Raw genomic sequence first — 60,851 nt, 5'->3', positions numbered from 1 at the left:
ATCATCTTTGAAGAATTTGCTAATCGCTCCTTGTAGATGTGATTTCTTTCTCTGAAATCTTTTAGTAATCATGGTCTTTTCTAGTTACATGTTAGTAACAGCAACATTTACGAGTGTCTTATGTCCCTATGAGTCTGAATCGACTCCATGGCAATGGATTTGTCTTCAACAAGATTTCAATTTTCTTTAGAGTAACTGGCTATTTCTCTCTATCTCACATTGTACATGACACAGTTATGGGTACCATTATATAACAATCTTACATGTAATAACAAAAATATAGAAATAATACAGAAATTTTATGTTTTGTTTATTGCTGTATCTGTAGTGCCTAGACAATGTCCAGCACACAATCAGCAATTGATCAATGAACATTTGTGGAAAAAATGAATAGATATTAGTTGTTAACGAACACTTGCTGACTGGATGAATGAGAAGCCCTCAGGAGAGATAATTCTAAGAAGCCTCCAGTCAGTCTTCAGTGCCTTCTGACCTAGATTTCCCAAGTTGTAACGACCAAAGCTAGTTGGGAATGGGCTGGGACAGGAATGATAGGCCTGTGGATCTGAATACAAGGGGGAGGGCTCAGGATGACAGATTTCCCCTTTCTGACCACAATGTCCTATCACAGTTCCCACTTACCAACCCTCAGTACCTCAAACACTCAACACTTAATTTACCCTGGTCTGCTGACCCTTTTGGGGGCAATACTTGATTTTTTTTTGTAATAAGCATTCCATTGCCACATACTTCATGATGCCCAGAGAGGTTTCCACTGCTATTGACTCAGACCAGTCAATTTTGTGTCTTGACAACTGTAATAATCTTCTATTTATCTTTGAACTTTCTTTACTCCAATTCATCATTGGCAGACTAGATGTCACAGAAATATCACTTTCATGATTTTACTACCCTGGTCACAAGCCTTAATGACTCCTATTAATGACCTACTGAGAAGATTTAAATTTCTTAGCTTTGCACTCACAGTCCTCAGTGACCGGGTCCCCACTAATCTGTCTTCCCTATGTTATTACCCACAGAACTCCTGGGGACAGGACTTTTCAGTTCTAACTAGTCAATTGTACTCATGTACGCCCAAACCACCCTTCCTCTATTTTTGCTCATGGGGCTTAAATGTTCCCACTTTCTCCAGCCTTCAGCATAGTCCTTCCTTTTAATGCCCAAATTACAGTTCTGTAAGCCTCCCTCCTTAAGTGACTTTCAGAATTTCTGAAGAGTCCTCTCAATTCCCAGAAAATGTCACTTGTCACCATGGTCTGCTGTCTTACATCGGACAAATCCTCCACCCTCCACCCTCAGTTGATCACAGCTTGCTCTTTCAAAGCCAGCTTCTACAGGCTGTTACTGTTTTCGAAGGACGATTTCGCCTCAGCCATATTCCCGGGCCTCATATCTGATCCCACACAGTATAGCTAAATCCAGACTATAACAGTTTGCAAAATTTTCAAAAGGTTTAGGAATAACTGGACGGATTGCTGCACAGAAAACTTAGAATGGGCTCCTAGATATGAAGGCTGCTAGTCCACTGTCTGTGCCCCTGCAGAAGAGGGTTCCATAGGTTCCATACTGATGCTCTCTGACCTTTGTACGCACCCACCTCCTCTCTCACTCTCCACATCCACAGTCACATTTCAAGGACCAGCTTTCCTCTGTCAAAAGGACTCTGTCAGAGTCTTTCAAGTGCCAGGCACTGTGCTAGGCATTGGGAATAAAAGAGAACAAAATAGACTCAGTCTCTTTTCATGACAGATATAAAACAAATTATTACAATTAGTTAAGCAAATAATTCCAAGTGTGCCAAGTGCTGCCAAAGAAATCCCTGGAATCCAAATTCAGGTCCTCTAAATTCTCTGAAAAAAAAAAAAAAAAATTTTTTTTTTTAAATTCTCTGAGGCCCATGAAGAGAGAAAGAACCAGTTTTCCCACCTCTTGTATTCTATCTAGTCAAATTAATAATAATAATCTATAGAAAGGCAATTCTACCACAAGCAAGGCAGCTTTTTACATAATTTTGCAGTTTAGTTCCTCATTTTTCTTATTTCCTAAATAGAGAATGAAAACAGCCAAAATCCATGAGTACTTAAATTATGTGATTAGCTCCATTCTAAGCACAACATATTTATTAATTTCTGTAATCTTCACAACAACCTATGAGGGAATCCTACTATTTTCCCTGTTTCACAGATGAGGCAACTGAGGCACAGAAAGGTTTAAGAACTTGCTCAAGTGCACACAGCAAGTAATGGCAAGAATCAAGCATCCAGGCAATCTGACTCCCCAGCCCTAACTCTTCATCACTATGATATTATGCCTCACTATACAGAGAATTTGCATAATCACAGAGGGGTCATTAAAAAGCTTTTTGCCAAACAATGGAGCAATCTTTCCTCAAAGGTATATTCTGTCTTCAGCTTTATAGCAGAGAAAGCACTGGAAAAAACTCAGTATCAGTTCCCCATCTCTGGACTCTATCCCAGGGCCAGGCTCCGAGCACCCTGCCATATCATGCTCCTTTCATGCCCTTGGAATGCTCTCCTCTTCAGCTGCTGAAACTACCAGTTCTTCCATAGTAGCCAGACCAAACCCTACCCCTGATTTGCAATGATTCTTCTATTTCTGAAGTCATATAACAACCACTGTCTGTAGCCACAATCTTATAGGTCACCTTCCCAACTAGGTTTATATGTTGTTGTTATGTGCCAATGTGTTGATTCTGGCTTAAAGTGACCCCATGTGACAGAGTAGAGCTGCCGTATAGGATTCTCCAGGCTGTAATCTTTATGTGAGCAGATCTAGGGAGTGCCTATTTCCCCAAAGTAAACAGTAGAGTGCCGTGCGTAGTAGTTAAGAGCTACAGCTGTTAACCAAAAGGTCGGCAGTCTGAATCCACCAGCTGCTCCTTGGAAACTCTGTGCGGTAGTTCTTTTCTGTTCTTTTGGGTCGCTATGAGTCGGGATCAACCCGACAACGGTGGGTTTGTTTTTTTGGTTTTGGTGTAATTAAGGCATGCTTGCTAGCAGTTGGTCACATTCCCAAGGCCTGTGCTTCTCCGGCCATTGTATTATTTTGTTTTCAAGTTGCTTTTCCTGATTGTTGCTTTGGAATTTTGAGGGAATCCATGTTTTTTTTTTGCACAGAACTTGTACTCAGAAAGAATTGCTGATTGCCTGACTGATAAAGAGGGAGGTCCCCAGGTCAAATGGACCTGCGTGGAGGTAGCAAGGCTGATAGCAGAGGGACATTTTAGTCCTGATTTTATGTTTTTATACTACTTTTAAAAAATCTATGGATATTGTGATCATGTCTGGAAAGTAGTTCTCATTCAATGAACATTTAATGTGCCAAGGCATTGTAGGTACTAGGAGCACAACAGTTATCAAGATAGTAATGTCTACCTCAAAGATCTTACAGGTTTAACCAATGTCACAAAACAATATGTGTACTAACTGTTTAATGAGAAAATAGTTTGTTCTCGTAAACCTTCATCTGAAGTACAACAAAAAAGAAAATAAATAAATATACACACACACAAAAGACCTTAGGATTACACTAGATACTAAATTAGAAGATGTTAAGATAGAAAGAGTCAAATAGAATTGTTGCCTCTATTGTGCGAAGGGGAAGAGAACTAACATTTAATGAGCACACACTAAACTGTTATATGGTAGATGATTTTTATATGCATAAAAAATCTTATTTAATTCTTGCTATTGTCCAGCCATGGTGGTACAGAGGTTAAGTGCTCGGTTAACAGAAAGGTTGGTGGTTTGAATTCACCAGTCTCTTCACAGGAGAAAGAGGTGGCAGACTGCTCCCATAAAGATTTACAGCCTTGAAAACCCTACAGGGCAATACTACTCTGCACCAATTGCGTCAGGGAAAGGATGTACTAGGGAAAAAAAAAAGAGAGAGAGAGAGAGAATTTATCCCTCAACTTTTATGTTTCAAAGGCCTGGCCCTTAGGGGAGCAAGAAAGGGCTCATGGATTTTGAAGAAAATATGAATAAATTCAAAAGTCCAAGACCCCCAACCCCACCCTTATCCCAAATGTGGTGAGAAGAAGATCCCTTGGGCAGGGAGTGGGAAGGAAAGTCAAGACTGTATCAATATTTTTGGTGGGTCTCCGAGACAGGGATCCTGTGCTCTACTCAAAAGACTGAGTTTCCCAAGACGCAGCACAACTGTGCCCTGTTTCCTAGGTAAGATCTCCGGAAAAGGACACTAGAGAAAAAACAGCCGTGTTTCATGTCTCTAGGTCAGAGGATGCAGTAGTCCGTGTGGTTTGATGACCAAAGATAGGATGGCAGATGTTAGTGTGGCTGGAAGATATCAAGAGTCTGAAACCTAGTCTATCATTTTGACATCATGTAAGTCCACCGCCCTCCCCCCCAGACGTGTCTATCAGTTTGTCGTACTGTGGGGGCTTGTGTGTTGCTGTAATGCTGGAAGCTATGCCACCAGTATTCAGATACCAGCAGGATCACCCATGGGAGGACAGGTTTCAGCTGAGCTTCTAGACAAAGAAAGACTAGGAAGAAGGACCCAGCAGTCTACTTCTGAAAAGCATTAGCCAGTGAAACCTCACAAATATCAGAAGAACATTGTCTGATATAGCACTGGAAGATGAGCTCCCCAGATTGGAAGGCACTCAAAAGACGACTGGGGAAGAGCTGCCTTCTCAAAGTAGAGTCGACCTTAATGATGGGAATGGAGTCAGGTTTTGGGGATCTTCATTTGCTGATGTGGCACAACTCAAAATGAGAAGAAACAGCTGCAAACATCCATTAATAATCAGAACCTGGAACGTATGATGTATGAATCTAGGAAAACTGAAAATTGTCAAAAATGAAATGGAACACATAAACATCGATATCCTAGGCATTAGTGAGCTGAAATGGACTGGTATTGGCCATCCTGAATTAGACAATCACAGACTCTACTATGCGGGGAATGACAACATCAAAAGGAATGGTGTTGCATTCATCGTCAAAAAGAGCGTTTCAAGATCGATCCTGAAGTACAATGCTGTCAGTGATAGGATAATATCCATACGCCTACAACGAAGACCAGTTAATACGACTATTATTCAAATTTACGCACCAAACACTAAGGCCAAAGATGAAGAAACAAAAGATTTTTATTAGTGGCTGCAGTCTGGAATTGATCAAACATGCAATCAGGATGAATTGATAATTACTGGTGATTGGAATGTGAAAGTTGGATCAAAGAAGAAGGATCGACAGTTGGAAAATATGGCCTTGGTGATAGAAACGATGCCAGAGATTGAATGACAGAATTTTGCAAGACCAACGACTTCTTCATTGCAAATATCTTCTTTCACCAACATAAATGGTGACTAAACACATGGACCTCACCAGATGGAACACACAGGAATGAAACTGACTACATCTGTGGAAAGAGACAATGGAAAAGCCCAGTATAATCAGTCAGAACAAGGCCAGGGGCTGACTGGAACAGACCATCAGTTGCTCATATGCAAGTTCAAGCTGAAACTGAAGAAAATCAAAGCAAGTCCATGAGAGCCAAAATAGAACCTTGAGTATATCCACCCTGAATTTAGAGACCATCTCAAGAGTAGATTTGACGCGTTGAACACTAGTGACCGAAGAACAGAGGAGTTGTGGAATGACATCATACACGAAGAAAGCAAGAGGCCAATGAAAAGACAGGAAAGAAAGAAAAGACCAAGATGCATGTCAGAGGAGACTCTGAAACTTGGTCTAGAACGTTAAGCAGCCAAAATAAAAGGAAGAAATGATAAAGTAAAAGAACTGAACAGATTCCAAGGGCGGGTTGAGAAGACAAAGTAAAGTATTATAATGACATGTACAAAGAGCTGCACATGGAAAACCAAAAGGGAAGAACATGTTCGGCGTTTCTCAAGCTGAAAGAACTGAGGAAAAAATTCAAGCCTAAAGTTGCAATAGTGAAGGGTTCTATGGGGAAAATATTAAATGATGCAGGAAGCATCAAAAGAAGATGGAAAGAATACACAGAGTCATTATACCAAAAAAAAATTAGTCGATGTTCAACCATTTCAAGAGGTAGCATATGATCAGGAACCGATGGTCCTAAAGGAAGAAGTCCAAGCTGCTCTGAAGGCATTGGCAAAAAACAAGGCTCCAGGAATTGAGGGAATATCAATTGAGATATTTCAACAAATGGATACAGCACTGGAGGTGCTCACTAGTCTATGCCAAGAAATATGCCAGCTTCCTGGCCAACTGACTGGAAGAGATCCGTATGTATGCCTATTCCCAAGAAAGGTGATCCAACCGAATGTGGAAGTTATAGAACAATATCATTAATATCACACACGTGTGAAATTTTGCTGAAAATCTTTCAAAAACGGCTGCAGCAGTATATTGACAGGGAACTGCCAGAAATTCAGGCTGGTTTCAGAAGAGGACATGAAACCAGGGATATCACTGCTGATGTCAAATGGATCCTGGCTGAAAGCAGAGAATACCAGAAAGATGTTTACCTGTGTTTTACTGACTATGCAAAGGCATTCAACTGTGTGGATCATAACAAATTGTGGATAACATTGGGAAGAATGGGAATTCCAGAACACTTAATTGTGCTCATGAGGAACCTTTACATAGATCGAAAGGCAGTTGTTCATACAGAACAAGGGGATACTGATCGGTTTAAAGTCAGGAAAGGTGTGCGTCAGGGTTGTATCCTTTCACCATACATATTCAATCTGTATGCTGAGCAAATAATGGGAGAAGCTGGACTATATCAAGAAGAACAGGGCATCAGGATTGGAGGAAGACTCATTAACAACCTGCGGTATGCAGATGACACAACCTTGCTTGCTGAAAGTGAGGAGGACTTGAAACTAAAAAAAAAAATTTTTTTACTAATGAAGATCAAAGACCACGGCCTTCAGTATGGATTGCACCTCAACATAAGGAAAACAAAAGTCCTCACTACTGGACCAATGAGCAATATCATGATAAACAGAGAAAAGAGTGAAATTGTCAAGGATTTCTTTTTACTTGGATCCACAATCAACAGCCACGAAAGCAGCAGTCAAGAGATCAAACGACGCATTGCATTGGGTGTATCTGCTGCAAAGGGTCTCTTAAAGTGCTGAAAAGCAAAGATGTCACCTTGAAGACTAAGGTGTGCCTGACCCAAGCCATGGTATTTTCAATACCATCATATGCATGTGAAAGCTGGACAATGAATAAGGAATACTAAGAAGAATTTGAATTGTGTTGGAGAATATTGAATATACCATGGACTGCCAAAAGAATGAAAAAAATCTGTCTTGGAAGAAGTGTGGCCAGAATGCTCCTTAGAGGCGAGGATGGTGAGACTGCGTCTTACATATTTTGGAGAAGGACATCATGTTTGGCAAAGTACAGGGTCAGCAGAAAAGAGGAAGACCCTTCAATGAGGTGGAATGACACAGTGGCTGCAACAATGAGCTCAAGCATAACAACGATTGTAAGGGTGGCTCAGGACCGGGCAGTGTTTCGTTCTGTTGTGCATAGGGTTGCTATGAGTTGGAGCTGATTCGATGGCACATAACAAGTCCACCCCACTACAACTTTGGGGAAATAGAGGGAGTTATAGGTCCTTGGGTGGCGGAAACTGTTTGTGCTGATCTTCTGATTTAAAGGTTGGCGGTTTGAACCAACCAAATGGCACCATGAAAGAAAGAATAGGCAAGCTACTTCTATAAAGGTTAAAAAAAAAAACACAACAAACTTGTTGCCATCGAGTCGATTCCGACTCTTAGCGACCATATAGGACAGGGTAGAACTGCCCCATAGAGTTTCCAAAGAGCACCTGGTGGATTTGAACTTCTGACCTTTTGGTTAGCAGCTGTAGCTGTTATCTACTATGCCACCAGGGTTTCCATATATAAAGATTACAGCCAAGAAAATCTATGGTACAGTTCTACTCTGTAACACATGAGGTTGCCATGAGTTGGAATGGACTCGAGGGCAATTTTTTTTTAAATAGTAAAAATTACATTTTTTATACACCTGAATTTATATAATGAGATCTGTACTCATCTCATCTCTCAAATCTATGTCTACAAATTTTCTCTCTTGAACTCTACACCCAAATTGCCAGCTGCTTTCCAGATAGATCCACAGGTTCAAATCCAAAATTATCATCCTTATTCCTATAACACAGAAACACGTATTTCAAACTTGCTTTTTCTCAGTCTCAGCATTTCTTGCAGGCTCAGCATTTCATTGCCTATGGGATACATGTCAATTACATTTCCCATAAAAAAAAATCTAAGTTATACTTCACTCTATTAATGTAATGAAGAGACAGTACTACGAGACTCTGTTCCTCGCTCTTTTGCCAACTTAATAATACCAGCAAGGCAGCAATCTCATTTTATTCATAGGTTGGGTTTTCTTATATTAGCTGCAGGGCTAATTTTAATTTCAATTTATCATGTGATTTAGAAAAGTTTACAAAATGCTTTCAGAACTTTTTTTTTAATTGAGACTTTTCAGTGGTACAATGTATACAAAGGATTACTAGGATACTTTTCACAGCTTTAGAGACATAAATCTTTATGCAATGAAGAAATGTAATTAAATGAAACTCAAGTTTAAAGAGTTAGTAATGAATATTAATAATCAGTGGTAAAGGTGCTTAGTTTTCTGCTACGTTATAGTTTCAATTCAGAATTAGCTTCCAAAATAAGATGTATGGAAAATTGAGGACTTACTTGAGTATTAATGCAATAAATATGAACTAGATTTTTAATTCCTTGTAAGTCTGTAAAAACTCTACAACTGGTATTAGTATAGATCATATTAGGGATAGAAATTGGTTCCTGTGTTAGTATTCCAGGTGAATTTGAAAAAAGGCATTTTGGTGTTTGCTTTCTTCTGCTCTAAGCAAGCTCTTTATATTTTACTCAAGTTAAGTTGCAAAGTAAATGTTTACCTGTAAATGAGAATTAAAATTAAAAATGGATGAATTGAAAAACAGAATAGTAGACATGGATAATCTGAAACAGCATTGTTAAGACATTTCACCCACACCATAACAGTGGTACAAAACATGAACATGACGCTTGATGGGGTCCACGATAAAGTAAGAAAATGTCTGTTCATGACTGTTTGTTGAAGGGTAGCACATACCGGCAGAATCCTGAAAAAGATAAACCTGAATTATTTAGTATTCAACCACACTGCAATGATAATCAATATATTTGATTACACATTTTCTGTCAAAACATCTTGACACCTACACAAAACCTTTGATAATAAATTGGTGGTTAGGTAATATTATTAAACCTTTATTAACAGCGGTGTATACCATACTAACAATACATGTCTACTATGCATATATTCATAATTCTTGTCTCTAAGGAAATTCTAGTCCAAAGAGAAATTCCATTATTTGAAATAGTGTGTTTAAAGTACTAATGTTGCAAAAATGTCTATTTGCAGTTTTCTTCTATCTTTGCTTTCTTTTAGAACATGGTCTCTATGCACCATGACAGCAGGGACTATGCCTCTTTTATTTATCACTGTGTTCTAGCCCAGCACTGTATGACATTAAAATTCAAGTACTGGATTCTGTGATATAAAGACATGTATGGCATTCTTATTTATGTGTCCTGTAAAGTACAGTTTATAACTAGAGAACTGTGCCCTACTCCATCTGAGTCACAGATTTAGTTCCAAAGTAAGTAGGGAATATTTTCAAATACAGACAACAGAAAGGAAGCCAGGGTAAGAAGTCCATACTGTTCCCCAAACAAAAGCATATGCTATCAACTTTTAAGAAAAAATAAATATCATCTTTTCTCCTAGGCATAACATTCTCCTAGTTGCTGACTCCAACACTATTAATAGCAAGTAATTAAACTGGTTGCCCATATCCCCTCAACACTTACGTATGCTGTAACTTTAAAGACAGAAGATGTAATTTGTATTTTCTTGGTTTGAGGGTTCTTTCGAACACTAAAAAAGAAAAAAAGAGATAAAGTTTAAATGTAATGCAGTAAATAATGATTTAGTATTTATTTAGGTGTTCTTATTCGTATAGAATATGGAAATACATAATGCCCAATTAAAGTAGCTTACAAAGGATGGTATCTGAGGTTTCATCCAAGTATGGGGCAAGGTCAACTGAAGTGAAATGGGGGAAAATGAATTTTACAGTTAGAAAGTTTGAGCTCAATTTGAGATTCAGACGATGAACTGACTCTCTCAGGCCACAGAGACAATTACTGGTAAAACAGGGACTGGTAGAAGACTAACTGAGGTGTAGACAGCTGTTAGGGGTAGATGAACGCACACTAAACAATTAATCTAAATTCAAATGTCAGCTCTGACTGTGATTTGTTATTCTACTTCCAAATCCCCAAAAACAAATCCACTGCCATCTAGTCGAATCCCGACTCATAGCGACCCCATAGGACAGTAGAACGGCCCCACAGGGTTTCCAAGACAGTAAATCTTTGTGGAAGCAGGCTGCCACATCTTTCTCCTGTGGAGCAGCTGGTGGGTTTGAACCACTGACCTTTTGGTAAGTAGCCAAGTGTGTTAACAACTGTACTACCAGGGCGCCTTTAGGCAAGATTAACCTCACTGAATCTCAATTTTCTTATATGTAAACTGGGCATAATATGATTCCTTTTAAGATTATAAAAGAATGAAGTGAGATAATGTATATGAAAATAATTTGTTAAATTATATACTATTAAATTATACTGTATTAAGAATAATTTCCCCTTAGTAGTTCTCTTCTAGTTACACTGCCCACAAAAGAGTATCTGTGGCAATATATAGTAAGGAAGCAACTGAGATCTGAGAAAAGAAGCTACAAATATATATTTATATGTTTATCATCTCTCTATAAATACATATATACATTACATTTATAATGTGTTAATGTTTTAAGATATCTTTGCATACATTACTTCATTTAAAAATCACACAATTCAGTGAGGAGGGCAATATTTTACCAATTTTATAGATGATAAAACTAGGTAAGTTATTATTTATTTAAGACAATCCAACTAAAATCGCTATTTCTGGGAACAGGATCCAGGTGACTCAGAGTTGAGTCTGCTTTCTGCTTACCCTTTTCTTATACTCCCTAAGTACATATGTATTAGCAGTATTATTATTTAAATTTTTATTGTGATGAAATACATATAAGAAAACATCTGCCATTTTAAACATTTTTATGCATACAATTCAGCGACATTGATTACATTCTCCATGTTGTGCAACAATCACCCCTATCCATTTACAAATTTTTTATCACCCTTAACAAAAACTCTGTATCTCTTAAGTAATGTTACCCCTACTCACCTGCCCTTGGTAATCACTGATAAGCTTTGGTCTTTATACATTTGCCTATTCTGGATATTTTATATAAATGGGATCATACAATATTTGTCCTTTTGTTCCTGACTTATTTCAGAGGTATAATTCATGTATGACATATGTAGGTTAAATTTAAAGGAAGATACCGCTCTTTTCCACTTTTTCAGGTGAAAGCATTGCTTTCCCCCTTCTACTACATATGTAAAAGTAATGGGGAGACGGAGAGGAGGAGTAAGAAGGTGAACTCTGTGCGAGGTGTGTATATGTGGGTTTCAGCTTGTGTACTTAATGGAGATGGTCAGTCCTGAGCCATTTCAGGTCTTCCAGATTCTTAGGTGGTTTTCTTCCTTACTAGAGATTTCCTTCAGAATTAAACCCAGGAATCATGCAATTAAACTGATTTCCAAATATCTCTATGACATGGGGAGAGGCCATATTTTTAATGCCTAAGATTCACCACCCATCTGTCAGTTTGTTGTACTGTGGTTGCTGGCATGTTGCTATGATGCTGGAAACTATGCCACTGGCATTTAAATTCCAGCTGGGTCCTCATAGTGGACAGGTTTCAGTGGAGCTTCCAGGCTAAGACAATTAAAAGAAATGTCTGGCAATCTACTTCCGAAAATCGGCCAATGAAAATGCTATGGATCACAACAGAATATTGTCCAATACAGTGCTGGAAGATGAGCCCCTTAAGTTGAAAGACACTCAAAATACACAGTGGCTGCAAAAATGGACTTCAGCATACCAACGATTGTGAAGATGGTGTAGGACCTGGCAAGTTTTCGTTCTGGGGTACATGTGGTCCTCATGAGTCAGAGCCAACTTGATGGTAACAACCAACAATGTCTAAGATATGCTGCTTTAAAGTTGAAGACTACATTTAAAATATTGTGCTTATCCAAGGGATGACTATACCCACTACATATAAAACATTGGTATATATCTATATTACCATTTAATCAAAATACAGAACTTATCTGTGGTTTTAACTTATTCGAAATCTTGATCTAGGGGGTGGTTATATGGGTACAATCACATATATAAATTAACTGAGCTATATACATATGATTTGTGCACTATTGTTCTTACCGGGTTGATTCTGACTCATGGCAACCCCATGTGTGTAAGAGTAGAACTGTGCTCCATGGGGTTTTTAATGGCTAATTTTTTGGAAGTAGATCTCCAAACCTTTCTTCTGAGGCACTGCTGGGTGGATCTGAACCTCTAACGTTTTGGTTAGCAGTGTGTTAACTGTACTATCCAGGGACTCCATGCACTATACTTTATGTAAGATATCACTCAGTTTAAAAAAAAATCTAAGAAGAAGAAAACTTGTAAAATAAGCTTAACATTTGATATTGCATTTAATAATTGTTGTTGCTGTTGTTAGCTGCCATAGAGTCGTTTATGACTCATAGCAACCCTATGTGCAACGGAATGGAACAGTGACAAGTCCAGCACCATCCTCACAATGGCTGATATGTTTGAACCCACTGTTGTAGCCACTGTGTCAATCCATCTCGTTGAGGCTCTTCCTCTTTTTCGCTGACCCTCTACTTTACCAAGGATGATATCCTTCTCCAGGGACTGGTCCCTCCTGATAACATGTGCAAAGTACGTGAGATGAAGTCTTGCCATCCTCACTTCCAAGGAGCGCTCTGGCTGTATTTCTTCCAAGACAGACTTGATTGTTCTTCTGGCAGTCAATATTCTTTGCCAACACCACAATCCAAAGGTATCAGTTCCTCTTCAGTCTTCCTTATTCATTGTCCAGCTTTCACATGCACATGAGGCAAGTGAAAATATCATGACTTGGGTCGGGGGAACCTTACTCCTCAAAGTGACATCTTTGCTTTTCAACACTTTCAAGAGGTCTTTTGCAGCAGATTTGCCCAGTGCAATACATTGTTTAATTTCCTGACTGCTGCTTCCATGGGCGTTGATTGCGAATCCAAGCAAAATGAAATCCATTACAACATCAATCTTTTCTCCATTTATCATGATGTTCCTTATTGGTCCAGTTGTGAGAATTCTTGTTTTCTTTATGTAGAGGTGTAATCCATACCAAAGGATACAGTCTTTAGCATTAGTAAGTGCTACACTTCGCTTTCGGCAAGCAAGGTTGTGTCATCTGCATATCACAGGTTACTAATGAGTCTTCCACCAATCCTGATGCCACATTCTTGTTCATATAGTACAGTTTCTCGAATTATTTGCTCAGCATACAGACTGAATAAGTATGGTGAAATGATACAACCCTGGCGCACACCCTTCTTGATTTTAAACCATGCAGTATTCCCTTGCTCTGCCTGAACAACTGCCTCTTGGTCTATATACACATTCTGCATGAACACAATTGTTTCGGAATTCCCATTCTTCGCAAAATTATCCATAATTTGTTATGATCCACACAGTCAAATGCCTTTGCAGTCAATAAAACAGATAAACATCTTTCTGATATTCTCTGTTTGCAGCCAAGATCCATCTGACATCCCTTGTTCCATGTCAATGTACTGCTGCAACCAATTTTGAATGATCTTCAGCAAAATTTTACTTGCATGTGATATTAATGATATTGTTTGGGAATTTCTGCATTCTGTTGGATCACCTTTCTTTGGAATGGGCATATATACGGATCTCTCCCAGTCGGGTGGCCAGGTAGCTGTCTTCCAAATTTCTTGGCATAGACGAGAGAGCACCTCCAGTGTTGCATCCTTTTTTTTCAAACATCTCAATTGGTATTCCATCAATTCCTGAAGCTTTGCTTTTTGCCAATGCTTTCGGTGAAGCTTGGGCTTCTTCTCTCAATATCCTACCTTCTGAAATGGTTGACTGCCAACCAGTTCTTTTTTGTACAGTGACTCTGTGTATTCTTTCCATCTGTTTTTGGTGTTTCCTGTGTAGTTTAATATTTTGCCCACAGAATCCTTCAAAATTGCAACTCGAGGTTTGAATTTTTTCTTCAGTTCTTTCAGCTTCAGGCATGCCGAGCGTGTTCTCCCCTTTTGGTTTTCTAACTCCAGATCTTCGCACATTTCATTATAATACTTTATTTTTTCTTTTCAAGCTTCCCTTTGAAATCTTCTGTTCAGTTCTTTTACTTCATCATTTCTCCCGTTTCCTTTAGCTACTCGACATCCAAGAGCAAGTTTCAGTCTCTTCTGACATACATTTTGGTCTTTTCTTTCTTTGCTATCTTTTTAATGATCCTTTGCTTTCTTCAAGTAGATGTCCTTGATGTCATCCCACAACTCATCTGGTGTTCTGTCATTAGTGTTCAATGCATCAAATCTATTCTTGAGATGGTCTCCAAATTCAGGTGGGGTATACTGAAGGTCATATTTTGGCTCTCATGGACTTGTTTCAATTTTCTTCAGCTTCAACTTGAACTTGCATATGCACAAGGGATGGTCTGTTGCACAGTCAGCTCCCGGGCTTGTCTTTATAGATGATACTGAGCATTTCCATCATCTCTTTCCACATACGCAGTAGATTTGATTCCTGTTTTCCACATATTAACACATACAATGAATGTATTATTTGAAAAGGAAAGAACCCACCATTTGTACTTTACTAAAAGTTGGTTCCTAATAGTAATAAATCGTATTACTCTACTACATTTGATCCTATATTACTGCTATTTTTATCTATCTTTAAAATAATTTGTTTCATTTTTTATAAGCTAAGTAAAGCATAATATTACTCATCCTATATGGCACAGTGGTTGAGAGCTACAGCTGCTAACTACAAGGTCTGCAGTTCTCCACCAGCTGCTCCTTAGAAACCCTATGAGGCAGTTCTATTCTGTCCTATGTCTGTTGGCATCACATTGATAGCAACAGGTTTGTTTTTTTTTGTTTATATTTCTTTAAGGAAAAAAAAAAGTTAAAGTGATATTCATTAGTGTCCTAGGCTGTTCTACTAGTAACTGCATTATATTAGATATTTGGCAGTCACTCACTCACTTTCCAGGTAACTAGGTGTCTTAGTCATCTAGTGCTACCATAACAAAAATACCACAGGTGAATGGCTTTAACAAAGAGGAATTTATTTCCTCACAGTAAAGTAGGCTAAAAGTCCAAATGCAAGGTGTCAGCTCCAGGGGAAGGCTTTCTCTCTGTGTCGGCTCTGGAGGAAGGTCCTTGTCCTCATTCTTCCCATGGTCGAGGAGTTTTTCAGGTGCAGGGACCCCAGGTCCAAAGGATACACTCTGCTCCTGGTGCTGCTTTCTTGGCGGTATGAGGTTCCCAACTCTCTGCTTGCTTCCCTTTCCTTTTATCTCTTGAGAAATAAAAGGTGGTGCAGGCCACACCCCAGGGAAACTCCCTTTACCTTGGATCAGGGTGGTGACTTGAGTAAGGGTGCTGTTACAATCCCACCTAATCCTCTCAACATTAAGTTACAATCACAAAACAGGACAATCACACAATACTGGGAATTATGGCCTAACCAAGTAGACACATATTTTTGGGGGGACACAATTCAATCCACGACATTATGGTTTTTTTTTTTTTTTTTTTAAGGATGCTGGAACATAATTTCCGTATAGTTCTTTAAATAGTGTGATTACATTAATGGCTTAGAAATAAAATAATGCAATGGATGATTTCTTATCATTATAATTTGTGCTAATTTCTAAGGACCGGTCCAATATTGACTCTAAACATCAGAATATACACACCATGCTAGGTCACTCCCCTGATTTTAACAAGAATCCCACTGTTTAGGACCATTGTCTCAGGGAACATCTAGCTCAACTGGCATAACACAGTTTTTAAAGAAAATATTCTACATTCTACTTTGGTAAACATAAGTTTTAAAAGCTTGTGAGCGGCCATCTAAGATATTCCAATGGTCTGACCCCACCTGGAGCAAGGGAGAATGAAGAAAACCAAAAACACAATGGAAAGATCAGTCCAAAAGACTAATGAACCACAACTACCACAGTCTCCACCAGACTGAGTCCAGCATAACTAGATGGTGCCTGGCTACCATCACCAACTGCTCTGACAGGGATCACAATAAAAGGTTCTGGACAGAACTGGAGAAAAAAGTAGAACAAAATTCTAACTCATACACACACACACACACAAACACACACACACAGACCAGACTTACTGGTCTGACAGAGACTGCAGAAACCGAGAATATGTCACCCAGACACCCCTACAGCACAGTAGTGAAGTCACTCCTATTGTTCACCTTTCAGCCAACGACTAGACAGGCCCATAAAACAAAATGAGACTAAATGGGCACACCAGACCAGGGGCAAGGACAAGAAGGCAGGAGGGGACAGAAAAGCTGGTAATGGGGAACCCAAGGTTGAGAAGGGAAGAGTGCTGACATGTTGTGGGGTTAGCAACCAATGTCATAAAATTATATGTGTATTAATTGTTTAAAGAGAAACTAGTTTGTTCTGTAAATCTTCATCTAAAGTACAAAAAAAAAAAAAAAGAATCCCACTGCTTAATTAGCATCTTGAAAGCCATAATCTAAGCCTCTCAATTCAAATCACATAATTTCACATCTGGAGTATACATGTAGCTTGGGGAACTTTTCCAAAAACTTTGCCAAGAGCATTAATTTAATGTCTAAAGTAGAAAAGAGACAGGCATCATTAGTTTAACTATGGAATTATTTCTGCGTGCATCTTTTTTTTTTTTTTTTTTTTAACTCACAGAGCCTAAAGCCTTTTACTTATTTTTATTTTTTTGTTGTGCTTTAGGTGAAGGTTTACAGCTCAAGTTAGTTTCTCATTCAAAAATTTATACAGATATTGTTTTGTGACATTGGTTGCAATCCCCACAATGTGACAGCACACTCCCGCTTTCTACGCCGGGTTCCGTGTCCATTCAACCAGTTCCTGTCCCTTCCTGCCTTCTCATCCAGCTTTTGGACAGGAGCTCTCCATTTGGTCTTGTAGATCTGATTGAACTAAGCACGTTCCTCACTTGTATTTTTTGTTTTATAGTCCTGTCTAATCTTTGTCTGAAGAGTCGGCTTCGGGAATGGTTTCATTTCTGGGTTAACACAGTGTCCAGGGGGCCATAGCTTCAGGGGTTCTTCCAGTCTCTGTCAGACTATTAAGTCTTATCTTTTCACGTAAATTTGAATTCTGTTCTACATTTTCCTCCTGCTCTGTCCAGGACTCTCTGATATGTTCCCTGTCAAGGCGATCATTGGCGGTAGCCAGGCACCATCTAGTTCTTCTTGTCTCAGGCTGGTGGAATTTCTGGTTCATTTGGTCCTTTAGTCCTTTGGGCTAGTATTTTCCTTGTGTCTTTGGTTTTCTTGGTTCTCCTTTGCTCCAAGTGGGATGGGACGAATATATGTATCTGAGATGGCTGCTCACAAGCTTTTAAGACCCCGTATGCTACTCACCAAAGTGGAATGTAGAACATTTTATCAACTATGTTATGCCAACTGACCTAGATGTCCCCTGAAATTATGGTCCCCAGGACCCAGCCCCAGCTACTCTGTCCCTTTAAGTGTTTAGATGTGTCTAGGAAAGTTCTTTGCTTTTGCTTTGGTCCAGTTGTGTTGCCTTCGCCTGAATTGTGTGTTGTCCCCTTCCCTTTACCGAAGTTGACCCTCGTCTACTATCTAGTTCACGATTTCCCTTTACCCTCCCTCCCCCCCGTCGTAACTGTCAAAGAACGCTTTCTTCTGTGTTTAAACCTTTTCTTGAGTTATTATAATAGTGGTCTCATACAATATTTGTCCTTTTGTGGCTGCCTTATTTCACCCAGCATAAAACTGTCCAGATTCATCCATGTTGTGAGATGTTTCACAGACTCACTATTATTCTTTACTATTTTATATGCATAAACCTTTTTGAAATGTAATGAAATAACTGGTAATTTGCTCTCTAATAAAATGGTTCTAAAGTATTACCTACTTCATTTAAAGGAACCATAATATCTTTGAAAAGAATGCATTTTCTAAAACATTTAAAGGATATATTTCATAGGCCTATTGTACTGGGTTGCAATGAGTTAGAATTGACTTGACAGCAAGGTTTTTTTTTAAACTGTACTGGGTGAGGAAATAAATATTTGTAAGAACATGGTTAGCCTTTTGCTTCAACCACAGACTACTACAATCACACTCTGTAGTACGTTCTCAGTACTTTCAAACATTAGAAATGGATGTCTTTGTAGAATGGATTAGTGATTATGTTAGACACTATAAAGCAGTTACTGCAGGTATATTAGAAAGATAGCAGATATTTTTCTAAAGCATCCAACATTCAAGTAAAAGAATAGGAAAAAATAACCTTCTTGGGTAAGTTGGCTTGTACAAATGCCTTGATTTGTTATGTGTCTTAGAATTCTGAGTAAATTACTGAAGATAATTCAAGTTTCACCTATGCTTACACTACTTAAGTATTTCTTGACAACTGCTATATTGATCCACTCTCTATCTTTACTATTACATGCTATGGCCTTAACCATGTAACACAGCATCTGACCCAGATCAGCATGAGCTAAAATTAGAAAAACCACAAGTAGCACATGTGATAAGCAAATGAACATAGCTTTTGCGGTACCCTGAAGTCATTTAATCTATTCAACTGTTTTGTGTTGCCACCTAAACCATCTTGTTGTCTTGTGCTGTCAAACTGATTTTGACTTATGGCAAACCCACGTGACAGAGTAGAACTGCCACATGGGGTTTTCAAGGCTGTAATCTTTATGAGAGCAGGTCATTAGGCTTTTCTCCTGTAAACTACTTTAAATAAGTATTTATCCTAATATAATTTTCTACTGACGTCACTTCGGGGAGACAATTTCATATCCCCCTCATTCAGCAAAGAAGTTCTTAAGCTTGCTTAGGCTTAGATTATCTAGAGAAATATTTAATGGTTCCTAAAGAAAAGCACTGCTACAACTGGGTTGGTCTGCTTCCTGGTCTCCTCCAGAATGACAAACTTGTGATGCATTGCCCCTAAACAAGAGCAGGCTACCCTCCTCTTTGCCAGCCTCCATGGATTCCATTCCATCAAGACTTTCCTGACTGTGAACACCCACGCTGATAACTTCCTTTTTGATCTTTTGGCGTATTTAGATTATAGCCTAAAGATCTGTAAACATTTGCCTATAAAAAACTGAACATGTGATCATACAAAAGTCTTACTTTGTAAAATTTTACTTATACAAGATCTTGAACAATTACTTTACTATTGTTTAATATGTTAGTTTATTCTAATTTTCTTGTCTGTTAGTTTCAAATTTTCTTGTCCGATGCTCTTCACGTAGCCTCTTTAGAGCTTGGCAGAGTTCTGTGCACAATATTAATACTTGCTGGTTGCCTGATGGGGCAGTTCTGCTTTGTCCTATAGGGTCACCATGGGTTGGAACTGACCCAACGACTACAGGTTTGGTTTTTTTGGTTTGGTTGCCTGATTAAGTGATTCCATGGAGACAATTCCTATTCATTCTGTAAGACGTTATGCATTTTGGCCACTCATTCTATAAGTGGTCTTTACTCTTGGAATCATACTTTTTCTTAGCATCCCAAAATTGTAGAAGAGAATCACAGGTGAGAATACAGGGAAGGAAATGTCGGGAAAAACAGCAATCTCTTTAATGTTTAGGTCCTAAAGTTATTCCTATTTCAAATATCTCTAACAGACTCTTCTACTCCATCTCCTTTTTCTCCTCCAGAATAGCATGCGGTAGTGAGGAATTCCACAGATTCATGTGGCTGACAGGGCACAGCACACCGTGGTGGAAATGATGAAGTGTATGTGTGTCTGCATGTCTGGGATACACTGAGGAGTGCTAAAGCAGGCCAGTAACTTTTCATGAGACGCAAATGATATTTGATGTATTTTTATGTTCTTTCTAAAATTCTGTTTCTAGCGTATTTCTTCCAACATTCTTTATGCATTGACACAGTAACTTTTCATTAAAATTAGAGACTGATTATAGAAATATTCTTGATTTTGAAACCATGTCAGAAAAATAACTAATTAAATAATAAAATAACTAACTCATGCAGTTTGTCGTGTAGCTATGCAACACATGCATGGAATGGATACCAGAATTGAAAAATTGAGTATAAGTAAAGCACCAATCAAGAGTCAGACGAGAAGCTAATTCTGTTGTTTTTCTCTTAAAGTAAAATTATATACCTAAACATTGGGATGCTTTGTTCTCATTTGTTTATTTCTCCTTTGCCTACAAAGATAATCAAATATCTTCACCACTGAAAAACAAAACTGATAAATATTCACTTCTGTTAAGATAAAAGTATAAAGAAGAGATCTGCAAAGTTTTTATCCCTACTTAATCTTTAAAAAGGAAAAAAAACCCCAAGGAATATTTATAAAAAACTATATAATGTTGGGATTATTTTTTATTACATATAATATGTATATTTATTTATTATTTTTTACTATTAGTCAAGCAAATTCAAATATCCTAAGAGATTTCTCATGTTTCCTTGAGATTTAAAAGGAGGCCTAGAGAAAAAAAAGGAGGTCTATAAGATGGTGGTGGTGTAGTGGTTAAGTGCTACCGCTGCTAACCAAAGGGTCAGCAGTTCGAATCCGCCAGGTGCTCCTCGTAAACTCTATGGGGCAGCTCTACTCTGTCCTATAGGGTCGCTATGAGTCGGAATTGACTCAATGGCACTGGGTTTTTTTTTTTTTTTTTTGGTTTTTTTTAATAAGATGGCAGTTACTAATAAGGATGGAGTGGGCAACAGATCGGAATCAGGAAATACAGAGAAGAGGCAGATGAAGAATAAAGGGATGGAAGGCTAAGAGAGGGTGAGGGAAATCTAGAAACTACCTAGCCTGAAAGAAAAAGAGGGGGCTATGGAGAGGGCCCAATTCCGACTCATAGCGATCCCAGGGGTCAGAGTAGAACTGCCCCATAGTTTCCAAGAAGTTGAACTGTCGACCCTTTGGTTAGTAACCATAGCCCTTGACCACTATGCCACCAGGGTTTCCTTGTTTTTGTTTGTTTGTATGGACAGGGCCAGGTGGTACTATTTTTATACACTTTGGTTGCTACCATGACTGGAAATAGTCATGGTTAAACAAATAATTCACTCAATTCACCAGAGATTTACATATTGTGATCTAGCAACATTACCTCACCAGATCCTTATAGATAAGTTTTGTTGTCTCCAGATACGGATTAAGCACATCTTCATACTGACAAAGGGCTCCACCAAGGCAAAGATGTTTGAAAAGACAAAACAGGAACTCTTCTCTATCTAGTTGGCTGAACACTTCATATTTTTCTGAGTCTTCCATTAGCAAAACCTATGTAAAATGATAAATCCATCTTAATGTAACATAACTTGAGGTTCTAATTTATGTTTTCAAAAGAGTTTCCATTATGTATTTAAAGTAATCTTAGAGCTATTTTGAGAAACAATCCTGAGGCAATTAGAGAGAGTGATCTGGGAGATTTACATTTATTCCCGCTACATTTTATCTTTAGGTACCGACATTCAATGCAAGGAATAAAGCAAAATTTAAAATACAGCTGCTAAATCTTTCTTTCTTCCACTGTATCTCTTTGTTCTAGTTTATATTTTTTGTTTAAGTGCTATTGCATTTTCAGTATTAAGTCACTTCAAGTCTTACTTGGAAATAAATGGGAATATAAGTAAATGGGGAAACTTCATCAGATAAGGTCTGTCTTCTTTGCTTCTGTCCAGAGGCTGAAACAGTCATTTTCTAAGCCCTCTCACCTTACAGCATTTGGATTACTCCTTTTCTTTTTCCCACAGTTACTCCATTTTGAACCATTCAGGTAATTGGAGCCTCAGACCCACTTCTCTTCCTGCTCTTCTCTAATGATATCATCTTACACTGCATGGTGAGACTGGTTAATGAGCTTGGCTGCTAACCACCCAGAAGCACCTCGAAAGAAAGGCCTGGGGACCCACTTCTGAAATATCAGTCACTGAAAAGCCCTGTGGCACAAAGTTCTACTCTAACACACAGGGAGCTGCCATGATTCGGCGTTGACTTGATGGCAACTGGTTTTTTTTACACACCATCTATTTACATTGACTCTTGCTTTTTTGAGACCTTGATACCTCTTTGCAGAAAACAGTGTGACTCTGTCTGATGGGGAGAATTTTCTTATAGTGCTAGGCATTACAGACAACTGATTAATTTGTTGTTTATTGGACATGGATAAGTTGATTAATGTAAGTTAGACTATATATTTCTTTTATTGAATTGTTTATAGTCCACTAATTTATGAAAGAAGAATGTGAAATAGTTAACAATAAAAATATAGATATGATTGGACCAAAATAATTAATAGAAGACAAAACTGTAACCAAGAAATGAAGTGGGAAGAGAAAATAAACACATATAAGGAACTCTAGATGGAAAAAGGCTATAGAAATTGTGCATGACATTGAACCCTATGGTTTTTGGTGGTGATACAGGAAAAGGGGGGAAATATGATGAGTTATACAACAACCACTGTCTAGTAGCAAGGAAGTACACGTAATAAGGAAAACTGATTAGGCTAAACATTTTACTTCAATCTCTAAGGAAAACTTATGACAAAGTCATTGTATAAGAGGGATTAAAAAAAAAATTCTTCAATGTTGTACATAAACAGTTTACTTACAATGACTTGATGAAAGCCACAGTTACAGTAAAGGTCAGGTAAGAGGAAAGGAGATGCTCTCTGAAGGTGTTACATGTAGGTAACTTTGTACATCTTTCCTCCTTCCTTCTCTCCTCTCCTATCTCTCTGCCTCTCTATCTTTATTTGTAATGAAATGATTTGTTATTGAAGCTCAAGTTCGCAGCTACCTGGAGATCTGGCTTAATACAAGGATGAATAAAGTCTTGAGGAGAACACTACCATATATTGAATTATGCTGTGCATATTTAAAAGTTAAAATGATTGAAAAAAAAAGCTTTTTGGAATAACTTTTAAAACAGTAACATCCTATGGCTGTTCTCCATTCTCCATTTACATACAGATCTGTTAGGTTGTTTTGCCCTCAAATAGTAGGTATGTAATAGTTAATGAACCAAATTTCTGAGCCACAGCAATCAGAAAGGAGGTTATTATCAGGACTTAAATTACACAGTGTGCCAACAGAATCTGTGTTGCTGCACAATGGGGGACCTTTTTTTGTTCAGGCTAAAGCTGGAGGTTTTTGTTGTTTCCAGCCAGAAAGCAAGCAAGTTAAAACCCTCCTTGTTGCCACAGGGTGGCAAAGAACACAGAGCAAAACATACAGGCAACTACCAGAAAAACACTGAGTCAGAGGACTTCATGAATAGAGGTGCTATTCAGAGCAAGAAATAAGACAGGCAGCAAGCTGTGTTGTAGAGTATTCTGTTGGAAAGCTCATCTACCTCTAAAAAAGTCAACTGATGAAGTTCTCGCTGTAGAAATGAGTATGAAATCTCCAAAATTAGAGACAAAGACCTTTAGACAGAGGCAGATCAGTGAGGGGAAGAGAGCTGAGATTAGAAGGGAAACACAGACTACACACTTCCTAAATAATTTCCAATCCTAGCTAAGGAGTGGAAATTGATATCAGATCCTCACCGTGTAGTGTTTGCACTGCCTTGTAGTAACATATGCTTCATTTAACTGCAGAGCAAACTACATACAGTTGTCTCATTCAGTTCTGAGTTTGGTTATTTTCAATTAGCTAATCTTATTTGCTTCTTGAACTAAGCTGAAGAGTCCTCTTGGGTATTGCCCTAGTGTAGACCAATGTATAGACTGGCGAGATGCCTTCCTGCCTCTTGCAGACAGGAGTCCTGTGAGCAGAGTGGTGGGTCAGCGGCTTCTTCAGTTCATTCCTATCTGGATTTATCCCCTCTCTCTTAATGTAGAATAATAATAAGAGTAGTAGTTAACATTATCTAAAGCTAACTAGGTGTCAGGCATTGCACTAAGCACTTTAAATGCATAATCTCACATAATTACTGTATTATTCCTATTTTATAGATTAAGAAGCTGAGGTTAGAGAGATTATAACAGCTATTAAGAGTCTGGATTTGAATCTATGTCTATTTTATGTCAAAATCCTAATTTTTAGCCACTTTGTAATACTCCCTGAACAATTACAATAATGATAATATTAATATTTCATCTTAACAGCATTTCATATTTAAATGCTTTCTCAACCAATTTTCTCAAGGATTCCAGGAAGGAGGTAGAATGGGCATTTTATCACCATGCTGTGTAGATAAGATCCTGAGGCTCAGGAGACTGAATGACTTGCCTAAGGCTATTATTATCTTGTACATAATAAATCAGCAATCAGGTAAATAATCCATGTCTCCGAGATTCCTAGTTCAGTGCACTTCTCAATAAAACATTTAATTTAGCTAATCAAATGGTTGTGTTGATCTCAGCAAAGAGATAAAAAGATTTACTCCAAGGATTTTTAAACACTCATATGATATGTTAAGAGCCCTATAGTGAAGAAAATAGCCATTTATTAAGTAGAGCAGCGTTTCTCTACCTCAGCACTATGACATTTTGGGCCAGGTAACTCTGCTGTCGGGGGCAGTCCTATGCATTGTATGACCTCTACATACCCCTCCCTGAGTTGTGACAACCAAAAATGTCTCCTGGGGGACGAAATCACCCCAGTTGAGAACCAATGAAATCCACAAATAGTTGAGAGTAAAAGTGTTACACGTTACCACTGACAAAAAACTGTTACACTGACTAGAGTTGTTTTGTGGATTTTAGTCAGGCAAAAGGTTTTGACATTTTGCATTTCCTGAAATAAACCTTTACTGTGAAATATTAAAATTCTGTACTTACTTTTCTTAACTCATCAGAAATGAGAAAGGGATCACAAAAAGAATCCAAACACTTAACAATATGTCCATTGTCTCGTACAATATCTTCATTGTATAAGCGATTAAAAAATGACATTGAAAGCTGTGTGCAAGGAACATTTATAGCTTCAATTTTTTTCACTTGAGTTCCTGAAAAAAAGATATTTTATAAACATAGATAGAAAAATTAATTTAGTATTCTCAATTATTTCCAAAATATCACTGTGTAGCGATTCTAAGAAGAAATCAAATAGGACATGCTTTGATATATTTAAAAGAAACATTAAATTCTTGAAGCTTGTTCATTTTTATTAATCATTAAAAGTTTATAACAAAAATCTCATTAATTCAAGACTAGATCAAGGGATATGTGGATTACAGAATGCTTAAAAATGAAATATATTTTTTGTGTAGTGGGGGTTCTTAGAAATTTTACTGTATATATATTAAAATTGTCTATAATAGCATAGGAATTACTTTACATGACTCTGAATTTGTATCATGCTTAATGCTTTATAATTCTCTATTACAAAAAAGTATATTAATAAAATTATACCAATAAATATAAGTAATAAGTATTAAGTTTTTGAGGGTGTCTTGAAAACATTTTCTCTCCATTCAAAAATCTCCCCATGATCTCATTTAGGAGCCCCAGTGACGCAGTGGTTAACAGCTTGGCTGCTAACCAAAATGTCAGCATGTTCGAATCCACCCTTGCGAACCCTATGGGGTACTTGTACTGTCTTGTAAGGTCGCTATGAGTCAGAATTGACTGGATAGCAATGGTTTAAAATTTTTTTTTAATCTCATTTACAGTGTTTATTACAAAGTGGTGTCCTAAGTCAAGGTAAATTGCAAACCAGGCCCTAATCAAATTATCATGAGTTCTAAATTAGAACTTCCCCCAATGCCCCTTTTCTGGATTCCATGCCTATTTTCTAAATGTGCCTTTCAGAAATGGATTTTCTGTTACTAGAGGTTCTATTAAATTACAGAAAGACATAAAAAGCAAATTATTTTTATTATTATCCCAATAGGTCACTCAATTTCTCACATATGCACATATAACATGTGCATGCACACACACATGCTCATTCAGATATAAAGGCGTTGTATTCTTTTGTTCAAAGTTCTAGGCAGACTGCAGAACCTGCTGTGGTGGCCCTTGGTGTGTCCTCTCCCTGGATGTATCTGCTGAATCTGTGACCTGAGAAGCAGATTGTATTTAAGAAGAGTAAGTAATACTGGCAATTGTTTGTGCTTCCTCCCTCTGGCTGTCCACCTGGAGTCCTGCCGGGACCTGCTGCTCTATGTTCTAATTCTGAGCTGGGCTAGTTTGGAGGCAAGAGGGATGCCTCAAGCCAGAAACTGTATGCTTTAGTAATTTCAAAAGCTATGCACTTAATGAGGCAAAATCCTCTGTGGGATTAGATAAAATGAAAATCAAATCAGAGTAGCTCTGAGCAATGTTGGAAGACCAGAAAACAAGAGCAGTGGCAGGTCTGTCAGTCTCAGAAGATGGGTTAGTGGTCACAGGATGAGGAATTGATTTTGGGCAACATATCATTTTAATAAATCTATTCTAGCTCTGATTTGGAGAGCAGTAGGGAAGGTTTGGATGATGAAAGAAGGTAATTAAATTCAAATCACTGAATCTGAGGCATGAACACGGCATTCTTCTAGGAAACAAAAGAGTTTTTTTCAAGGACAAAAATACTTCTATATAAATTTTAAATTGTATTAATAAGTTTTCTTACCTATTATTGCTATTAGTTAGAACATCTGGTTGTTAGTCTTAACTATCAGTATGAATAAATAATACAGCCACAGGGTAGAACGTGATAGCAAAGGTTTTTTTCTCTTTTTGATATTTAATATTCTTTTCTCCTTTCTGAAAGGACTTGTATTAATTCAGGAATCTACTTTTCTCTACAATTGTGGTTAATTCTTATAAGATGCTAATATAAATATTCATGACTTCAGCTTGTTGGAAAGTTTAATTATTTAAAGGACCTTACATAAAGTTCAATTATTGTTATCTCAACTATAGTGATCAATTATCCACCAGAGGAAAAGAGAGTAAAAACTAAAGCATGAGAGATTTAGATTCTATATATTTTGAATTGGTTCTAATTGGGTCAAACTTATTAGGGCATTTCTTGATTTGACTACAGACTAGACCAATTTTTAAGACAGGTTTGTAGTAACATTTATTTCTGAATGAAAGCACAGTAATAAAATAAAAAGTGAATGTATTGGTTTTAAATTATCAATATTAAATATAGTCATTATTCATTATTATTTAATATTGTATTTACATGTTTGTTGTTCTGAGGAATGTAAAATAATAATACTATTTTCAACTGTGCTTTTATCAGTGGGTGCTCAATTCATTAAAAACAAAAACAAAAACCAAACCCATTCCCTTTAGTCGATTCTGAATCTTAGCGACCCTTACAAAGGTTTGTCTAAATGTAAAAATTACCCTGCTATTGGTAATGTTTCTAGGCTTGCAGAACCCTAGTCTTTTTAAGGGACAGACAGATTTCAAGGCTGAACTTCTTGTTCTCATTAAACACAGACATGGGCTCCCAGTGGGGGTTCAGAAATATATTCCTAAGGAAGTTAAATATTTTAGATCTGGTCATGTCAAAAGTAGAAAGATGGACTAAATTCTCTTTTAGGGTTCTGTCAAGTCACAATTCTAGTGTTATTTATTAAATTCTCATATGTATTTGATAGTTTCTACTGATTAAAAACTAAACTAGCTTTTTATTAAAATTAAACTATGGATGTTTACCATAAGAATAATGAGGATAATTTTGCTCAACTCAGTAAATCTAAGCTGATAAAAGTTTAATTTTAATATGAAAATAATACAAGCTATTCTGGATATCACTAAGCTATCTCACTCTTCAATGTTTAGATATCTTCAAACAGACTAGAACATAAAAGGTGATTTGCCCATGAAAGGGCATAAAAGCAGTTACTGCATCAAGTCTTATAAAACCTGTGTACTTTTATTAGTTACGAGGAACGATTTATCTTATTCAAGAAAAAAAGTTTGTGCCTCTACCACAAGGTAAGCATTATGAAACTATCAAGTTGAATGAATTATATAATGGGAGAAGAAGAGCATTCTTATAAACCACCACAGTGACTGAATGCAACAAATCCAGTAACAGTATAAAAAAATGAAATTAGAAGACTTGAAGGGAGAAAATAACTTCTCACCTGGAAACAAGAAAGGTTTGACATATGTAGTGGCATTGAATACAGGCTTGATGAAAGGGTAGGATTTCAAAAGGAAGCTATGTGAAGCCTTTACTGGTAGAAGGAATAGCTTGGCAAAGGCAGAGAAGCATCTAGGCAAGGAAAGTGCCAGGGGCCCTATAGGGTTTCTGAACTTAGGCTGATACCTAGAAACGAAGACATAGGTATTTGCAAATTCATTAACTGGAGTACTAATGATGTTTATTATGAAGGATAATCACAAAGTTACTATTGGAAGACATGTTAGATAGAGGTCAATGAATCCAATACTTCACTGCTTCTCAAAGCCTAATTCCTAAGGGTCCTTGTGAAAAAGACAGTGTACCATCTTGGGCTTCAACTCCATCCCAGAGTTAATGAATCAGAATTCTAGGCAAGGAACATTGTGATAAGAGATTCCTAGACAAATTAAAACGTAAGAAGAAAAAAAAGTAAGAACCTTTGTTTTTTGAAGCCTGAATTCTTAATATGAGCCTCTACTTCAACAGTTCAGTGGTAGAAAATCCACTGCTAAAAAAAAAGCCAAAACCAAACCCGTTGCCATTGAGTCAATTCCGACACTTACGGACCCTATAGGACAGAGTAGAACTGCCCCATAGTTTCCAAGGAGTATCTGGTCAAAGTCTTGAATTCTGGAGCCTGGATTTCAATCTTGGCTCCACCGATCCAGCTTCGAGAAACCGTTCCAATTGTTTAACCTATGCCTTTGACTCATTGGTAAAATAGGGATATACACAGTATAATGATACCTATCTCAGGATTGAGAAGTAAAGGAGGTAATGTACCTCTGTTTTTTTTTAGTTTAATGTGTGTAATTGCCTTAGTTGAGCACGCAGGAAGCACCCATTATGCATTACCAAAAAAGAACTTAGCGTGTCTAAAGGAAGGGGGTTATGGCAGCTGGCTGAGAGGATGAAGCAGCCCCAACAACTGGCAATCTAGGTGGTACAGCTAGTAGTGAAAGAGCTTTGTGATCATCCTCTTTAGAACTAGTTCACTTGCTAGAAGAGTGTCTTTTTAAAATTTATTGTGCTTTAAGTCAAAGTTTACAGCTCAGGTTAGTTTCCCATTCAAAGATTTATATACGTATTGCCTTGTGACATTGGTTACAATCTCCACAACGTGATAGCATGCTCCCCATTTCTACCCTGGGTTTCCTGTGTCTATTTGTCCAGTTCCTGTCCTATCCTCCCTTCTTGCCTTGCTTTTGGGCAGAAGTTGCCCGTTTGGTCTCCTGTATTTACTTGAACTAAGAAGCATGTACCTCACATTGTTATTGTTTTATAGGCCTGTCTAATCTTTGTCTGACAAGTGGGCTTCAGGAGTGGTTTCTTTTCTCCCGTTTTTAAAAGCTGTTTCTTTTGCTTATAAAGGTCCTCAGCAGAAAATTAGAGATAAGGTAGCCAATGAGAAAAAGCAGAAATAAACAGGAGATAAAAACAAGCTCACGGGAGAGCACAGGAGATCCACCAGAAACTTCTCTGAAATGAACTACTACCTCGTCTGCTCTATTTTTCAAGGTACTTCTAATATTTCCTGTCAGGCACATGTGGAATTTTAGAACCCCTCTTTTGGCAATGCCTTCTTCAAAAATTAGAAGAAAAGTCAAGTATTATTTTGTGACCTATATACTGAGATGGGAGAAGGTTGGACACTTGTTTTAGTAAACCTTTTTTTTTTTTCCTTAAAGAATTGACAAGTTGCTGTAAACATGTTTTCTAATGCTGCAAATGTGACTGATCATTTTCTCCATGAAAAATTATTTGAATTGGTAAATGTATTTGTTCAGATACTCAGTCTAACTTTGTAAGTAGTCTTAAGATCACGTCGTACCAGCTTTTTTGCTCTATAAATTTTGCAGTGGTCTTTAGCCGAAAGCAATAAAATCTTATCTACTAATTTGAAAAATCACGAACTGTTTGTAATCTTGTTTTTGACTAATATGTTAAGAAAAGTTTGTGTGTGTGTGTGTGTGTAAGGCTGTTGAATTCTGAAAGAACAATTAAGAATCTACAAAAAAAAAAAATTTAAAAGTTAAAAAAAAAAAAAATCCCCATCTAGTATTTAAAATCAATTCTGAGTACAAACCCACATTACCGAAGTAAATGGAATGATGCTTTTAAAGTTTAAAACATAGTGTTCATGTTTTTGTTTACAAAATACTCTCCTATTAACTGATTTCTTACTTAATCTAAAAGTTAAGAAATTTAAATGAATGTTAAGCATTTAAATGGTTGAGTATTTTTCTTTAAAATTTTCTAGCTGTTTCAATATATTATGAAAATATTATTTATACAAAGTTCTCCTTTTGAGAATTTAAGGTTCTCTCCTTCATGATTTAAAATATATTTTTAAAAGCTCTTCTATGGCAACTGCTTCCTTTGTCAGAAATCCAAGCCCGGTTGCAACTGAGATTTAGTTCATCCGTTGCTGTCGATTCCGACTCATAGCTACCCTATAGGACAAGGGTTGAACTGCCCCTGCCCCACTGGGCTTCCAAGGAGTGACTGGTGGATTTGAACTGCTGACCTTTTGGTTGGCAGCCAAGCTCATAACTACTGCGCCACCAGGGCTCCATATCAGTGGAATCTTTCCTGATCCTTTCCCCTGGGCAGAACCAACCACCCCCTCCTCTTGTTCCCACTTCTATGGTAGCACCTGTGATACATAATTGCATATGTTTTTTCATATAGTTTGAGTTCCCTGGGTACAGGATTTTTCTTTTTCATCTTAATGTTCCCGACATCAAGCAGAATGTGTAGAAGGTGCACAGTATTTTCTAAATGAATAAAAAGAAAGAAAAATTGCTCTTCTGTGCTAAACAGGATAAAAAAAGAAACCAGGATAGTGGCAGTGAATTCCCAGAACAGTCATTTGAAAAAATGAAAGTAAGCTTTATTTACCTAATGTAATCCATTGTCCAGAAGAATCTGGAAGTAATTTCAAATTGGGAATAACATTTGGGTCTTTGAAAAAAGCCTAAAACAAAAATTTGAGGGGAACAAGTTAGACACTTTATTATAAACAACAAAAATTAACTTCTAAAATAACTATAGTAAAATCTCATTTAATTCAAGCTAGAAAGGAAGAACAATTTTAAATGGCTATAACGTCTAAATAACAATATTTTATAAAGAAATGAAGTTTTATTACTTTCAAGTTGGAACAGTATGAACATTGTGTGCAAGTACAGACATCTTTGGGACTTAATAGAGAAAATAATGATTTATACTGAGAAGTAGTAGGCTATATAATGTTTGAAAATTGTTTTCTTTCAATCCTGTTTTGCCAGTTAATTGTCTAGTAACCTTACTAGATCTAAATCTAAAAGTAATCATCAATTTAATTCTGTCCAAGTGGCACATATAAAAGTGATAGATTCGACTTCCTTGGCGGGTGGGGGGAGGGGGAGCACCATATATGACCAAATATAAAAAGATAATATTTCCACAAAATTGTTCCACAGGGGGGAAAAAAAGGGCATTGCCTTATAACCTTACAAAGTCTTTCAAATTAAAGAGTGCTCATGCAACAATTTTAATTTATATTACACTATATTTTGAGAAAAATAAACTGGAATTAACCTCAATTAATACTGGATTTGGAGACTTTTTAAAGGCCAACTAAAAAGGGCCAGTAAAAAAGAGAGAAAAAGAAATTTAATTCATATTTACTAATTATTTACAATTATATGTCTTGGATGTCATTGTAAGTAGTCTAACCAGTGTGCAGGGAACTGATCTAAAGCCAATGAAAATAAATCTTTGTAAAGGCCCCTCATATAAAGCAATGAAATAAGTGGTTATATTATTGTTGTTATTAGGTACCGTCAAGTCAGTTCCAACTTATAGTGATCCTATGTACCACAGAACGGAACACTGCCCGATCCTGCACCATGCCCACAACTGTTGTTATGCCTGAGTTCATTTTTGCAGCCACTGCATCAATCCATCTCGCTAAGGGTCTTCCTCTTTTTCCCTGATCCTCTACTTTACCAAGCACGATGTCCTTCTCCAGGGTCTGATCTCTCCTGACGACATGTAACATGTAGTCTTGCCATCCTTGCTTCTAAGGAGCATTCTGATTGTACTTCTTCCAAGACAGGTTTGTTCGTTCTTTTGGCTGTCCATGGTATACTCAATATTCTTTTCCAACACCATAATTCAAAGGCGTCAATTCTTCTTCAGTCTTTGTTATTCATTGTCCAGCTTTCCCATGCATATGATACGACTGAAAATACCATGCCTTGGGTCAGGCACACCTTAGTCTTCAAGGTGACATCTTTGCTTTTCAACACTTTAGTCTTTTGCAGCAGATTTGCCCAGTGCAATGAATCTTTTGATTTCTTGACTGCTGCTTCCATGGGTGTTGATTGTAGATCCAAGTAAAATGAAATCCTTAACAATTTCAATCTTTTCTCCATTTATCTTGATGTTGCTTATTGGTCTGGTTGTGAGGGTTTTTGTTTTATGTTGAGGTGCAATCCATACTGAAGGCTGTGGTCTTTATCTTCCTCAGTAAGTGCTTCAAGTCCTCTTCACTTTTAGCAAGTAAGGTCGTATCATCTGCATAACGCAGGTTAATGAGTCTTCCTCCAATCCTGATGCCCCGTTCTTCTTTATATAGTCCAGTATCTAGGATTATTTGCCCATCATACAGATTGAATAGGTATGGTGAAAGGATACAACCTTGACGCACACCCTTCCTGACTTTAAGCCACACAGTATCCTCTTGTTCTGTCCAAACAACTGCCTCTTGATCTGTTTAAAGGTTCCTCACGAGCACAAGTAAGTGTTCTGGAATTCCCATTCTTTGCGATGTTATCCATAATTTGTCATGATCTACACAGTCAAATGCCTTTGCATAGCCAATGAAACACAGGTAAGCATTCTTCTGGTATTCTCTGCTTTCACCTGGGATCCATCTGACATCAGCAATGATATCCCTGGTTCCACGTTCTCTGCTCAATGCAGCCTGAATTTCTGGCAGTTCCCTGTCGATATACCGCTACAGCCACTTTTGAATCATCTTCAGCAAAATATTGCTTGCGTGGGATATTAATGATATTGTTCGATAATTTCCACATTTGGTTGGATCACCTTTCTTAGGAATAGCCATAAATATGGATCTCTTCCAGTCAGTTGGCCATGTAGCTGTCTTCCAAATTTCTTGGCATAGGGGACTGAGCACTTCCAGTGCTGCATCCTTTGTCGAAACACCTCAATTGATATTGTCAATTCCTGGAGCCTTGTTTTTCGTCAATGCCTTCAGAGGAGCTTGGACTTCTTCCTTCAGTACCATCGGTTCCTGATCATACGCTACATCTTTAAATGGTTGAATGTCGACAAATTCTTTTTGGTGTAATGACCTTGTGTATTCCTTCCATCTTCTTTGGATGCTTCCTGCATTGTTTAATATTTTTCCCATAGAACCCTTCACTATTGCAACTTGAGGCTTGCATTTTTTCTTCAGTTCTTTCAGTTTGGCAAATGCCGAGCATGTTCTTCCCTTTTGGTTTTCTATCCCCAGCTCTCTGCACGTCTCATTGTAATACTTTGTCTTCTCAAGCTGCCCTTTAAATCTTCTGTTCGGTTGCTTTTACTTCATCATTTCTTCCTTTTGCTTTAGCTACTCAACATTCAAGAGCAATTTTTCAGAGTCTCTTCCATCCATTTTGGTCTTTTCTTCCTTTCCCGTCTTTTTAATGGCCTCTTGCTTTCTTCATGTATGATGTCTTTGATGGCATTCCACAACTCCTCTGGTCTTTGGTCATTAGTGTTCAACGTGTCAAATCTATTCTTGAGATGGTCTCTAAATTCAGGCGGGATATACTCAAGGTCATACCTTGGGTGTCTTGGAATTGTTCTAATTTTCTTGAGTTTCAACTTGAACTTGCTTATCAGCAATTGACGGTCAGCCCCTGGTCTTGTTCTGAGTGACACTGAGCTGCTCCATCATTTCTTTCCATAGATGTAGTCGATCTGATTCCTGTGTATTCCATCTGGTGAGTCCTGTGTGTATAGCTGCTGTTTATGTTGGTGAAAAAAGGTATTTCAAATTTAGTCCTTGGTCTTGCAAAATTCTATCATGTCATCTCTGGTGTTGTTTCTGTCACCAAGGCCATATTTTCTAACTATGGATCCTTCTTTGTTTGCAACTTTCACATTCTAATCACCAGTAATTATCAATGCATCCTGACTGCATGTTTGATCAATTTCAGACTGCAGAAGCTGGTAAAAATCTTCAATGTCTTCATCTTTGGCCTTAGTGGTTGGAGTGTAAATTTGAATAGTGGTCTTATTAACTGGTCTTCCTTCTAGGTGTATGAATATTATCCTATCGCTGACAGTGTTGTACTTCAGGATACATCTTGAAATGTTCTTTTTGATGACGAATGCAACTCCATTCCTCTTCAAGTTGTCATTCCCAGCATAGCAGACCTGATTCAAAATGGCCAATACCAGTCCATTCCAGCTTACTAATACCTATATCTAGGATATCAATCTTTTATGGCTTCCACTTCATTTTTGATGATTTCCAATTTACCTAGATTCATATTTCGTACATTCCACATTCCGATTACTGGATGTTTGCAGCTGTTTCTTCTCATCTTGAGTCATGCTGCATCAGCAAATGTGGTCCCGAAGGCTTGACTCCTTCCACATCATTAAGGTTGACTCTACTTTGAGGAGGCAGCTCTTCTCCAGTTGTCTTTTGAGTGCCTTCCAACCTGGGGGGCTCATCATCTTCAGGTACTGTATCAGACAATATGCCACTGCTATTCGTAAGGTTTTCACTGGCTAATACTTTTCAGAAGTAGACTGCTGGGTCCTTCTTCCTAGTCTGTCTTAGTCCAAAAGCTCAGCTGAAACCTGTCTGCCATGGGTGACCCTGCTGGTATCTGAATACTGGCGGCATAGTGTTCAGCATCACAGCAACAGACAAGCCCCCACAGTACAACAAAATGACAGACACATGCGGGACATTACTATATTATTGTATGTTATTTATATTACAATTATGTATCTAAAGAATGAACTTCTAAAAAAACTGCCCTGATGAATGCAAGGGGTATTTTTGGTTTGTTATAGAATTTCCAGTGTGGCATGAGGAAGGAGGAGTCTCTGTATTTTAAGCAACTTAGATGAAAGGAAAGCTGATGTGATTTGCAAAAATATTAGATGACTCAAAAACTGGTATAGTGAAGACAAAGATACCATGTCAAAAATGCACATGACTTTGAATAAACTTTCAAAAATGTTTCATAAAATGTGAAGGTTGAAATATTTCAAAATTTTTATAGGGTACGTAATTTTAAATATGTTTATTGTTACATACGAAAAAAAGTAGATATCTGACTTTATGGTCTATTCTGCAGACTGTTGGTTTCCTATCCAATATCAATTCTGTCTTCCTTAATTAAGGAATCCTGATATTATTTGCCAGAGCAATGTGCTCAGCTATGTCTGTATTTCTAAACCTTTCTGGTACGTACCACATGCCCAAGTTCTGGTCCTAAGATGTAAGCAGAAGTGTTGTGCAGGACTTCAGGAAAACTCTCTAAATTAGGGACCATCCTTGCAGTTCATGTGGGAGGCTTCTTTCATTCCTACTTCTATGGGAGTCCTGAAGCCTCATCATTTCTGACCCATGTGAGGATGCTGGCACTAGATCGAGCCCAGGGCTATACTGATACTTCCACCATTCACCTGATATTGCCGCTTAGATGCAGCTCAAATTCATCATTCCTAAAACTTGTTTCCCTTGCTTGCTCTTCTGCATTTTCTATGTATTCAATGGCATTCTCAGCCATTCCAGTCAACCAAGCCAGAGCTTGGGAGTCATCATACGTGTCCCCCATCCCTTACTCTGAACATCTTATCAGTCCTTGAATACTGCCTTTCTCCTAAACATCTCTCCAGGCCATCCCGGTGATACTGTCTTAATTCAGGAGTACATCACTATGTTTTGTCTGGAGAGCAATAATTTTCAATTTAGTCTTCTGCTTCCAGGCTCAGTTTTAACAATCCACCCTCCACACTGCTACCAAGTCTCATTGTCTTAAAATCTTTTAAATTTTATTGTCTTAAAATCTTTCAGTGGTTCCTTGTTAGCTAAACTCAAGCTTCTTTACATAGCACAAAAGGTCTTCTAAGACAGAAAGGGCCACATGAACCAGTGACTACATCATCCTGAGACCAGAAGAACTAGATGGTGTTAGTCTACAACCGATGACTGCCCTGACAGGGAACACAACAGAGAACCCCTAAGGGAGCAGGAGAGCAGTGGGATGCAGACCCCAAATTCTTCTAAGACCAGACTTAATGGTCTGACTGAGACTGGAAGGACCCCGGTCGTCATGGCCCCCAGACCTTCTGTTGGCCCAGGACAGGAACCATTCCCAAAACCAACTCTTCAGACATGGATTGGACTGGACAATGGGTTGGAGAGGGATGCTGGTGAGGAGTGAGTTTCTTGGATCAGGCGGACACTTGAGACTATGTTGGCATCTCCTGCCTGGAGGGGAGACGAAAGGGTGGAGGGGGTTAGAAGCTGGTGAAAAGGACACGAAAAGACAGAGTGGAGGGAGAGCGCAGTCTGTCTCATTAGGGGGAGAGCAATTGGGAGTGTGTAGCAAGGTGTATATGGGTTTTTGTGTGAGCGACTGACTTGATTTGTAAACTTTCACTTAAAGCACAAAAAAAATTATTAGAAAAAAAAAAGGTCTTCTAAAACATCACACCACAAACATCATCTCCCCACTCTGTCTACCTGTTCATCTCTCAGGCCCTAAGCTAATGCGTCTCTTCTTTTGTAAACCCTCCTCTGGTTGCATCAATCAAAAATGATTACTTCCTCTTTGGTGCCACCAAAGTACCTTATGCATATAGTATATATTCTATCACTTTTCACTCTCCAGTGTAATTTCTGGTCTGTTTCCCTCTCTATAACTGGGTCATATTCACCTCAACAAACCCAGGAACTAAAGAAATATTTGCTGAGTGAACATTCCCTTCCTTCTTTCTATCTATTCACCACTTTGCAAATGAACTTTTGAAACACAATTTGTTTTTAAATTGAAAGAGAAAATTCAAAATCTAGAATTCTAGTTTGAGCAGTACCTTTGTTCAGTTTCCAGTGTTTGTAGTAGAGACTGCATGGCATTTAGTCAAAATGCCTGGGCTTGCTCTTGGTTCTGCCATTTGCTGGGTGTCACTGGACAAATTACCTAACCTTTCTGAGCTTCAGTTTCTTCAGCTATAAAACCAGCCAGATTGTTGTGAAGATCATAGTGATAAATATATAAAAACTGGTGAAAGCTCTATCTGGCACACTGCAGTGACTATTGCTATAAAAAGGTACTTTGCAATGCAGTATGTGAGTTATAATAGCAATAATAAACCAGTTGCCATTGAGTCAATCCGAGTGTGTCAGAACAGAATTGTGCTACGCAGGGTTTTCAATGGCTAAATCTGCAGAAGTAGATTGCCAGCCTATATTTTGAGGTGCTTCAGAGTGGACCTGAATCTCTAACCTTTTGGTTAACAGCCAAGTGCATTAACCATTTGTCCTATGAAGCGCCCTAATAACAACAACAACAACAAAAAAAATAGTGCCAACAGTTAGTATTTATTAAGCACTTATTATGACATAGGTACTTGGCTGAATATTTAATATGTATCATTTCATTTAATCTTTATGTCAATCTCATCAGGAATTCAGCAGTATTTTCATATTTAAATATACTTATTAAACAATTACTATGTGCCAAGCAGAGCCCTGGTGGTTCAGTGGTTAAGAGCTTGGTTGCTAACTAAAAGGTTGGCAGTTAGATAAAACTCAAATGATGGAAAAAAATACATCAAGCAAACATCAGAAAGAGCAAGAGTGGCAATACTAATCTCTGACAAAATAGGCTTTAAAGCAAAATCCACCACAAAGGATAAGGAACGATACCATATAATGATTAAAGGGTCAGTACACCAGGCGGACATAACCATATTAAATATATACACACCCAATGACAGGGCTCCAAAATACATAAAACAAACTCTAACAGCATTGAAAAGAGAAATAAACAGCTCCACAATAGTATTAGGAAACTCCAACATACCACTTTAAGTTAAGGACAGAACATCTAGAAAGAAGCTCAATAAAGATATGAAAGATCTAAATGCGACAACCAACTTGATCTCACAGACATATACAGAACACTACACCCAACAGCGGCCAAGTATAACTTCCTTTCCAATGCACATGGAACATTCTGCAGCATAGGCCATATATTAGGTCATAAAGCAAGCCTTAACAGAATCCCAAACACTGAAATATTACAAAGGATGTTTTCTGACCATAAAGCCATAAAAGTAGGAATTAATAACAGAAAAAGCAAGGGAAAAGATCTAATACATGTAAACTGAACACTACCTTGCTCAAAAACTACTGAGTTATAGAAAAAAATCAAAGAATGGAATAAAGAAATTAACAGAATCAAACAAGTATGAAAACACATCCTACCAGAATTTTTGGGACACAGCAAAAGCAGTGCTCAAAGATCAATTTACTGCAATAAATAAACACATCCAAAAAGGAGAAAGGGCCAAAATCAAAACATTAACCCTCTAACTCAAGCAAATAGAGAGCAGCAAAATAAGCCCTCGGGCACTAGAAGAAAGGAAATAATAAAAATCAGAGCAGAAATAAACAAAATAGAGAACAGAAAAACAACTGAGAGAGTCAAAAAGACCAAAAGCTGGTTCTTTGAAAAAGATCAACAAAATCGATAAACTAAAAACTGAAAAAGAAAAACAGGAGAGGAAGCAAATAACCCAAGTAACAACTGAGATAGGCAATATCACAACAGACCCAACTGAAATTAAAATAACAGAATACTATGAAAAATTGTACTCCAACAAATTTGAAAACCTAAAGGAAATGCACAAATTTCTAGAAACACACTGCCTACTTAAACTAACACAAACCGAGGTAGAAAAACTATATAAACCTGTAACAAAAGAACAGATTGAAGAGGTAATAAAAAAAAAAAAAACTCACAACAACAACAACAAAAAAACCCTGGCCCTGATGGCTTCACTGGAGAATTCTACCAAACTTTCAGAGAAAAGTTAACACTAGTACTACTAAAGGTATTTCAGAGCATAGACAAGGTAGTATACTCCTGAACTCATTCTACGAAGCCAACATACCAAAACCAGGCAGAGACACTACAAAAAAAAAGAAAATTACAGACCAATATCCCTCATGAACATAGACACAAAAATTCTCAACCAAGTTCTAGCCAACAGACTTTAACAACAACATATCAAAAAAAATAATTCATCATGACCAAACGGGATCATACCAGGTATGCAGGGATGGTTCAACATTAGAAAAACCATCAATGGAATCCATCACATAAATAAAACAAAAGATACGAACCACATGATCTTATCAATTGATGCAGAAATGGCATTTGACAAAGTCCAACACTCATTCATGATAAAAACTCTCAGCAAAATAGGAATAGAAAGGAAATTCCTCAACATAATAAAGGGCATTTATACAAAGTCAATAGCCAACATCATCCTAAATGGAGAGAGTCTGAAAGCATGCCCCTTCAGAACAGGAACCAGACAAGGATGCCCTTTTCTACTCTTACTCAACATTGTGCTGGAGGTCCTAGCCAGAGCAATAATGCAAGATAAAGAAATAAAAGGCATCCAAAGTGGTAAGGAAGAAAAAAAAAGTATCCCTATTTGCAGATGAGATGATCTTATACACAGAAATCCCTAAAGAATCCACAAGGAAACTATTGGAACTAATAGATGATTTCAGCAAAGCATCAGGATACAAGATAAATATACAAAAATCAGTTGGGTTCCTCTGCATCAACAAAGAGAACTTCGAAGAGGAAATCAGCAAATCAATACTATGTACAATAGCCCCCAAGAAGATAAAATACTTAGGAATAAACTTAACCAGAAACATAAAAGACCTATACAAAGAAACCTACAAGATACTACTGCAAGAAACCAAGAGACCTACGTAAGTGAAAAAACATACCTTGCTTATGGATAGGAGCACTGAGCATGGTGAAATGTCAATTGTACCCAAAGCAATCTACAGATACAATGCAATCTTGATCCAAATTCCGATGGCATTTTTTAACAAGATGGACAAATTACCAACTTCATATGGAAAGGGAAAAGGCCCCAGACAAGTAAAGCATTACTGAAGAAGAAAAACAAAGTGAGAGTCATCACACTACCTGATTTTAGACCAATTATATAGGGTCATTCGACAACAATGGGTTTTGGGTTTTTTTTGGGTATATCACCACGGATGTCAAAACAGCCTGGTACTAGTACAACAACTGATACACAGACCAATGGAAAAGAATTGAGAATCCAGAAGTAATTTCATCCACTATGAGCAGCTGATATTTGACAAAGGCCCAAAGTCCGTTAAACGGGGAAAAGACAGTCTTTTTAACAAATGGTGCTGGCACAACTGGATGTCCAGCTGCAAAAAAATGAAACAAAACCCATACCTCACGCCATACACAAAAACTAACTCAAAATGGTTTGAAGACCTAAATATAAAATTTAAGTGAAAAAGATGATGGAAGAAAAAACAGGAACAATGCTAGGAGCCCTAATACATGGCATAAAAAGAATACAAACCATAACTAACAACAATGTACAAACACCAAAAGAGAAACTAGATAACTGGAAGCTCCTAAAAATCAAACACTTATGCTCATCAAAAGACTTCACCAAGAGAGTAAAAAGAGAACCTGCAGACTGAGAAAAAAATCTTTGGCTACGACATATCCAATAAGGGCCTAATCTCTAAAATCTACAAGATACTGCAAAACCTCAGCAACAGAAAGACAAATAACCCAACTGAAAAATGGGCAAAGAATGTGAATAGACACTTCACCAAAATAGACATTCAGGCAGCTAATAGATACACGAGGAAATGTTCACGATCATTAGGCATCAGAGAAATACAAATCAAAGCTACAATGAGATACCATCTCACCCCAACAAGGTTGGCACTAATCCAGAAAACACAAAATAATAAATGTTGGAGAAGTTGTAGAGAGGCTGGAATGCTTATGCACTGCTGGTGGGAATGTAAAATGGTACAACCACTTTGGAAGTCTATTTGGTGCTTCCTTAAAAAGCTAGTAATAAAAGTTCCATACGATCCAGCAACCCTACTCCTTGTAATATATTCTACAGAAATTCATCACATGAATAGATATATGCACACCCATGTTCACTGCAGCACTGTTCACAATAGCAAAAAGATGGAAACAACCAAGGTGCCCATCAACAGATGAATGGATAAACAAATTATGGTACATACACACAATGGAATGCTATGGAAGTATAAAGAACAATGATGAATCTGTGAAACATCTCACAACATGGATGAATTTGGAGGGCATTATGGTGACTGAAATTAGTCGCAAAAGGACAAGTATTGTATGAGACCACTATTATAAGAACTCAAGAAAAGGTTTAAACAGAAGAAAACATTCGCTGATGGTTATGAGGGTAGGAAGGGAGGGAGAGGAGAATTCACTAACTAGATAGTAGACAAGAATCATCTTAGGTGAAGGGAAGGACAACACACAATACAGGGGAAGTCAGCACAACTGGACTAAAGCAAAAGCTAAGAAGTTTCCTGAACATAACAAAGTACTTTGAGGGGCAGAGTAGCTGGGGCTGGGGTCTAGGGACTATGGTATTGGGGGACATCTAGGTCAACTGGCATGTTGAAGCTTATTAATATTCTGCATTCCACTTTGGTGAGTGGTGTCTGGGGTCTTAAAAGCTCGTGAGCAGCCACATAGATGCATCAATGGTTCCAACCCATTTGGAGCAAAGGAGAATGAAGAACACCAAAGACACATGGAAAATATTAGCCCAAGAGATAAAAATGAGCATATTTCTTTGAATTAAAAAAGAGAGACTCCACCAGCCTGAGACCAGAAGCACTAGATGGTGCTTGGCTACCACCAATGACCGCCCTGACAGGGAACACAACAGAGAGTCCCTGACAGAGTGGGAGGCGTGGAGCAGAACTCAAATTCACGTAAAAAGACCAGACTTAATGGTCTGACTCAGACTGGAGGAACCTTAGAAGACTTGGCCCCTGGATGCTGTTAACCCAGAGCTAAAACTATTTCTGAAGCCTACTCTTCAGACAAAGATTAGACTGGATTATAAAACATAAAATCATTCTCCTGAAGAGTGTGCTTCTTAGTTCAGATACAGGAGACCAAATGTGCAGCTCATTTCTGAAGACAGGATGAGAAAGCAGGAAGAGACAGGAGTCGGTTGGATGGACATGGGAAACCCAGGGTAATAAGGGGGAAGTGTGCTGTCACCTTACGGGGATTGCAACTAACGTCACATAACAATATGCGTACCAATTTTTTGTATAAGAAATTAACTTGAGCTATAAACTTTCACCTAAAGCATAATTAAAAAACAAACAAACAAAAGGTTGGCAGTTCGAATCCACCAGTTGTTCCCTGGAAACCCTACGGAGCAGTTCTACCCTGCCCTATGGGGTAGCTATGAGTCGGAATTGACTTGATGGCAACAGATTTGATTTGGTTTTGGTTTATCTGCCAAGAACTGTAACCATCTGCAAAGAGGTAAACAGAGGCCTAGGAAGGTTTAGTAACTTGCCTAATGTTGTATAGCTTGTAAGCTGCAGAGTTGGAATCTGAACCTAGGACAAATCAGGGGAGGATTCAAGTTTTGCAGGGCCTTGAGCTTATACAACTTTAGGGGGCCTTTGTAAGAATACAAAAATCTTATTTTTGAAAAATTTCAAAAACATATGAGCATATATGCTAGGGCAGTCTCTAAGAGGAACGTGAAAAGGGCTTCTGCAAGTGAGGAGCTCACGCTCGTGAGGGACCCTGAAGTTTTATTAGCTTCACAGTAAATCCTGTTCCGGTTTATGCTGTTAGCCACAATGCTTTATTTCCTTCTAGTTACCTGAGTAAATACAATGATTGTATGAGCACATTTCTTTGAATTAAAAAACGAGAATAAGATTGTTCATTTGACAGTCAAAAAAACACTTATAAATAAACACAAAGAACTTGAAAATTAGAAAGCAATTCCCGGTATTAAAGAAATCTGGTGTGCTTTATGAATGAGCCTTGAGTCTGTTTAAGAACTTTGTCTCTCTTGAACAATCAAAATTAATTCTACACCTTCCACCATGAATTTCTTCCTGACCATGAATTTTTTTCTGACACTAATGCTCGTTTGTTGGGTAATCTTTTTTCTTGTGGCTAGAACACCTTGTAAATCCTGATTACAGCAATGTATTGTATAGCATTATTTATATTTTTAGTTTCCCAAACTGTACATGCCTTGCAAAATTGGTCTCTTCATTTCTTAATACCCTAGCATGGACACAGTTAAGTATTCAACAAATATTTATTGCATAAATGACTCATATTAAACAACTGTACAGTATACTAAGATCCAGTGAATTAAAATTCTAATCTTTCTTAAAAAAATTATTATTGAGAGCTAGCACTGGTATAAATGAAAAATATTAAAAAGTAGCATTATAACAGTATTATACAACCTAAAAAACCTAAACCTCTTGCCTTCAAGTCAATTCTAACTCATAGTTGCCCCATAAGACAGAGTAAAACTGCCCTATAAGTTTCCGAAGTTGTAAATCTCTATGGAAGCAGACTGCCACATCTTTCTGCCATGGTGCAGCTGGTGGGTTCTAACACAGGTGGGTTCAAACCGTTGACCTTTCAGTTAGCAGTGGAAAACTTAACCGCTGTACCACCAAAGCTCATATTATATAATCTAAAAAAAAAAAAAAAACTTTGCCATCTAGTCAATTCCACCTCATAGCAACCCTATAGGACCGAGGGGTGCTATGAGTTGGAACCGACCCGACAGCAACAGGTTATAGGGTTTCCAAGGAGCAGCTAGTAGGCTCAAACTGCTGACCTTTTGGGTAGCAGTCGAACACTTAATCATTGCGCCACCGGGGCCTGGAAACCCTATGGGGCAGCTATACTCTGTCCTACAGGGTGGCTATAAGTTGGAATTGACTTGAGACCAAAGGGTTTTATACAATCTGAGGGGAAGGGAAAGAGATATTTAACCCGCTTACCATCATAGTAAATATTAATTAGGTTAAGAAAAATCTGACAATCCTATCTAATGTTCTGCCTTCTCTGTTCCCTCTTATTGTCTTCACTGCACTTACATGAACTGATTTAATTAACTTATTGACAGTCTTGCCCACAGGCCTGTAAGATCCTTGAAAGCAAGGTCCTTGTCTGTCTTGTTCATCCTTGTATTCCCAGCACTTGGCAGAATGCCTAGCACATAGAAGGCCCTCAGGAAGTGTTTGTGAATGACTGAATAAACTATGCCAACTATAAATTAAAGTCAATGCCTCAAGGACATGAATGGGGAAGAAGGAAGACAATTTCACAGACTATAACAATATTTTCTATGTGATTGGAGGAAAAAAAAAGGAAATGAATGGTGGGACTTAAAATAATGTGACTGAATTTTAACACACAAAACTTATACCTCCAAATGAATTTTTCCTCTTTCGATGCAGTCACCTCTAGAAGCTATAATGACTTAGTCCAACAACTCTCCAATTGCTTAAAAGATATTTTTGGACTTCCCTATTTGAACTGCTGTTAGCGCCTGAGGCTCAATTCCCAAAGTGTGGACTTGATTTTGAGGAATAACCAAAATTAATTTGGAGTTAGCCTGGTAAATGAAGCCGGTGATAAAGCTAGGTAATAGTGTTTTAAAAATGAAGTGTGTCTATTAAAAAGAGGGAGACTGATTTTTGAGTATAAGCCTAGAATTGGAAGGTTCTCCACCGCAGAAGAATGAAGGTAGGGAAAGAATGTGCTAAGGGAAAAACGAATTTACGGTGATGGGAAATGTAGAAATTTCTTAAAAAAAAAAAAAAATCACTTGCGTATTTTATTATTCCCAAACTCCAAGAGAAATGGTTCCTAAGACAGTGTGTGTTCACAAGAATCTATGCAAAGTGGGGAAATGTTGATATCAGCAGAGACCCAAGAACTTTCCAACCCCATACCAACCATAACGAAATCATCCTTCCGATAGGCCTGAAAGGTCTGGTCAAATCCGAATGCCTGCGCCTTTATTCTACCCAGCATGGACCTGGGGCAGAGGAGGAAAGAAAAGTCAGCGGGGGCCGGCGCCCTCTCAGAGCACACATTCCCCACGGAATCCGCCCTCACCCCCCATTACAGGAGCTTCAGGATTTCAATCTCGAGGGGATTTCAATCTCCAGGCCCCAGCGGCCGACGGGCCGCCTCGACGCCCGGCCCGCGCCCGGCCTCGCGCCTCCACAGCCGTGAAGGCCAAGGCGCTCTTCTCTCCTCGCCCCTCACCACTGGCGGAGCCGGCTGGTGGTCTCCTGGGAGGTGAGGGACGGGAAGGTTTTCTGAGGTAGAAATCTGAAGTAATAGCCTCCCAAATCCCCCGGCTCCCCGGCCGCCATCGTGGCCTTGGCTCCGCGGAAGCCCAGGCCGTTTCCAGGGAGACACGGCCGCCGTCGGCCCCGCCTGCGCTCCGAGGGAGGGGGCGGGGTAGGAGGGGAGGTGGGGCGGGGCAGGGGCGGGGCTAAGTGTTGCTGGGTCCAGAGGTCCCCGCCCCTCCGCAGGGTCGCGGGCTGGGCTTCTGCTTTCCAAGGAGAAGCGCTACAGCCGTCCATTCTCGGTTTAGCCAGGTATGGAAACTCGGGCTTTTGGTCTGAGAAAAATTGCCAGTCAATACTCGTTGAAATTAATTATTAATAATAATTACTCAGCATAGGCTAATTACCTAGACTCAAAGCACTGTAATCTTACTTAGATCTAAATTTTATGACTCAAATGTTTCTGAAGAAACGAGTTATTCTGAATTAATTAGGTTTATCGATTTTGGAAGACAAATGTTTATGTGACTACTTTGGAAACAATTTCTTCGACAACCCGGTTCTTTAAAAAAAATATGATAAAATATATATATATAGCAGAACTGACATTTATTCATTTTTAAGTATACAATTCAGTAACATTAATTACATTCATCATGTTATGCAGCCATCACCACTATTTCCAAAAGGTTTCATCACTCTAAACAGAAACTCGGTACCCCTTATAAGCATTAACTCCCTAGCCTACCCTCCACCAGCTCCTGGTAACCAACCACTAATAAACTTTTGCCTCTATGCATTTGACTATTCTATTCTGTTCTATTTTAGTCTGTGATCCTTGAGTTTCAATTTTTAAGGATTCTATGGACAAAATACTGAACAAGCGAAGAAGCATCAAAAGAAGACAGAAGAAATATACAGAGTCATTGTATCAAAAATGATTGGTCAATGTTCAACCATTTCAGGAAGTAGCTAGCATATGATCAAGAACCCATGGTACTGAAGAAAGAAGTCCAAGCTGCACTGAAGGCATTGGCGAAAAGCAAGTCTTCAGGAATTGCCTGAATACCAATTGAGATGTTTCAAAAAAGGCATGCAGCGCTGGAGGTGCTCACTCGTCTATTCCAAGAAACTTAGAAGACAGCTACGTGACCAACCGACTGGAAGAGATCCATATTTATTTGTGCCCATTCCGAAGAAAGTTGATACGGCAGAATATGGAAATTATCAAACAATATCATTAATATCACACACAATAAAATTTTGCTGAAAAAAAACTCAAAAACCATTGTAGCAGTACATTAACTGAGAACTACCAGAAATTCAAGCCGGACTTAGAAGAGGATGTGAAATGAAGGATATTATTACTGATTTCAGATGGATCTTGCCTGAAAGCAGAGAATACCAGAAAGGTGTTTACCTGTGTTTTGTTGACTATACAAAGGCATTCAGCTGTGGGAGTCATAACAAATTATGGATAACATTATGAAGAATGGGAATTCCAGAACATGTAATTGTTTTCATACAGAGCTGTACGTACATCAGGAGGCAGTCATTCAAACAGAACAAGGAAATATGGCATGGTTTAAAATCAGGAAAGGTGTGTGTCAGGGTTGTATCTTTTCACCATACTTACTCAGTTTGTATGCTGAGCAAATAATGAGAGAAGCTGGACTATATGAAGAAGAATGTGGCATCAGGACTGAAGGAAGACTCATTAACAACCTGTGATATGCAGACAACACAATCTTGCTTGCCAAAAGTGAAGAAGACTTGAAGCATTTACTGACGAAGATCAAAGACTTCATTATGGATTACACCTCAACATTAAGAAGACAAAAATCCTCACAACTGGACCAATGAGCAACATCGTGATAAATGGAGAAAATATTGAAATCATCAAGGTTTTCATTTTACTTGGATCCACGATCAACACTTATGGAAGCAACAGTCAAGAAATCAAACGACGTATTGCATCGGGCAAATCTGCTGCAAAAGATCTCTTTAAAGTGTTGAAAAGCGAAGATGTCACCTTTAGGACTAAAGTGTGCCTGATCCAAGCCATGATGTTTTCAATTGCCTCATATGCATGCGAAAGCTGAACAATGAATAAGGAAGACCAAAGAAGAATTGATGCCTTTGAATTGTGGTGCTGGTTGTGAATATTGAATATACCATGAACTGCCAGGAGAACAAACAAATCTGTCTTGAAAGAAGCACAGCTAGAATGTTCTTTAGAAGCAAGAATGATGAGACTTTGTCTCATGTACTTTGGTCATGTTATCAGAAGGGACCAGTCCCTGGAGAAGGACATCATGCTTGGTATAGTAGAGGGTCAGCAAAAAAGAGGAAGACCCTCAATGAGATGGATTGACACAGTGGCTACAGCAGTGGGCTCAAACATATCAACAATTGTGAGGATGGTGCAGAATTGGGCAGTATTTTGTTCTGTTGTACATAGGGTCGCTATAAGTCGAAATCGACTCGCTGGCACCTAACAACAACGGTCTCAGCATCCCAATGCAAAGTGCAGAAGGATGGCTATGAAGCTAAGAGCCAATAGCTTAATACCTGGCACATAGACCATACCGCGGACTTAACTGTTCTGTGTAATTTACATTTACTTACTGTTTAAGCTAGCTTTAGAGAGTTTTGTTTACTTGTAGCCGAAAGCGTCCTGAAAAACCTGTGACAAGGTACTGTTTTTATCTGATAATTTAGAATTCACATATATTTGACCTAAAGTAAGTTATGATAAAAAATGGCAAAGATGGAAGAATTCTAATGTTAACTTGTCTTACACCAAATCACCAAAACAACACTTATTTTCTTTCTGGAGTTCTACTTGGTGTAAATTTTCTGTGATTCTAATGATTTGAAAAAGATTTACAGAACATATTTAGAAGTCAAGGACCATACTAGGTAAACTCTAGGGATTTTGTTTTTCCTGATAAACGATTACAACGTTTTGACTTTGTTAGAGGAGTGAAATAGTGACTGTGACCACAACCAGTTGAAACTTGAAAAACATTGTTCATCAGTAAGTTGTTTTGTCTAGATCAGTGGCTATTCAAAATCAGTCCATGATAAAATTTGCACTTCATCTGTGGCCAAGTAAGAAAAATAAGTGGGATGTACTTTTTAAAAAAAAAACCAAATCTATTTATGTTAAGAGCCTACCTTATTTTTAATGTAGGCTTTGTTTATAATTAAAATTTCCTTTAAAAAAATTCTGGTGAAAACATACACAATAAAACATATACCCATTCAGCAATTTCTACATTGCAGATTAATGCTATTGGTTACCTTCATATTGTATCAGCATTCTCATTGTCTCTACTCGTATTGTTTCAATACCATTAACTTTTACTCTCTGTGCCCGTTAAAGTTCTCATCTGTGTTTTGGAGTTACTGTTGTTTATTTGATCTCATACAGATAATTCTTTAAAAGAATATAATGCTAAAGGCTGACATTTATTAATTGAGCTAAACTGTTGTTTCGTTTAAATATGAATTCATGAGATGGTTTTGGTTCAAGGTTTAAAGATTATTTCGGGACAGTATAGTCTGGGCTTTGCCCAGTCTCAATGGATCCAAAAAGTCTGATTTCCATAAGAGTTTGATGTTCTGTTCCACGTTTTTCCTCCTTTCTATCGAGATCTATCTATTGGGTCCTTGATCAAAATGTCCAGTAATGGTAGCTGGGCACCAGCTGTTTCTTCTGGTCTCAAGGCAAGGGAAGGCAGTTCTACCTGCAGATTATTCCCTTCTCCATTTCTGGGGTGTCCTTCTTGTACTGCTCCAGGTTAGCAGAGACAAATTGTTGTATCGTGGGTGGCCACACACAAGCTTTGGAGACCCCAGGTACTACTCATCAAACTGGGAGGTAGAACAGAAGCTCCAAAAACATTAGGCCCATTGAGTGGATAGACCCGCAAAGCCATAACCTTAAATCTTCGAACAAAGAAATCTAATCCCAGGAGATGTTTAGTTGTAGCTAAATATATCAACAAGGGCAGCCTTTTTATTTTGGCTGCTGCTGCTGTTGTAAAATTATAAATAAAACTGTATTTGTTATTTTGCCCTATTTTTTTTTTTTCTGGTGCACAGCTTAGTTATATAAAAAAATCCTTTTATAATTATTCTTACTTGGCAAAAAATTTGCAACCCTATGTGTATAGGTTTATAACAGCACAGCCTTCTACTCAAAATGTGGTTCATGGACCAGCAGCGTAAACCTCACCTGAGAGCTTGTAGAAATACAGAATTTGCTGCCCGCCTGCCCCCTGCACAGAACTGCTGAATCAGAATCTGCATTTTAACAAGATTCTTTACATTGTTTGCATACATGTAATAAAGTGAGAAGCTCTGGTCTCAACAGTATCCATCCACTGTACACACCAGCCCTCCCCACTATCTCATCTGCTCTTCTTTCAAGACATTTTACTCCTCCATCCACCCAGTTGCTCAATTCAGAAGCCTGGGAATTATCTTGGTCTCACCTTGTTCCACTCCCCCCTTGTCAAATTCATCACTGTTGTGTGCTGTCTTGTTGATTTTGTCTCATAGCAACCCCATGTGACAGAGTAGAACTGCCCCATAGGATTTTCCTGGCTGTAATCTTTATGGGGGAAGATCCACAGATCTTTCTCCCGGAGAGCCACTGTCTGGGTTCAAACCACCAACCTTTCTTTTACCATCTGAGCGCTTAACTGTTGCGCCACCAGGGCTAAACCTTATAATCTCCTAAAGGCATATAAAATCTGTCTACTTCTCTCTATGTTACATTGTTGCCACTTTCATCCAAGCTGCCACCATCTTTTTTCCTGGATGACCTTTTGACGTTAAGTAAAACTTCCTAAGCAGGTGTCCCGGCTTTCACTCTTGCCCTCCTGATATCCATCTGTACAGAGCAGCCAGTTTGAGCTTTAACAGATAATAAATCAGATTAAGATACCACCCTATGGAGAATCCTTCAGTGACTTTCCACTGCACTTAAAGTAAAATCCAAAATTCTTATGACCTATGTTGCCCTCCTTTCCAGCCTCATTTCTTACTGCTTTTACCTGCCTCTCCACTCAATTCTCACTGGTCTGGAAAGAGCCAAGCTTTTTTCTTGCTCATTGCCTTGGCAAAGGGCACGTCCTCTGCCTTGAATACCTCCCCCTCCCAACTCTTAGCCCAACTTGCTACCCATCCTTCAGGTTTCAGATTACAAGTCACTTCCCTAGAAAAACTTCACTGACTGCTCAATCAATATGAGTTTTTCTGGTTATTCTCTCATAACACTGTACTTGTCCCTCACAACACTTTGAACAATTTATATCAATTGTGTGTTTATATATTTAATGTTTGTCTCCCTCACTAGCTAGTAAAATGCAAGAAGTCAGAGATTGATTATTTTGTTCAACGTTGTGTTCTTAGTGGCTAAGGATTCCTAACAATTTATTGAGTAAATAAATCAGTGATCTCATTTTATTGATGTAAATGTATGGAAAATACACATGATTTGACTAAGTTAGCCAGTTGTATTTTTATTGTAAGTATTAAGTTTATCGGTTGGCAGTTCAAATCTACCAGTTCTATGGAAGCCCTATGGGGCAGTTCTTCTCTGTCCTATAGGGTCGGTATGAGTAGCAACCGATTCAGCAGCCCTTAACAACAACAACAACATTAAGTTTATCCGCCACATACACACTTGCTGCCTGAATGTATTTAATTTAAAACAATTTGAGCCCTTAAGTATGAAGAAGCCTAATTTAAAGATAATATTTTATAAGTTTAATTTGTAGGTAGTGTCATACTGTGTGATTAAAACAAATCTGAGAGTCCAGCAGATCTGCTTTTCACTCTTGACTCTGTCACTTACTGCTACTAATTGTGTGAATTGGGATAAGTATGTTCCACAACAACAACATCTTCTCTAAGGCTCAGTTTTCTCAACTGAGTTGTTGTAAGAATTAATTGAGAAAATGTATGTAAGTGCTTAATACAGTGCCTAGGCCATGGCATGTGCTGAATAAATAAGCATTATGATTTGGTTATTATTAGCTTTGGCTCCGCTTAGTATAGCAGCAGGCTGTGGTTCATACCATGTTATCTGCTGGCAGTTAAACAGCCTTGTGGGAAAGAAAGGGTTAAACTCAGCTGTGTTTTATTTCTGGAAGATGTCTGGTAGGTGGTTTGGGTGGTGGTGGGGGTTGGGTGGTGGTGGGAGGTAGAGTTATGGCCCCAGGAAGATATAAACATGTAGGGGCTGGAATGTATCTCTCTGTTCTGTGACAGGACTCCTGCCTTTGACATTAATTTAAAGCTTTTTAGGGCTGTCAAGGAAAGCAATTTCTTTGTCTTCCTAATGACTGGGTACAACTCCTGTTAGTCTGTTTGGTTTCTATAAAAATACTTTTTATTGCAAAAGCCTGCGTTTTGTTTACACTTGTTTAAAGAAAGTTTATGAAATGTTCTAAAGCAAGGTACCCCAATTTCCTGCCCAAATCAATCTGCCACACCTCCGGCACTGCCGGTAGCGTGGGGTTCAGTTTTAACTGTTGTTGCCTATGATGGAGGAAAGTGCCGAAGAGGCATCAGCAAATTGATGCAAAGAAACAAAGCTCTGTGTGTGTGTGTGTTGGGGGGGGGTTCTTGATTATTATTTACATGTTTTTCATCATGGATAAATTTATTGAGAAACCTACACTTAATCTAAGAACTGACTATTAATATAAGAACTATTTTGTATTAAGACGGAATTCTGGCCAAAGGTCCTGCATATTAACTGTGATCTGCACTTCACAACACAGACATAGCCTCACATCTTTATCTGCTTTTCCTCATCTTCTAAGATGCCATGGTTCACTGTGTTGTTTCTCATTTGAAAATACGAACAACTTTGTAAGGCTCGGTCAGTGACCATTGCTTGGTGCCACTTCTCAGGCAAGCAGGTACAGCCACTCTTTCAGGCCACAAGGGAGCCTTTTTCATTTGTATGTTGCAATGTCAGAGAGCTACCCAAAGTCTCCTAACCAGGTGAGTCCCTTTGAAGATTCCAGGTGACAAAAAGAATTTTTTTTTTAAGTTTTTATTGTTTTTCAGAAAAGGATGGTAAAAGAATAATTTCTTTTATAAGGATCAGAACAAAAGTGGCTCCTATGAAGCAGAGGTTAAAGATGTCCCCCAAATCTAACTTTTCCAAATTGCTGTGCCACTCCATCATCTCTAACATCAACTACTCCTCCCCTCAGTACTCTCCCTCCCATCTTTGAGTTCTGTAATTTGCTGCACTGTCTCATGGAACTCACAAGTCGTATCAAGGAAATTGCTCACACAGTTGTGGAGGCTGGCAAGTCCCAAATCCATGGGTCAGGCATAGGCTTTTCCCAACCCAGGTAGCTGCAGGGGCTGACGAACCCAAACTGGCAGGTCAGACCACAGGCTGCTGGTTCACAAGGCTGTAGAAGCTGGCTGTTATGGATTGAATTGTGTCCCCCCAAAATATCCATCAACTTGGGTAGGTCATGATTCCCAGTATTGTATGATTGTCTACTATTTTGTCATTTCACTATGTGTTGTAAATCCTATCACTCTGGTGTAATGAGATGGATTAATGGCAGCTATATTGATGAGATCTACAAGATTAGATAGTGTCTTAAGCCAATCTCTTTTGAGATATAAAAGAGAGAAGTAAGCAGAGAGACATGGGGACCTCATACCACCAAAAAGAAGCACCAAGAGCACAGCGCATCCTTTGGACCCAGGGTTCCTGTGCAGAGAACTACTAGTCCACGGGAAAGTTGATGAGAAGGACCTTCCTCCAGAGCCAATAGATAGAGAAACCCTTCCACTGGAGCTGACGCCCTGAATTTGAACTTCTAGTCTAGTAGACTGTGAGAAAATAAATTTCTCTTTGTTAAAGCCATCCACTTGTGGTATTTCTGTTATAGCTGCGCTAGATGACTAAGACACTGGCAAATCAGGTCAGATGATAGGCCGCTGGCCCATAAGGCTGCAGAAGCTGGGGAATCCCAAAATCTCCAGGTCAGATGGCAGGCTACTGGCCCAAGTTCCGGGAACCAGAGGTCAGATGATCATAGCCCAGACACGGAATCCAAAGAGAGAGAGAGGGAGCCCCTCCAGAGCGACCTACATATATATACAGTGGATGCAGGTCACACCCCAGGGAAGAAGAAACTTGAGTAAGAGTGAGACTTCTGTGTGCTGTGACTCAATGTGCACCCCACACTAATCCTGCCTCATTAACATATAATGTCATTGCCGTGGAGTCGACTCTGGCTCATAGCGACCCTATAGGACAGAGGAGAATTGCCCCATAAGGTTTCCAGGGAGCAGCTGGTGGATTCAAATTGTCAACCCTTTGGTTAGCAGCTGAGCTCTTAACTACTACACCACCAGGTTTCCCATTAACATATAGAGGTTAGGATTTATGACACATAAAATGGAGGCTACTTGGATAATTATATCAGATCACAAAATAGAAGACAAGCATATAGTACTGGGAATCATGGCCTAACCAAGTTGACATATAACCCCAACCATCACAGGTTCCATATACCTTATTTACATAGTCCCACTCAGTCATTGTGTGTAAGTCACAAAGACCATGTCTAGAAGGGCCATATTAAGTAAATCATTGCACCACAGACAGACTATTGTTGATGCTTTCAGGGATTGTTAAAATTTGTAAAAAACAGCTCCTCTGAAGGCACGATGATTTTGCTGAGCCAGTTCATCATGTTTTTTAGACACACACTTTAATAGTTATCAATGCAGATGATTGGATGAAGGTCCTAGAGATGTGCAAATGTGTACAACTGTCTTTCATGGATATAAGATCACACTATTTTTATGTCCATGTATTTCTTAGCTTTGTAGCTCACTGAGAATGTTTGAAAATGATTTGGTTTGAATAAGATTGAAAAGGCATACTGGAGCTGGACAAGTGGCATTTTTTTTTTTTTTCCTCACTTGCTGCTCCCCCCCGCCCCAATCATGCACATAGAGGGAAATCTACAGACTCCCAGGTGTCTCCAGGTTCCTATGTTCCAAATGAATAAGCATACATTCTCTCATTCAGCCAGTCAACTGAGAGAGTGTGTTGTGAGGATTAGTGAGTTAATACATGTAATGGGCTTGGTCCAGTGTCCAGCACATAGTAAACACTCAAGTGTTGCCATCGTTATTATTTATTGGGTGCCAAGGGGGGCATTACATGTTCAAAGGTAAATTCATTACAGAGCAGCCTTCTAAAATTTACAATAGAGAAGGCAAGACAGGTCATGTACCCTGCAGCCAGAGTGATTATTTATAAAACAGTCTAATCAGAGCCTTTGGTACTGAGACCCTTGAATCCTTACCAGGCCAGCAGTGGTCTGGCCTCTGCCTATGTCTTCAGCCATGTCTTACATCACTCTCTTTTTGCTCCTTTACTCTAGTTATATTGAGTCCCTTCATTTCCTAGAATGTAAACTCCATGAGAAAAAGAATTTTCTTTTCTTTTGTTTAGTGATAGAGCCCAAGCCCCTAGGATGATTGATGCTGGTACATAGGAGGGGCTCAATATATATTTATCAAATAAACGTCAACTTTAGCACGTGCTGCACTTTCTTACTTGAACACACCCTACTCCTTATCCCCACTCCCTTTCTTCACTAAGTTGTTATTGTTAGCTGCTGTCAAGTCCATTCTGACTCATGGCCACCCCACTATGCAGTGTAGAGCTGCTCCATAGGGTTTTCAAGAAGTAGATTGCCAGACCTGTCTTCTGAGGTACCTCTGGGTGGGTTCAAACCTCCGTGCTTTTGTCTACTAGGCAAGTGCTTAACTATTTGCTCTCTACTTAATCTTTTGGTCTGAATTTAAAATAACACCTTTTTTAGGGAGTCGTTCCCTGAAAATTATTGGAATTAAATTCCCATCCTATGTGCTTTTCTATAGCTATGAACTCTCTAAAATCCAATTATTTATCTGAAGTATGGAAAGGATCATATCTGTTTTGTTCATATTATATCTCCAAGTCCTAGTTCACTGCCTGGATCATTTTAAGTGCTTAATTTATCCAAGTGAAAAATAGTTGTAATGGAAGTTAGGAAAGATAAGTGCCAGAAGAAGGATATGAGTAAAAATACTTGAAATTTAGAGGAGAAAAACATTATTTACCATGACAAGAATCAGAAAATGTTTAATGGAGGATGTAGTATTTGTGCTGGGTTTGAAGAAAGGTAGGATTAGGAGGTGGCAAGCAACGTCATCTTAGACAAAGTGAGTGGCCTGGGCAAATGCATAAGTGTGGTGTAGTAGATGCGGTGGCGTGCTGCCCAGAGCCACCTTTGAAACTGAGACACTCATTCCCTGAGCTGCTGGAACTGTGGTTTGCTGATGTCTCACAACTGAATCCCTCTCCCGGAACTGCCTGTGACCAAAGGGGAGTCCCTCCCCAAGTTTACACCCGCTCCCTGACACAGCCCATATGCAATGACTAGACAATGCGGCCCTCTTATTTAAATATGGGACATCTTCTCCCAGCTTTAGAGCTTCCCCTAAGATTGACTGGACTTTCTTTTGTTACAGCTTCACAGTTGAACATATACCTCTGTCCAGTCTTACTTTCTTCATTCCTTTACTGGAAAGCATGCCTCAAAAAATGTCTCGTATACAAATCTGTCTTAAAGTCTGTTTCTCATGGAACTTAAGCTACAACAAGAAGACACCCTGAGACTTGTGTAAAGGACCAGTTGGTCTAGAGAAAAACAAACCTGTTGCTTTCGAGTTGATTCTGACCCATGGCGACCCCACATGTTACAGGGTAGAACTGTACCATAGAATTTTCTTAGCTGTGATCTTTACAGAAGCAGGTCGCCAGGCCTTTCTTCTGTGATGCCACTAGGTGGGTTCAAATCACCAACGTTTAAGTTAGCAGTTGAGTGTAAGTCATTTTTTCCTTCATGGGATTCATATACATTTTTTAAAGCAGTAGAATCTCTTCAGTGTAAATTCTTATCTGGAATCATCAACAAGTGCATCAGGTAAAAGGGGAGTTCCTCTGTTTGAAGTGAAGGTAAAAGCTACAGCCCTTGCCTGTTTGCCTCCCTCGCCCCAAGTTGTTCACTTCTTCATAGTAAGCTGAGGCCTGTTAGCCCAAAAAAGCCTTCAGGCACCAAACTCAAATGTGTATGCACCCAATTGTTTTAAAGATATCCCATATAAACAAAATTTTTAGCCACTTAGAGCCTTCTGTTTTACATACCTAGAAACTGCACCCAACATCTGGTAGCTGTAGATAAGATACAATCCTGTAGGTATAGGGACCTGAATGTGTTTCTCCATTTGGAGCTGTTTGACCCAGAGACTGTCCACCTTGCTGCAGGAGTTCCTTGCCTAAGGGACGTGTAAGTTCCAGCTTCTCTTCTCCTCCTCCCTGGAGTTTTTCGTGCCCTCTTCCCCTCTGGGGGTTCCCTGTGCTACTTGCCTCTGGAGGACCTCCTGCTGTGGGGGACCACACCCTCCATGCAGCTGTCAGTGCATCTGCCCCAATAAACAGCTTGTTGAGCAATGCTATCTAGTGGTCATATCTCCATCCTTGATTAGCCCTGAATTCCCTCAAACTCACTACAACCTCTTTCTGAAACTCCAGACTTGTACCTCCAAGTGTCTGCTTGACAAGCACCCAAATTCAACAGGGCCAAAACAGGCCACTTCTCAGTCCTGCTTTTTTTTTTCTTTTTACCCCTTCAAAATTTTTTTTTTTTTTTTTAGTCTTTTTCGTCCTTAGTAAACAGTACCTCCATCTCGTTTGTTATCTGAGCCAAAATATAAGAATTATCCTAGCTTCCCTTCTTTCTCTTATCCTCCACAGCAGCTAATCATACCCCTAAGTATATCCTACCCCTCGACATATTCCAACTCTACTCCCAAACATTTTCCAAACCTGTCCATTTCTCTTCATCTCTCCCACTCCAATACAAAAATACAAGCCTCCATTATTTCCCACCTGGACTATAAATAGCCTCCTAACTGATCTCTCTGATTCCACTTTTGCTTCGTTATAATCCATTCTCCTCCTAGCAGCTGCATGATCTTGTCACTCCTCTGTTTAAAACTCTTCAGTGATGGATAGTGGCGATTATTGCACAATGTGATGAACATGATTAACGTCACTGAACTGTATATGTGAAAAATGTGGAAATGGCAAATGTTTTGTTACATATATATTTACCACAGTAATAATAATTAAAAAAACCTCCCAATGAATCAGAGCTAAATGTAAAAAAAAAAATGATTTGAATAGACCACCAAAGATGATAAATAGAAGGCAAATATGCATATGAAAAATGCTCAATATCATTAGTCATTAGAGAGATGCTAATTACAACCACAATGAGGTCTGGTCACTGCTCTGCTTAAAACCTTCCAGTGGAAATTAGAACTAAATGTACAAAGAAAAAAGAAAGAAAAGAAAAAAAAAAGGGGGCAAAGAATGATTTGAATAGATACTTCACCAAAGATGATAGACCGATGGCAAATAAGCGCATGAAAACTGCTCAACATCATTAGTCATTAGGGAAATACCAATTAAAACCAAAATGAGATCTTGCCGCTCCCCTGCTTAAGACAAGTCCAAGCTTTCATCATTTCTCACCTGAACTATAAATAGTCTCCGAACTGATCTTTCTGCTTCCGCTTTCGCTTCATTATAATCCATTCTCCTTATAACAGCTGCATTATCTTGTTAAAAGAGCTTGTCACTCCTCCGTTTAAATTCCTTTGATGGGTCATAGACCTGCATTGTTAAATGCAGAGGAAGTCAGTGGAGAAAGAGTAGCCTTTTCAACAAATGGTGCCGAAACAACTGCCTATCCACATGCGACAGGGAAAAAAAATTTTTTTGAATCATATTTTGCACCATGTACAGAAACTAACTCTAAATGGGTCATAGATCTAAATGTAAAACCTAAAATGATGAAACTTCTGAAAGAGAACATGGAAGAAAATCTTTGGTATCTTGAGTTAGGCAACAATTTCTTAGATAGCACGCAGGGAGCGTGAACCATAAAAGAAAAAAAAGTTGACAAATTGGATTTCATCAAAATGAAAAACTTGTACTCTTCAAAAGACATCTAACAAATGCTTATAACTGAATATTCATAACAGCATTATTCATAATAGTTCCAAACTGGAAACAACACAAACGTCCATCCCTTGGTGAGTGGATAAATGAATTGTGGTACGTTTGTACAATAGACTACTACTCAGCAAAGGTACATGTAGTCAGTAGTTTGGATGAATCTCCATGCTTAAGTTAAAGACCGGTTACCAGTTGCCCTCAAGTCAGCTCTGACTCTTGATGACCCCATGTGTGTCAGAGTAGAACCCTGCTCCATAGGGTTTTCAGTGGCTGTTTTTTTGGAAGTACATCACCAGGCTTGTCTTCTGAGGCATTCCTGGGCAGACCTGAACCTCCAATCTTTTGGTTAGGAGCGAAATGTGTCAACTGTTTGCACCACCCAGGGACTCCAAGTGAAACAAGCCAGACACAAAAAAACTACTTACTGCATACTGGACCAGCTTCATGGGTATGTGACTGTGCAGTTGCACGAGACCTCAAACCCAGAAGGACCCTATGCTTGCTTTAATCCTCTGCTCTTGCTGTTTTGAAATTCTTAATTTTTTAGCAAGTGTCCCCACATTTTTATTGCAGTAGACTTTGTAAATTGTGTAGCTCGTCCTGACTGTATAATTCTGTTGAGAGTACATTCTAGAAAATAAAAATTATAGTGACAGTAGATCAATGTTTGTTAGAGGCCAGATTTGGGGAAGGGAATTGACTGCTAAGAGTCGGGAAGAAACTTTCTGTAGTGAAGGAAAAATGTTTGGCGTCACGATTGTGGTGTTGATTACACAACTGTATAAACTTATTAAAATTAACCAAGTTGTAGACTTAAAATTGGGGAATTTTATTGTATATAAATTATATAACTTAATAAAGCCAATACGTGTGTGTGTATATATATATATTACACTTTATATAAAATAACCTCTAATCACATTTCTTTCCATTTGGAATAGAATTCCAAACTACCCTCTCCTCTGTTCGGGGGTCCAGGCCTTCATAACCTCTACGACCTTGTCTTCCTCACTCACAATACTTAGTCTTCTTGGGCTTCTTGCCCCTTAAGTGAGCTGAGCTTGTTTTTGCCTTAGGCCTTCGAACTAGCTATTGCATATGTCTGGAATGCTCTTACCCCAATCTTTCCCTGGCAGGTTCTTTCTTGTTCTGTCAAGAGCATTCTCTGTAGACCCCTACAAACTATCATATAACTTCTCCTTCAACCCAGTTGCCCATTCCACATGCCCCTTGAATCTTGAATGAAGATCACTTATCAGGCGATTTTTTCAGATTCTACCACAACGCCTGGTACGTAGAAGAGATGCCCTAAATTGGGATAATTTCAAAACAGAGTTGGTGGCCAGGATCTGGGTTGTATATTCCCCATCCAAGTGCAAGGTTGAGCTTCTCTCTACTTGTTGCTGTTAGGTGCTTTCGAGTCAATTTTCAATTCAGAGTGACCCCATCTAACAGAGTAGAATTGCCCCACAGGGTTTTCTAGGCTGTAATCTTTTTTCAAATCTTCACAGCAGCAGATCACCAGGTTTTTCTCCGTTAGAGCTGCTGGGTGGATTTGAAACGCTAACCTTTTGGTTAGCAGCTGGATGCCTAACCATTGTGCCACCAGGGCTGCTCTCTATACTTTCCTAGTTGCAAACCTGTAGAGAGATTTCATCAGACACTCTACTTCCCCAGTGCTCTTTTTTGTGTTACAATTACTGAGACATCAGTTTAATGAGTATCCCCGGTCGTTACCTGTTCTTACTTACTTTGATCCCCAACTTAGACACATTCCCCAGAGCTT

General features: G+C 38.6%; 1 protein-coding gene across 3 annotated transcripts; it reads right to left on the bottom strand.

Annotated features, from left to right (window-relative positions):
* Positions 1–8,443: 8,443 nt before the first annotated feature.
* Positions 8,444–46,011, bottom strand: CFAP300 (cilia and flagella associated protein 300). 3 transcript variants are annotated; one of them, XM_003415598.4, is made up of 7 exons: positions 45,902–46,011; positions 45,587–45,668; positions 31,353–31,428; positions 25,160–25,326; positions 21,479–21,651; positions 9,932–9,998; positions 8,444–9,180 (listed from the first exon to the last, which is right to left on the bottom strand). In XM_003415598.4, exons 1-7 carry the CDS (start codon positions 46,009–46,011, stop codon positions 9,052–9,054), a joined length of 804 nt encoding a protein of 267 aa, XP_003415646.1. In that variant the 3' UTR covers positions 8,444–9,051. The 3 variants fall into 3 exon arrangements, with proteins under 3 accessions (XP_003415646.1, XP_064144911.1, XP_064144913.1); XM_064288841.1 differs by lacking the exon at positions 9,932–9,998 and having other exon boundaries at positions 21,484–21,651; XM_064288843.1 differs by lacking the exons at positions 8,444–9,180; positions 9,932–9,998; positions 25,160–25,326 and having other exon boundaries at positions 21,329–21,651.
* Between the last annotated feature and the right edge of the window lie 14,840 nt (positions 46,012–60,851).

This window comes from Loxodonta africana, chromosome 7, assembly GCF_030014295.1.
Source record: "Loxodonta africana isolate mLoxAfr1 chromosome 7, mLoxAfr1.hap2, whole genome shotgun sequence".
NCBI lineage: Eukaryota > Metazoa > Chordata > Mammalia > Proboscidea > Elephantidae > Loxodonta > Loxodonta africana.
Note: the sequence above shows the minus strand (reverse complement) of the source record. Positions and strands in the feature narration are given on the sequence as shown.

Bases quoted from the DNA above. Each gene is read 5' to 3' on its own strand.
- CFAP300 (XM_003415598.4), bottom strand. From the start codon at position 46,011: ATGGCGGCCGGGGAGCCGGGGGATTTGGGAGGCTATTACTTCAGATTT. The intron at 45,669-45,901 runs GTGAGGGGCGAG...CCTCTGCCCCAG, and splicing joins ACCAGCCGGCTCCGCCAGTG to GTCCATGCTGGGTAGAATAA. The intron at 9,999-21,478 runs GTAATGTTGCTA...TTTCTTTTTTAG, and splicing joins ATCTATAAGGATCTGGTGAG to TGTTCGAAAGAACCCTCAAA.